The following is a 70,960-nucleotide window of genomic DNA, read 5'->3' as shown; positions in this document are numbered from 1 at the left end:
TAATTTCGAGCCACACTATAATGTAAGGGACATTGTTTTTCCTTATTAATCTCTTATTTTGTTATGCATGCATTAGATCTAAATGAACATAAATTAAGAAGTTAATTAGTTCACTATTAGAAGAGTCTAATAATAGGTAAATAAACCTAACATATAGAGGACCGAGTGGACGCTTTAGAGGAGGCTATCAATAAGAAGCTTCCCTTACTCGAGGGCATCGTTATCCGAATGGGAGAGAGCCTCGAGGAGATGGAAAAGATGGTTGGTGAACTTGAGTCGAAGGTGGATGGGATGCGTACCCAGATCCAAGCGATCGGTGAGGCAATCCCCGATGATCGGTCGGAAGAGATCAATCACCTCCATCGAAAGATCGAGGAGCTAGAGAACACTTGAGCCACGCTCTTGAAAGCGGTGGCCAATGACGGGAAGTCTTTAGGGGTTCGTAAGGTGAAGGCGTCCCAACCTCATACCTACGATGGGTCGAGGGATTCGAAAGCGGTCGATAATTTCGTCTTCGATATGGAGCAATACTTCCGAGTAAGTGGGCTCTACGAAGAAGGGAAAGTCGACACGGCAAGTATGTACTTGGTGGATGATGCCAAGATGTGGTGGCGGGCTAGGTATAAGGAAATCAAAGCGGGCACGATCACGCTAACATCGTGGGCCGACTTCAAGAGGATTCTGAAGGATCACTTCCACCCCGAGAACACCGAGTTTGTTGCTTGGAAGAAGATGAAGGAATTAAAGCACACCAAATAAATCCGGGATTATGTGAGGGAATTCTCAGCTTGCATGTTCGAGATTACAGAAATTGTGACACCCCGCGATAAAGCGAAAAATATAACTGATAAATTAAAGCGGAAACTTGTGATATCTTAAAAAGTTTTAAAAATCACTAGTTAAAGAATAGCACGCGGGTGCCACTAACGAAAAGAAACAAATACAGCAATAGACAAATTTAGGTTATTACAACCCAAGTCTAGAAAACGGGGAAAAGATATCCCACGAATTAACATATAAAGGGTTTCCAAACTAGCAACTAAGGCCCAAGGGTTTAGTTCTCGCTAGCCCACACGTCTTCCCCACGTAAGCATCTTCACCACCTGTCATTCATGTAAACATGAACGCCACAGTCAGTGGGGGAGTAACTCAAGGTTCTCCCAGCCACAATATGTCGAAACGAACATAACAAAGAACATAAACAAACAATCATATTAGATAAGACATGGGTGAATCGAATCATAACTAAACATGGGATCATACGTGTTTAAACCAACAAGAGTAAAAGAAAGGATGGAATAAACAAGTAAGACATAAGCAACAATAAATAAATGGAAAAGAAGGACAGGGAAACCGACACGGCCACTTAGCCACGAGCACGTATTTCAAGGAGATATGACCAAAGTAACCATCCAAATAATGCAAGACATTTATTACTCTTAGACTATAATTTCCCCGGATAGGACTACGATAATAATACGGTCCTAGTCTAAATTTGCAGATTCTCGGGTGTACATCCCGATTCGACGTGCGCCAGCACAGCACGCACCCAAGACTCGACTACTAAGGAGACCGAGTACCCCAATCGCCAGAACATCACAAAAGTGGCGGAAAGACTAAGATAAGACTCACTTGCCAGAACAGCATAAGTGGCCAAAAGCCGTACTTGCCAGAACAGCACAAGTAGGCCAAAACCGTACTTGCCAGAACAGCACAAGTAGGTCAAACCCGTGCTTTTCAGAACAGCACAAGCAGGGCAAAAATGTATGTCAAGCACAAACGATGGTAATATGGCATTTCTACAAGAATACGACTCTTACAAGTAATTATTTATAAAAACCTTTTCATGCTTGTAATATATAAATAAACATTTCATTTCATAATTATACATACCGGTTAAATAGAATAAACGAGTACAACAAACAAGTACATGGGACGGGATTATAAATGTCACACTCATACTTATGGCTTGCATCTCACCATAAGTACGGATGGGAACATCATTCCCGACGATCATATCGCAACTAGAGGGCCTATGGCTCACCCCTAGTGTCCGATAGGACCACGATTCACACCACCGAACAAAACAAGACATTATCAAGGATATGACCCTTCGCAAATAATTATTTAACAATAAATATCTCATACTTGTCTTATGCAGATAAATATTTCATTTTATAATTTAACATGCCGATTAAATAAGACATAATGAATGATAATGAATAATTTACGTTATATGAAAGTTACGGGGTAAAATGTGACCAAGCCCACATGACTCATTCATGAGCCCAATAAGTAAATCATGTGAAATCCAATGAATGGACTAGGATAAGCCCAATAAATAAATCATGTGACAAGCCCAATTTACTTAACAAGTCGAGCCCAATAGATAAGATACAACAAGCCCAACTGAATAAATAAGTAAATGAATGATATTAACTAATTACGTCATATAAAATATGATACAGGAATTTAATTATACGAACGAAGCAAAGTTGGCACCAAAAGTTCCCATAATATAAATGTGGCCCAATTAACTCAAAATATGTGTGCAAGCCCAACAACAAAACTTAATGAATCCAACAATTAGAGCCAAATGAGTCCAATAGCCTAATAATGTAAAACCCAAACATTTAGTTGGCATAATTTACCATTAAAAGAAATAAACAAGGGAGAAGGGGAAGGATAAGGGTGTGAACCCGTCTATACTCGTGACCAACCTTTACTACTCGGAAACCAGCCCGAGGCCGCCCCTAAAAGACCGTGACCACCTATGACGACCCGCTCAAAACCCCTCCCCCACTGTTGTACACAAAACGGCCTGCAAAAATGGTATCCACAATCCCCACCACGGTCACCAAAAGACCCTGAATCGGTCACCAAAACAGAGGCATTCGTGGTCCAAGACAGAGCTTTTGAAGCGGGAAAACTCGACATACCTAAGACGACATGAGAGGATGGAAGTAAACATGGAAGTCAGTCTGAAAACGGCTCTTTCCATCCCCAAAACAGAAACCAAAACCGCATCTGTCATAGATATAGGACGAATTCGACAGCACACTTCGCCTCAGTTTTCAGACGGCATTAAGACAGGATTGAACCGGAAACGAGACACAACTAAATCATGAATGACACCTACTAAACTCGACTCAACCATGTTTGAAGAACCCAGGTAAAATAGTCCGCTCCAACATCATTTGAGACGGAAAAATTAACACACTTTACTTTGTGAATACCACCAGTGAAATCCGAGCATAGAGGACGAATTGACGCGACAAAAAAAGAGCATACAAATGAGGAAAATTATAAAGTGCCAAGCTTTAACCAACAAGGACACGAAAACGACATGTGAGACGGAAATTTCGACATGGTTGTCGAGTAACCTATCACCGTTACATGTTTATGATCTCTTAAACGTCCAAGGAACCATTCAAGGGTGATTCTAAACCCAAAATGGAAGATATTAGCCCAGAAACCGCATCCTTGAAAGATGGTCAAAATGAAACCGGACGAAATCTGGGTTCTTTCTTGCATATAAAGGAGGAGGACGAGATGGGGAAGCTATTGGTGCAAAAATAATGAAATTTGGTTGAGGAATGAATGAGGGATCTATGGTTGAAGGTGGTAAAAATGGCGGTTCGGAGCTTGAGTTTTGTTGTTGCTGCTGTTTTGTTTTCTCGCAAGAAAGGAGAAGAGGAAAAAGGGGAGTGTAGGGTGTGGGGCTTTGAGGACACGCACAAGTAACAACAACAATAAGATAATAATAAAAATAATATATAATAATAATGTACAATAATAATAATATCCAATGGCATAAATAATACTAATAATATAAAAGTAGAGTGAAAAAAAAAGAGTAGGTGGGTGTGATGTGTTGTCGATAAGTGGTTGGTCCGGATTAAAGTGGGTACAAGGTAAAATGAGACGGTCTATAGCTAGACGGAAATTAAGACAGAAATTATTATTATTACAGTCATTATTATTGTCCGACCAAAAATATATATATACGTATATTCTTATATCATTTAAGCCCCAAAAATTTAATAATATGTATTTTTATATAAAGAAGCTTTTATAAATTACTTGTCTAAAAATCGCGTTTGACATAAAATTAATTAAATAGAATAATTCAAAATTATAGAATAAAGTAACCAAACGGTTTAATAAATTTTAAATGTCAAAATGAGAAATTCGCGGGTGTTACAGAAATGATCGAGACGGATATGATATTCGAGTTCGTCAACGGATTGAAGAGGTAGGCTCAACAAAAAGTAATGAGACAGAACCCCAAGACTCTGTCTTCAGCCATATCGGCTGTGGAGCGTCTTCTCGATTTCCACAAGGAGCGAGAGGTACCTCGAGATATGGCACCAACGGAGAATACTGGTGCGCCTCAAATTGGGTTCAACGGAAGGAAGCCACAAGCTAGTTTGATTTCGATTGGGAACAGTCGGTTTCGCTCACAGGGGAGCCAGGCTCAAGCGACGAGCAGTTCGAACTCGCCCACAAGCTCATATTCAAAGGTGGGAAACTCGGCTGTGTCCACAACAAAGAAACCGTTCGCGTGTTTTGTCTGCAAGGGTCCTCACAAGATGGCCGAATGTCCCAACAAGGCCGAGTTCAACGTGATGATTCAGAAGATGCCAAAGGGGGCTCAAGAGCTTCATGATAGGGCATTGGCTGGCCGACTATCACCAAGAGTATGATGAAGACTCGGGTGATGAGGAAGACCAGCCGCGTATGAGCTCACTACAGAGGATAAGCGCGATGGGGAAGTTGGACGAACCCCTCGCCAAGAAATCCACCGGGCTCATGTACGTGGACTTGATGGTGAATGAGAGGAAAGCACGAACCATGATCGACTCGGGTGCATTCCACAACTTCGTGACAAAAGAGGAAGCTGATCGATTGGGACTAGTTCTAAGCGACACGAACAACTGTCTCAAGCCAGTTAATGGGAAAATGAGATGTGTTCAAGGAGTGGCTAAGAAGGTCGCGGTTTAGGTAGGTGAATGGGCGGGGGAGCTCGACTTCACCACCGTCCCGTTGGACGATTTCAAGTTAGTACTCGGGATGCAGTTCTTTCAGACAGCATTAGTAGTGTTAAAGCCAAGTGACGGTTCGATGCTGCTGAAGAGGTCTTTCGTAGTGAAGACCGTAGAAGGGGACGAAGACAATGAGAACCCTCGGATGTAATACCCGTCCTTTTAGGGACCCGTTGACCAATGTTGACCGATCTTTGGAGCAGGCGATAGTCTTTAGGAATGCGTGCAAGAAATGCCTTGTGTCTTGATAGACTTTGGGGATGAGTGGTACTCGATAGAGTAGAGGCTACTCGATCGAGTAGGGGCCACTCGATCGAGTAAGTTGTTTACTCAATCGAGTAGCGTCTTTTCAGCGAGGGTTTATAATCGTGTTTTAATAAATCGCAAATCATTTCCGCCTCTTTCCTTCAGACCTAAATGTCGCATCACCTCCTTCCTTTCACCTTAATTCCTTCCATGGAAGCCTTTGAGGATACTAGTACCTTGAGGATAGGTTGCTTGAGTCGGGTAGCGGTCTTGACGCCGAGATATGATGTGTATGTATGTCATCATCGTCATATTTATCGTTGTTGTTCCTTGTAGGGTTGTGGTAGTAGTAATAGGTGTTTATGCTGTTTGTATAGGGTTTTGCTTGCTTGGTTGATGTCATGTGGTTGAACAAGGAATCGCCGCGGTTGGCTAAATGTAGGTTCGTCTACTCAGTTTTTGTTGGTTGTTTAGGGTGTCGATTGTTGTTGTTGTTGTTGTTGTTGTTGTTTTTGTTGTTGTTGTTGTTGTTGTTGTTGTTGTTGTTGTTGTTGTTGACGTTGTTGACGTTGTTGTCGTTGTTGTCGTTGTTGTTGTTGTTGTTGTTGTTGTTGTTGTTGTTGTTGTTGTTGTTGTTGTTGTTGTTGTTGTTGTTTTTGTTGTTGTTGTTGTTGTTGTTGTCGTTGTTACTTTGATGCAGCTGTTGTGATTGATCGTCTGTGGTTTTCGAGGTGAGTCCTCGGCTGAGTGGAGTCACTTGCGGGAGTGGCTTCACGCTCTAGTTTCGCCCTCTGTGGAACCCGCCACGGGAGGGGATGTGCACACTAATGAGACAGGGTTTATCGCTCGGTATGATGAGCGGGGATTTGGTGGGTACGGGTGCGGTCCCCCTTTGGCAGGGCTGGTCCAGTGGACAGTCGGTGACGGTGATTGATTGGAGTATTGTGGCTTGTGTGTGCGGTCTGTTGTGTTTGTAATGAGTTTGCTGTTGTTGCTATGTTGTCCACAGTACTGACCTTATGTGGTTGTTTTCTTATTTGCTTCTGTTGTGTCTGTCGTGATCCCTTATGGTGAGCAATCAGTCTTAGCAGGTGATGTCTTGGATGGTAGCTGGAGTCTTGGCGGGATGAGTCTCCACGAGTTATGACAGGAATAGTTTACATAATGTTGATGAGTTGTATCGTTTTTATTAGTAGTTTTGGTTTAATCACTTGTAAAGTTATTATAAATGTTCTTTTATCGACTTTTGAGGATTACTTTCCTCGGGCAACCGAGATGGTAACGCCTATATATGCTAGGGAAGTTCTTGTTAAGGCTCCTTGGTATATGGGGGTGTTACAAAGTGGTATCAGAGCGACGATTTTGGAATCTGTAACAAATGAGCCTAATGAACATAGTGAGTCTAATAAAATGAACCTGGTGTATGTATATTGGGATCCCCAGCTGATGCTAGATTTTGGGTGAGTAGGCGCCCTCATTTCAAAATCATGGCCCCATTATGCTTAAGCCAGTCGCTGGGTATGGGAATGTTGAGTCGACAATTATGTGCCTAATGTGTATAGTGGTCATACTAGAATTATTCATGGTAAAGTTTCTGTTGAAGTTAGCATGTGCGTAATGGTTATGCTAGAATCATATATGATGAAGTTCTTAATGGAGCTAATATGTGTGTGATGATAATGAGAAACGTGAAAGTTTATACACGAATAGAAGTGTGTGTGAAAGAGTTAAAGTGCGGGGTAGTGTATAGAATGTGGTGATGGTCGTGGTTGCTTCAAATGGTTGGTAATGGTAGTTCTTATAAGAGTTTATAAGTCTTATAATAGTAATAATAATAATAGTTAAAAGTTGTGGATTTATGACGATAATTATTAAAATAATAATGGATGAATGTGATATATGAATGGTTGAAAGCTTCCGTTTGTGACGTGATTAATTTGAGTAGGCTAATTTGTTTATGTTGAGGCATAGTTACATTGCTAGTAGACTCGGCTGACACATGATAATTTAATGTTAAAAGGGTGCTTAAAGTAATATAATTATAAGTTTCATTAGTGAAGTTGTAGGCAAAGGATTAGACACGAAATAATGCGTTAAAGGTATGCGTGAATGGTTTAATAGTGTGGTAAATCGTTTTATGAGATGTTCGCTATAGAATGGAGTGATATATATCGTGGTTGGGGTAAAACCGTTGCGTTACATTTGAATGGTAATAACGTGTTGTGAATGGTTATAGTAACCTGTGACGATTTCCGAATTTGGTTTGGAATCGACACGTGTTGTTGTTTTGCAGGAATCTTAGTAAGTCTCGTAATTCCGACCATGTACCTAACCTTGCTTGACCGAGTATGAGTGCTTACTAGACCGAGAAGACCTCATTCGATCTAGTTAGGAAGCTATAACGTCGAGGAAGTAGGAATTTCCTACGGAAACTCGACCGAGTAGTTCCTACTCGATCGAGTAGAGGCTACTCGATCGAGTACCCTACCTACTCAATCGAGTAAGGCTACAGTACCGGAAAATTCTGCGGGTTTAAACCCCTTTGTTTTGTTCATTCTCTCACTTTCTTTCCTAATCCCGCAAAACCCTAAACTCTTTTCCTCTCAATTTCTTTGTTGCTTGCTACTTGTGGTGCTTCAATCTAGTAATTTTTTTCTTGCTTGAATTTGTTCTTTCTACTTCCTAATTGTTCAAGGTATGAATGCTCTCTCTAATTTGATGTTTTCAATTGGTTAGTATCATATAGGATGTTAAAATTATTGGAAAATTGATCTATATATGCCAAATCTTGGTTGTAATTGTTGTCATATACTCTAGTTGCTTCAATTTGTTGATTATTAATGTTAGTTGTACCAAAAATCGAATCAAAAAGGGGATTTCATGACTCGAAATTTCTAGGGTTTGAGAAATTGAATTGATTTTTGTTTATGTCATGCATATAAAAGGCTGAAGATTGAGTAATGTATAATATATATATCATGTATGGAGTTAATTTTTGTGATTTTCACCCCAAGATTTGTCTTAAAACTCCGTCTTAAAAGTGCCCCAAACTGTAATTTGTCTCATGTTATTGCGAACTTGGGTGGTATATGAATATGTTTTGGAAGTTTGAGACCTAAAAGTTTTAGTGGTTAAAATAATCCATGCTAAATGTGTCAAAATTCTTACAGCAGTGGAGACCGTCTGATAACTGAAATCTGGAATTTTACTTGTAATTGGGGATTGTTGGTGATAGTGTGTACTTAGATGGTTCCTTTGTGATCAAATGTGTATGCTTTGTATGTTTTGGTGTATATGTAGTGGTATATTTAAATTGTATGTTGAAACAGATGCCGAGACTGAACATAGGAACCAGACAGAGTAAGAGAGGTAGGGCTTCCGCGCCCGAAATAGGGGAAGGGAGTGGACCGGTAGTTCCAGCTGTACCCGAATACCCGTCTGTGGTATTTGCAGACTTCACACAACGGGAAAAGTTTGTAGCTTTACAGTCCCGTAAGATGAGACCGACCCGCTGTGTTGACACTACCCTCTTGGATGATCTGGGTATTGAGACTGATGCCCGACACATCTTTGAGACCTTGGAATTCACCGGACTTTATCGCTTACGAAAGCATTTGTATGCCTTTCTGACCCTCGAGTTCATGAGCTCGTTCAAATACGTGCCGGTGGAACAATCTATGCAGTTCCGCCTCATGAACACCAACTTTATCTTGACCATGGACATGTTTGCTTCCCACCTTGGCTTGGCTAAGCCTGTCGAGGGAGCTCTTCGTGACATACCGACTGAGTGTGGGGTTTGCAGTCTTATGCCTTGTATCACTGGGAAATCAGCTCCCACTGCTAGTAGCATGTTGATCAATGATGTGCAACATGTCATATTAAAGATTTTCCTTCGTGCCGTGTCGTGTCTCCTCTACGAGAGGTCTGATATGAGTAAGTTGAACTCGCATGAGTTGATGCTTCTGATGGCATATCTTAACCCCGAGCGGACTGAGAGAGTGGTCTTCAGTGCTCCCGCTATCGTGTGTGCCATTCTTGCTTTGATGGCCTCGTCTAGCACTAGGATCCTGAGTTTTGGTGCTATTGCCACCCGTTTAGCTGAGAAGCTAACTTTCCTTTGAAGCTTCCTCGGAGTACACCCATCTAGCCACCACGGTACCTACCATGGACAGAGCTTATTTCCTCGACCTGAAATGGTTGAGAACCTTGGAGGATGGCAGTTTAGCGTGGAGAGTATGGGGCATGAGTTGGATGAAGATACCTGATCCTGAGCATCTCCCACCAACGGAGCTTTTACCTGCGGCAGTGGTAGTTGCCGATTCTGATGAGGAGGAGGAGGAGGATGCACGTCCTGCGAGGCATACGTACTCCATCGACTCGGAGATCCTCCGAGTCATGCCTGAGCCGAGGAAGGGGATGAATATGAGAGCTGAGGAGGATCGACCGAGGATAGGGATAGGGCCACGTCGAGTGCGTGAGAGGATGGCTGAGACACAGCCACAACCGGCAGCACCACCACAGTACCCGTTTCCTAGTTACCCTTTTCTTGATACCCCGGAGACACGTGAGAGCTACCTGACCGAGAGAGTGTCCTCTACCTTGACGCTCCGGAACATGCATGAGATGGCGTATGCTCAAGGTATTGGGATCTCGGGACCGCATCCAGTTTGGTGGAGGGGAGTCGAGGATTACAGCGGGGTTTTCCACTCCTACGGGGTGGATATGTCCACATGGGGAGCACCTCAGTTATACCCTTACGGAGGCTTGACTCCTTGGTACGTAAGACCAGATGCTGGAGCCGGTGGTGATGTGGGTGTGGGTGCGTCAGGAGCAGGCACCTCGGGTGGTGATGGAGATGAGGATTATGTCATGGATGAGCAACAGCAGCAACAGCAGGAGTGATACTCCGTTTCTTTTATCATGTTTCTAGTTGTGTTGGATGTTAGTTTGTTTTGGTTGGTACCTTCTCTTTTGTACTTTTCTTATTTGGTTTGTATTGGTGGCCATAAGACCGTACTTGCTTATTCCTAGACTTGTGTTACAGGATTTGTGGTCTGGTTGTCATCCCGACTCGTGATTATGCGATCATATATATTATGTTTAGGATAGTTTGAGTAGTTTTGACCTGAAGCCACTCGATCGAGTGCCCCTCACTCCGTCGAGTAGCTGCGGGTGTGTCCATTTGGAGGTATTCTGATTTCGGGCTACTTAATCGAGTAGCTAAGATACTCGACCGAGTAGGGTCAGCTCGATCGAGTGCCTAACCCACTCGATCGAGTAGCACTGTCATAGGAACTTTTACGACTCTAAATTGATTCAAATGCTTATTAGTTATGCTTGGGTTCGTGCTTGACTTATAAATGACGTTTTGGGAGAAATAGATGTGACGGGACAATAACACGTATTGTTGCAGGAATTTGACGAGCAAGTAACGTTATAAAAGTTCATATTTTTTATGTATACATATCTTTACCTTGCGAGTAGTGGTTATGTCACAAAGTGAAAAATGTTTTTTTTTTGCTAAAATGTCAGCTCTTTCATTGATAATCAGCATTTACACATACAATTTGAACATACTTGTGCTAATGTTTACATCAGATGCACCTTAGCTAACCAAAGCCTATCCTTAGGGAGAATAGACTTGTTACAACATATGTGAATTCTATTGCGAAGTGAAGTAGTAATCTGCCTAGCCACCATGGACGGACTACTCAGTCTATGATGAATCCAAGCTTCATTCCTTTGCATCTACACAGAATACCAGACTGCGAGAATAGCAGCAGTGGTAACATTCTTCCTCAGTCTACTCCATCTCCTCCTCTTAACCTGCTGAAGCACATTTCCAGAGCTAAAAGAAGCTCCTATCGAGTTAGTAACCAACTACATCACCTGCATAGTGTAGCCACAGTCTTGGAGCACATGAGTATGACTCTCAATAGCCAAAGCACATAAGCAGCACAGATTGTCAGCTACAATATTATAATCATAAAGTCTGTCCCTCATCCTCAGTGCCTGATGTGAGAATAACCAAGCAATGAAGGAGTGTTTAGGAGCAGCTAGAGCACACCAGACATGCTTATACCAGGTGACTTCATCATTCCTTTCTCTTAACCAATTGTAGCAACCCTTAACAGTATAGATTCCATTATTACTATCAGACAGATACTCTTGCTTGATAGTGTCCCTCACCTGACATACTTTCTTCCAGTGCCAATTGACAGCATTAGAAGCAGTGTATTCAAGCCAAGTACTACCCTTCATATACACATGGTGGACCCACTGAACCCACAGCTTATCAGGTCTGGTTGCAACCCACCAGGCAAGCTTGCCAACAGTAGCAATATTCCAAGTTAAACTCCATTTCAGGCCCAACCCTCCTTCCTTTTTGGGAGTGCAGGCCTTCTGCCAAGCAAGCAATGGTGCCTTACTGTACTCAACACCACCTTCCCATAGATAATTTATACAAATAGCATCCACTCTTTTAATAACTCCTTGAGGCAGAACAAACATGGACGCCCAATAAGTATGCATTGTAGATAAAACAGAGCTTACCAGTGTGAGTCTACCTGCAAAGGAGAGTTTTTTAGCACCAAGACTCCTCACACTATGCACAATTTTATCAATAAAGAAGTGAAAAATGTTAATTGGCTCATAATGCATTAATTTTACTTCCTCAACGTCTACAAGCAAGCCTCACTTATTTATTACCGAAAAGACTTGTTCCTTACTTCATGGACTTTCCATAATTCCATTATACACAGATGACATGTCCTTCATGGCTGTTGATAATCATTCTCATAAAGTAGCAGGTGTATATAAGTTAATGTTCGTGGTGATTAGTGAGTAATGTCGATAAGGTGCAATATGGGTCAGGCTAAGTGAGTAAGTTGTTTGATGGTGAATTTCGGGGACGAAGTTCCTTTTTAGAGGGGAAGAGTAATGCCGCAAAAGGAAAATGCCGCAATTATAGCAATTTTGCAGTATGTTTGTGATGTTTATAGTATTTCTGTTATATTTAAAATATGAGTTATAATTGTTTTAATAGTTTTATTGTGGGAATTGTATAATTGTGTGAGAGTGAATAATTGTCGATAATTGTCGAACAAGATGACATGTCGTTATACCTTATTTTAGTAATCATTCGTTATGATATAATGAGAATATGATGTCATGAGCAGTAGTGGGGTCGTCATCCGTGGTTTTGCGTTATGCGTCTATGAATCATACATTGTTGAATCTGTGATGGGATTGTTTGTTGCATGTGGTGTGTTCGGTTCAAGTAGTGGTTTTCAGAATCTTGAGTATGTGGTGTGTGTTGGACAGTTGATGATGATGACATAGTGGGATAATGCTTTTAGAGAGTTGTGGACCTGTGTCGGGTAAGCGGTGATGTCGACCTTAGTTTCGTGGCATGTGGTTCGGGAGAGGATGAGTCGAACTTCGGGGACGAAGTTCTTTTTAAGGGGGGAAGACTGTAATACCCGTCCTTTTAGGGACCCGTTGACCAACGTTGACCGACCTTTTGGGCAGACGATAGTCTTTAGGAATGCGTGCAAGAGATGCCTTGTGTCTTGATAGACTTTGGGGATGAGTGGTACTCGATAGAGTAGAGGCTACTCGATAGAGTAGAGGCTACTCGATCGAGTAGCTTGGGTACTCGATCGATTAGGGGCCACTCGATCGAGTAAGTTAGTTACTCGATCGAGTAGCGTCTTTTCAGCGAGAGTTTATAATCGTGTTTTAATAAATCGCAAATCATTTCCGCCTCTTTCCTTCAGACTTAAATGTCGCATCACCTCTTTCCTTTCACCTTAATTCCTTCCATGGGAGCCTTTGAGGATACTAGTGCCTTGAGGATAGGTTGCTTGAGTCGGGTAGCGGTCTTGACGCCGAGATACGATGCGTAGGTATGTCATCATCGTCATCTTTGTCGTTGTTGTTCCTTGTAGGGTTGTGGTATTAGTAATAGGTGTTTATGCTGCTTGTATAGGGTTTTTCTTGATTGGTTGATGTCATGTGGTTGAACAAGGAATCGCTGCGGTTGGCTAAAGGTAGGTTTGCCTACTCAGTTTTTGTTGGTTGTTTAGAGTGTCGATTGTTGTTGTTGTTGTTGTTGTTGTTGTTGTTGTTGTTGTTGTTGTTGTTGTTGTTGTTGTTATTGTTGTTGTCGTTGATGTTGTTGTTGTTGTTGTTGTTGTTGTTGTTGTTGTTGTTGTTGTTGTTGTTGTTGTTGTTGTTGTTGTTGTTGTTGTCGTTGTTACTTTGATGCAGCTGTTGTGATTGATCGTCTGTGGTTCTCGAGGTGCGTCATCGGCTGAGTGGAGTCACTTGCGAGAGTGGCTTCACGCCCTAGTTTCGCCCTCCGTGGAACCCACCACGGGAGGGGATGTGCACATTAATGGGATAGGGTTTATCGCTCAGTACGATGAGTGGGGATTTGGTGGGTACGGCTGCGGTCTCCTACTAGCAGGGTTGGTCTAGTGAACAGTCGGGGACGGTGATTTATTGGAGTATTGTGGCTTGTGTGTGCGGTCTGTTGTGTTTGTAATGAGTTTCCTGTTGTTGCTATGTTATCTACAGTACTGACCTTGTGTGGTTGTTTTCTTGTTTGCTTCTATTTTGTCTGCCGTGATCCCTTATGGTGAGCATTCAGTCTTAGCAGGTGATGTCTTGGATGGTAGCTGGAGTCTTGGCGGGATGAGTCTCCACGAGTCATGACAGGAATAATTTACATAGTGTTGATGAGTTGTATCGTTTGTATTAGTAGTTTTGGTTTAATCACTTGTAAAGTTATTATAAATGTTCTTTTATCGACTTTTGATGACTACTTTTCTTGGGCAACCGAGATGGTAACGCCTCTATATGCTAGGGAAGGTCTTGTTAAGGCTCTCTGGTATATGGGGGTGTTACATCGGATATCGGCAATGAGGGTGATACCGACGCCGAGACGAGGGGGACAACCCTGGAGAGTACCAAATGGTTCAACGGAATCGAGGGGGAACAAGACCCAGGCTAACTACGCTGCTAAGTGGCCTGGGAGACAGAATAAGAGTCTACCACCTCAAAGGGGAGTAGACAACGAAGGTCGTGATTCCCAAAGATGAAGGCCTCGTGACTTTAGGGGGCCGCGTCGATGTGCTGAATCGACGTCCTGGTTTGCGGGTCAGTCGACCCAAACAAGAAGAACTTGTTCCATCAGAGGGCCGCGCCGAAGTGCTGATTCAGCGTCCTGGAGTACTTACTTACCCTTGAATGCAGGTACTGAAGTGGTGATGGACAAGGTGAAGGTGCGCTGGAGAAAGCACCTGGAACGATCATGTGAAATTTCCGCTCGAGCAACGAGGACTTGGACTTTCCAGAATGACCAGAGGCGAGTGATAAACTTGGAGGACATGATGTTTGGGAGTCTTACCGTCAAGGAAATGCACTCTATTCTTGAAGGGATGATGAATCCAATCATGGTGTGGACCGAGAAGTATCTACAAGTCAAACTCAAGAGAAAGCTAAACCCCAATGCAGCATGGACGGCCACAGCTCACCGAGGATGTCTCACTGAAGCGCCGTTCGAGATTTTTGTGTTGCCGAGGGCGGCAACAGGTTAGGTGGGGGAGAGTGTAAGGAGCCGCACATTTAGCCGCATAATCCCTGAGAATTGCGTGCGCGTTCCTTTCACTTCAAGACCTTAGATTTTATATTTCCGCCTATGGATTTTCATTTCTGTTTTTAGTTTCATTTAGTACTCCAAGACTACTTCCTGCGTGTCAAATCTTAGAGTCTCGTTTTTAGTTTAAAATATGTTTTTAGGCGTCTAGAAAACATATCGCTATTTTACACATTCAATGTATCCTGCTACCAGGACAAAACTATCAAATTTGCCTCTATGAGAGGTGCTAGTCTATATAAAACCGCTTCTCATCCAAAAGCTTGTTATTGCTTGTTGCTTGCTTTCAATAATCGTATTGCTTATTGATACGTGCATTTTATATAGTCTTTTTAGGCCTTTTTATGCACGTATTTCTATGCTATTATCGTAGTTTATGCTACGAAATGCCCCGAATATGCAACTTTGGTTTGTTTTGTCTTATTACAGGAATGAACCAGAAAGTAGTGAAATCAAGCCTTTTACCGTCCGTTTAGCATGCATTTGGAGGAAGAGTGAATTTGGAGTGGGAATGTAGCTATTTTGAGATGCGCAAAGAAGTAAGATAGCTAGGCGAGCAAAGGAAGAACTTCAAATTACTAGTGCCTACTTTGAAGAGCCATATATCGAGTTATACAACTGATATTCAGGTGATTCTAATTGGGGATGAAAGCTTGTCCTCTTAGCTTTCCAACGCCACCGGAATCGCTCTGTTTGCCCAAGTAACGAAGAAATGGAAGCCGTTTGAAGTTCAGTGCGTAAAGTAGGAAATTGTTGCTGGAAAGTACTCGATCGAGTACAATTATGCTCGATCGAGTCCTTTTTCTACTCGATCGAGTAGTTGCATTTTACGATTTACTCGATCGAGTAGATTTTCTACTCGATCGAGTGGTTTAAGCTTTAGTTTACTCGATCGAGTGGTTTTAAATCACTCGATCGAGTGGATTCTCTTACGGGCTTGGGTTTTTTGCTTTATTTCGTCATTAGGTTTAATAAACTCGTCTCCTCTATAAATAGGAAGACGATAGAACATGTTTAGGGGGTTCGGACGCTGCTTTTCCCTGTTACTTTGTTCTTCTCTATTTCCGGACCATTAATTCTGTAATTTAATCTTTCCCTTTACTCTTATTTAATGCTTATTCCTTCTTTATCTCTCCCTTTTGTTGTTGTTCTCTTTTCCTTTAATTCCTTTTCATGAATAGCTAATTTGCATGCTAGGATTAGGGAATCTATAGCATAGATGGACTATTATGTTTTAGATCTGGAATTGGTATTAGTAGAATTGCCTCATAGTTGTTTTAATTGTTACATCTAGCGAATCGACCGGTCGGAGACTAGTTAGATAACTTGGGAATTTCTGACCTAGACCGAAATATTGGAAGGGAATAGACCTAATTATGAACAATAGACTACCCTAGTGGACCTAAAGTTATTTAGGCATTAGATTACTCTAATGAGGGCGAAAGTCAAATTAGAAGTAATCTAGGGCGAATAGAGACCGAAAGGAGATATTCACTGCCCTTCTATGAGTACCCAGACCGGACCTTAGCTTTTTTAGACCGCCATAGCTGTAGTGACCCGAAATCCTAGTATCTTTCTCTCTTATTACTCTGCTCTTATTTTCTCGTACTCTTTCTCTCTTTGCTTTAGATTAGTTTTAGATTAATTACAATCAATCAACCCCGTTACTCATAGACTAAAATTAGACAGATAAATCTAATTTTGCCTCCCTGTGGAGATCGACCCTACTTACCGTTAGCTTCTGTCAGTAGTACTTAGGTATTTATTTTTGGTACCTGACGACGGTATCAAATTTTGGCGCCGTTGCCGGGGAGGCAGCATAGTTTTATTTGTTTTTATTTAGTTTATTTCTTATCTCAAGGAGCTTTGGTTCCTTGAGACCGTTATTATGTCTTTCGTTCTTCTCTTTCCGCAGGAAGAGAACGAAATTTTTGGTACTTATTTAGCCAAGTTTTTGGAGTGGCTCGAGCCCAGACGAGATGCATTTTCTGAACTCCAATTGTGCTGGACTATCTTCTGGGGTATGAATGACCCTACGCGAGCATACCTAGAATCTATTGGTAAGTGGGATTTCGAAGGAATCCCCGTAAATGAGGTATTAGAATTATTTGATTGGTTTGCTGCTGAATCTCTTAAACCCAACTTTTCTCTTCATGTTGACTCAAATGAGAGGGTGGGTGAGACCTTAGAAACCAATCTAGGAAGTGCTGACGGAGACATAGAGGAGACCACTCGCGTGGTTGACAATCCTTTTTATGAGGATAGTTTAGAACCCCTTTATGATTCTTGCACTGATAGTGAGGGTGATTTGAAGGCTCTCTTTAAGAATCTCCATCTTGACGAGTCTAGCGATAAGGAGAGTGAGGAGGTAGATTTAGACAGTCTTGAGGTCAAATGGGATACTTATGATGATATAGATGATGAGCCTATTATAGAGGACCCGATTGACCCAATTGACTTTACAACCCCTTGCATCCGGGATGATTATCCACCTTCACCTTTAGTGACCGGACTCCTTCACCTCACAGTTCTTACCCGTCTGAGCATTTAAATTCTACTCGCGTTATTTTTAAGTTGAATGCTGTTGAGCTCCTTCATTTACCACCTGCGGTTAATTTGAGCTTTTATATTCCGCTCTTAGCTGGAGGACAGAATTATTTTGTGAATGATTTTAGGAGCTGTCATAGGAAATTTGTTAGGCTTAAATGTTATTATATTTCAAATTCCTATGCTATTACTATATTATGGTGCTACTTACGGTTTTGTGTAGCACATGCGCAGAAGTTTGACAGGTTGCTGCGAGCTTTGAGCTGCTTTGATTGGGTTCAATTAGAGTAGTTGGCTGAAAAAGAAGGTCGAGCTCGGACCTGACTGAAGCTAGCGCTACCCGGAAGGCAATCCGGAGATTTATTTTTAATTGTTTTTCATTTATTTCAGTTTTAGTTGTAATAAATGGTCTTCGTACCATAGACTATTTCAGTATGCCGGCTTTGTTAAGTTTACGGGCTGTTTTTATTGCGTTTTGCAGGAACATAGCTTTTGCTGCTGAAATCACTCGATCGAGTACTTATTCTACTCGATCGAGTACTTATTCTACTCGATCGAGTACCTGCAAAGAAAAAAAAAAAAAAAAAAAAAAAAAAATAGGTACTCGATCGACCACTATTCCTCTCGATCGAGCTGTTTTGGACGACCATTGCTTGGATTAGCTTCTTGTGACGATGTTTCGGAGCTATTAGTGACCTCCCACATTGCTGGCTGGTTTGGGGAGGTCCCTTATTCGCGCAATCTTGTAAGCTTTCCGTATTTACTCTCTTTTTCTTTTAGTTTGCATTTCCTTTCCATGTTTTGGTACAATGAGGGCATTGTACGGGTTGGTTTGGGGAGGTTATGCATCCATATCCGTGTCTGCATGTTGTTTTTATTGCATTTCTGTTATCACATTTAATTTTAGTATGCATTGTTGTTTATTTTCATAAAAATCAAAAATCAAAAAAAAAAAATAGAAAAATTCAAAAAATTCACGTTTATTTTTGCATATAGGTTGAGTCGGAACGGTAGATTTCCATGATGATAATGCACTATAACTTGTCATTTTACTTGAGCCTTGCATTTTTTTTTATAGTTATTAGCTTTGTCATACGCATAATCTACGAGTTTTTGTTCAAATATAGCCGACTGTTTAGACTTGACCTGATAAATTGGCAAACTACTTGATAAATTCTGAGTTTTAGAGCCCATAACTGGTGACATTCATGACCAGTTCATTAGGAATTGAGAGTAGTGCTCCTTCCATAGCATGTTCATTATTTTTGCACTTTTATGACATTCGATTTCTTGTCAAATGCACATATTCGGGTTAGTGGTTGGTGTCACATGCAGGGAGGTGCTTGCAAATTTTCCCCTTTTTTTATATTTTTCACCCATTTAGCTCCACATAAGCCAAAACTTGCCTTTTTGACCCATTAGATACATCCAAAACTTAGCCTGCCTAGTCAAGCTAGTTAGTATGTCTTTTGTGGTATGATTTTCCGGCTGCAGTTTGGCCCGTATCTCTTGTATGGAGTTGGTGTAAGTATAGAGGAAGGAGGTAAAAGGAAAAAAAAGAATTGAAAAAGAAAAAAAAAACAGGAAGGGAACGTGAAAAAAAAAATGAAAATGAAAAAATGAAAAAAAAAAGAAGCTGATACGTGAGAAAAAGAAAAAAAACAAGGAAGTTTGAAAAAAGAAGTTTGTTTTATTTCAGTTAGTTCATTCAGACGGTATTAAAAAAGGAAAGTTTGTGACCGTCTGACTCCTCCATTCTTATTCCATATTTTTGAGGAGATTGTGTTTGAGTTTAGTGAGTTGAGTGCCAAATTAAGGGTACTTGTACTTAGTTTTTCAGTCAGTTGAGATTCGGATGGTTTATTATGGTCCTGTTAGGAACTAGCTTGACGTTTTTACCTCCACATTACCATAACTTGTTTTGCCTTTTCTCACCTGAACCTCACTTTCCCATATCATTTGTAAGCCCTCAGCTGTGACGGACATTGTTGGTTGGAATGTATGTGTAGTACTTGAATCGTCTATCATTTTTGTTGCAAGCATACTATGTAGGTCGCAGTCTAGGTGAGTGACTGTTTCTCTTTCTCTCTTTTACATATATTATTCACCCTTTGCTTCATGAGAGAAGAGTGACCACGTGAGAGTCCGATTTTGTTGGTCTTGCAAGGTCGATAGGTCAGCTTTATTTATGGACATCTTATAACTCGTTTGCGTATTGACTGCTTAGCTATAACTGTTAATTTTTGTTGCATTAAATTGGTTCGAGTAGGCAAGTTATAGCTAGCTCTGAGCTTTCTTTTTCCGTTCCATTAGTTTTCATTTAGTTTACTCGAGGACGAGTAAAGGTTTAGTTTGGGAGATTTGATACGTGCATTTTATATAGTCTTTTTAGGCCTTTTTATGCACGTATTTCTATGCTATTATCGTAGTTTATGCTACGAAATGCCCTGAATATGCTACTTTGGTTTGTTTTGTCTTATTTGCAGGAATGAACCAGAAAGTAGTGAAATCAAGCCTTTTACCGTCCGTTTAGCATGAATTTGGAGGAAGAGTGAATTTGGAGCGGGAATGTAGCTATTTTGAGATGCGCAAAGAAGTAAGATAGCTAGGCGAGCAAAGGAAGAACTTCAAATTACTAGTGCCTAATTTGAAGAGCCATATCTTGAGATCTACAACTGATATTCAGGTGATTCCAATTGGAGATGAAAGCTTGTCCTCTTAGGTTTTCAACGCTACCGCAATCGCCCTGTTTGCCCAAGTAACGAAGAAATGGCAGCCGTTTGAAGTTCAGTGCGCAAAGCAGGAAATTGTTGCTGGAAAGTACTCGATCGAGTACAATTATGCTCGATCGAGTCCTTTTTCTACTCGATCGAGTAGTTGCAATTTAGGATTTACTCGATCGAGTAGATTTTCTACTCGATCGAGTGGTTTAAGCTTTAGTTTACTCGATCAAGTTGTTTTAAATCACTCGATCGAGTGGATTCTCTTACGGGCTTGGGTTTTTTGCTCTATTTCGTCATTAGGTTTAATAAACTCGTCTCCTCTATAAATAGGAAGACGATAGAACATGTTTAGGGGGTTCGGACGCTGCTTTTCCCTGTTACTTTGTTCTTCTCTATTTCCGGACCATTAATTCTGTGATTTAATCTTTCCCTTTACTCTTATTTAATGCTTATTCCTTCTTTATCTCTCCCTTTTGTTGTTGTTCTCTTTTCCTTTAATTCCTTTTCATGAATAGCTAATTTGCATGCTATGATTAGGGAATTTATAGCATAGATGGACTAATATGTTTTAGATCTGGAATTGGTATAAGTAGAATTGCCTCATAGTTGTTTTAATTGTTACATCTAGCGAATCGACCGACCGGAGACTAGCTAGATAACTTGGGAATTTCTGACCTAGATCGAAAGATTGGAAGGGAATAGACCTAATTATGAACAATAGACTACCCTAGTGGACCGAAAGGACCTAGAGTTATTTAGGCATTAGATTACTCTAATGAGAGCGAAAGTCAAGTTAGAAGTAATCTAGGGCGAATAGAGACCGAAAGGAGATATTCACTGCCCTTCTATGAGTACCTAGACCGGACCTTAGCTTTTTTAGACCGTCATAGCTGTAGTGACCCGAAATCCTAGTATCTTTCTCTATTATTACTCTTCTCTTATTTTCTCGTACTCTTTCTCTCTTTGCTTTAGATTAGTTTTAGATTAATTACAATCAATCAACCCCCGTTACTCATAGACTAAAATTAAACAGATTAATCTCATTTTGCCTCCCTGTGGAGATCGACCCTACTTACCGCTAGCTTCTGTTAGTAGTACTTAGGTATTTATTTTTGGTACCTGACGACGGTATCACTTACTTTTATTGCTTTCGTGTGCAGGACTTGATAATCGTGACTAAGATTCCCGACACACACCCCGAGAAACGTGCTAGTGGGCGATCCCTCACTAGTACGAGACCCTTGTTGCTTGCATTCTTGCCCTAGAGTTGGGCAAGGGTGCGCACCACGATCCGGCAAAAGTACCGGACCGTGACACCTAGCAGGAGAGGATTCTGGCTTGGCTGCGGTCAGATGCTGTTAGGCGCAACGAGGACGTTGCGTTTTTCAATTTGGGATGTGTAATACTCCACTGAACCGAAGATGTTATTCGGGTGAGGTAACTCCATAAAGAGATTCATTGATAGGCTTAGAATCTGAGCAGTGCTTAAAGGGATTGAAAGTACTACTCATATCAACAAACTGCACTTTCTTTTCTAGTTATCAATGCAAAAGAACTCCATAGTTGAGCGTGCTTGGCTGAGAGTTGTCTTAGGATGAGTGATCTTCTGGGAAGGTTCGTAGGATGCGCATGAGTGAGGACAAAATGCGCTGGAAAGGACTTGTGTTGATTTGTGGGTCATGTACACAGTCTAGCGAGCAATCGTGAGTGACCGCTACCGACCCTAGGTTTGGGCTGGGGTGTTACAGAACCCAAATTCAAGCCCGTTGATTCCTTTGCCAGGTTTACATAGTAGGGAGCCGAGGTGACAAATAGGCCAATCAAGTCGAGTTTGGGCCAGGTCAATTTGGCGGATAATTTCTGGTCTATCCTACATTTTGTTTCGGGTCACATTCGGATGTCAAGTTGGCGGGCAATTTCGGTTTTGGTCATTTTGGATCGATGTGATTTCAAGTCTGTTCACATCGAGTTATAGGTCATCATTTCAGGTCAATGGAAAACACTTTAATGAATACTAATAAGACTAACAAAGAAATCTTACAAAAGTAATTATGTATTGTGGATTGTTTAACCAATAAACCTTTTATTGATCTATATAACATAAATATGACTTAAATACCTATAATTTTGGGTCATTAGGGACCATTCTGGATCTGGTCAATTGCATGACGGGTGATCTTGGGTCGGGTTAATATTGGGTCAATCAATGTTAGGTTGGGTTTAGGCCAGGTCGGGTTGTCAATTCGGATTTCAGGTTAGGCAATGTCAGGTTGTTTTCAGGTCTCGGGTGAATCTTATTAGGCCGAATCAACTTTGCTAGGTCTAGTATAGACTAGACTTGTCAAAGGGGTCGATCAGGGAATTACGAGTCAAACCATTCAAAATTTAGGGATATTCTACAAGGTATCCCATGTTTTTCGGATTTCAAAGGAGCACCCTCTTTTTCCACTAAAATTTTTTCACGGCCTATAATTCATGGTCACGAGTTCGGAACGCAACGAATCTTTTTTTCAAATTAATCGTCTTTACGAGATCTTCGATTTAAAAAAAAATCTATTGCTACTTTATGACTGATATCCAGTTGCTTTGTTTTATTTCTAGCGCAATTTTATCAATCGACATTTTATGCTTTTGACTCGAAATATTTAATATTTAAATAGATTGATCGATAAAGTCAAACATAGATGATGAAAATTGCATAGAGGTGATGAAAATTGTACGGATAAAATAGTAGTGTTGTATAGTGTATTCATAAATGATCTGGGTATCAGTCAGAAAATGGTATTTGGGTACATGAATTATACACAAAATTTGCATCCTTAGAAGTTAACTCATAGTTTTGGTGACAAGACCATGAAGATCACACTGCTGCTGGTGCCTTGAGTGCATCTAGTATCTTATCATCCAACTCAAACTTGATATCTTTCTTGTCTCTCCCAATCTTTACATACTCCTCGTACCGCTCCTTTAGGTCGTCAGGAAGGTACGTAGACGACTTCCATCCTAGGATTTCCTTAGCTGCTCTTGGCTCCGCGTAGAAGTGCTGTGCGTAGATCACATTCACAGATAGTTCAAGTCATTGAAAAATCATTGTAAGACGATCTTATCCAAAATTACTCTTCTTACCATGTTACGGAAAGGAAATGCTTTCTTGGCATCTATTCCTATTGCCTTTGGATCATAATGTACAATTTTGACTGGGAGTCCAGCTGCTTGAGCGCAGAGTTTTGCCATCCCATCAAGGGTCACTGCTCTGTCACTTACGCAGTTGAAGATATTGCCACTTGCTGAAGCCGGGTTCTCAACTGCTAGAGTTAGCATTGATGATAAGTCCTTCACATGACTGATGTTAGTGAGCTGCATTCCTGAGCCAGGGATCGGAATTGGCCTGTCTCGTACAATTCCTGAATTGTTTGCCAAAGTTTCAGATCAGAAACATGAATAGAATGTTTTTAACTGAAAAACAATGTATGAGACGGTACTATAAACTCACGGTCAAAAAACCATTCTTCACAATCTTTGTTGTTTCCAGATCCGGTCATATACTGTGGCCGGAATGATGCCCAGCTACTGAAAGTCTGGGAAATGTATTCTTCAACTGCGACATGAGATGCATCAGCTTTAACAACATCCTGAACAAAGTGAAAAACAGAGAATCATGAAATTGTATAATGTGACATGATGAATCACAAAAAAGTAGGGTTTTAAATGAATAGAATACTAACTCCTTCCACATGAGGGGGCTCATCAGTAGGCTTATAGATTCCAGCACTACTGATGAATAGAAATTGTTCTACTCCTGAACTCTTTGCCCAGTCAACCACCGGCCTATGCACGAAAATTGGTTTTGTTAGTCCATACGGAATTATATATATCACTCAGACTTGGCTACAGGTGTTAGACACCAGGTTTACGAATGCATTACCTGACAGTTTCAAGGTCTTTGCCATTATTATCCAAAACGACATCAAAGGACTCTTCTCCTACTACTTTGCCAACTTCTGCTGGATTTCCCCAGATAGTTTTGCCACCAGCACTTGTAATTTCCTGTTCAACAGTGAGGCATATCAAATCATCAACAAATAAAAGTTATAGAACAAGACTGTCTTACAGTGTGAGACGGTTCTTTTACTGAAAAAACACTCATTTATTACACAATAACCACACTTATGACATTTTATCACCTGATTAACACATTTCAATCTGCAACCACACTTATGCTTTAAAGTCAATGAACAGTGAATTACACTTTGTTAAACATATTTTCAATCCACAACCACACACTTGTGACATTTTATCACCAATTATAAATCAAAGTAACAATAAGCTGTAGAGAATGAGATACTGAACATACCGAGAAGCGGTTAAAAGGGGGCTTCTTCATTTTGTCAGAACTCTCATCTCCAACAGTAAAGACTGTGACTTCATGACCGGAACCCAGAAGCTCTTTCGCAAAGTAAAACCCAATCACAGCATGCCCTCCACTGCTGGTATTAACTATAAGAACCTTTTTCTTACTCCCAGTACTTGCATTGATGCTGAAGCTGCTACCAACATTGCTCTTTCTGCAAAGCGTAGGAAAAAGAGCGTGGTTTCTGGATGAATGCAGGGAGGTAACAGAGGAGAATAAAGAGGAATTAGAAGAAGAAATGCTGCATGAATTGAAGGGTGACAAGGGTGTGAATTTTATTGAAGGATTAACACTGAATGATTGCTGAAGTTTCGACGAGATGAGGGAAGATGACAGAGATGCTGATATAGTAGCCATGTTGTGTACAATTAGCTCAAGTTTGATTCAATATGTGATCTTATTGTATTATAAATTGGTTATTTTAGATCATGGGGTAATATGACCAGAAGATATTTAAGTGGTGGTGAATGAAATAAATTGGGGACCTACTTATCTCAGTCTCATTCTGGACCAGAAATCACAATATTAATAAAGATGCAGGAAGTGAAAATACACATTTTTTCAGTAACTTGCCTGCAACATAAATTCCCAACATCAATAACCGTGAATCGTGAATGAGATTGATCGTACCAAATTGAAATTTGAGGCACAGTCGGAGTGCAAAGAGTTGTGTACAAAGCTTATGGCACTTCGAGAACCAGGACATTCGGAAATTCATTTAAGAAGAAAACATGAAATTTTTTACTCTTCCATTTTCCGAAAGCGCACCATTTTCCTTTTTTTTTGGATCATTCACTGGATTTGAGCACGAAGATGATAACAAGAATTATCATTCCTAAATCTAAATGCTCTGAATTTGTTGTATCTCACAGTACTAGGCGTGTCTCATGATTCCTGAACATATTCCAAAATCCAATTATCTGAATTTGTCACACTGAAATGAGTACAACAAGATTTCTCATGTTTTTCTGTTTATATTAAACCTAAGGCCAGATTTGTTTAGTTGGTATCTATCCGTTTCAGCAGTTACTTTACTAGTTAGTAGTTACTACTTACTAGTATTCAGCATCTAAAATGAATAAACGTACTTAAAGGTACTGACACGCCTAAAATGTCGCACTAAAAGACGGCCAAATTAACAATTTATATACCACTAAACACACTAATTAGCACTAATTATAAACTAGTACAATAGCAAGCAAAGGATCGAACCCAAGAGAAGATGGGTTTTGCGAAAGTGAAATTAAAAGGGTAATTAGAACAATTGCAAAGAAGTAACAACAATTAAGTAAAAGAGGGGGTTTTTGGTTTGGTTTTAGTTGTAACAAAAGCAAGACAAATTCAAACAAGAGTGTAAAGCAAGTAAACAATCAAGAGTTTAAGATGGAAATTAATCAATATTAAGAGAGACTTAACCCGACTCAAAGTTTGGCACTTTAGTTGACAAAACCCTTCAATCAATCCTTCAATTATATATTATCACCCTATTGTGAAGATAAATCTTCTAAATCTCCTTAATAATGGCCAAATGACAAGGAAATCACACTTAATCAAATAACCCAACTTATCAATTCTACCAAGTAGAAATCACATACATTGGACAAATTAATAAGAAGATATGAGCACAAGAGATTCAATAGGGGTAATTAGACACAATGAAATCACAATTAATGCCCAATTACAAGTTAATCCTTTACTTGCTAATTAAGCCAAGAAGAAATCACATTCATTAGCATAATAACAAGGTGTTGTAAAGATAAGATTACAAGGAAATCACACTTAATAATCTCGACAACAATAAATTAAGGAACTTGATTAATTAAGCAACAAGGAAATCACACTTAATTACTCAATATAAACAAGGATTCCAAAATTCAAACAATAAACACAAAAGGATTAACAATGATAATTAAAATTAAAGAAGGATTAAAGGATCTTACAACCAAAGTTTAAGCCTTGAGTCGGATTAAGATAGGAGATTAGTTCTCCATAATTAGATCTAAAACCCAATTCAAAAGATGAAAATATTCCCAAATTACAACCTTGATTAATTAAAGTGAATAAAAGATGTTTAACCTAACTGCAAACTTGCTATATATAACACCCAAAACCTAGTAATCAATGGGCTTAATAAAGGGGAAGGCCCGTAATACAAAACGGGAACAAAAGTCACCAAACCCAGAAAACTCGCACGGTGCGAGTTTTGGAACAGGAAACTCGCACCGTGCGAGTTTGCTGCTGGAGTCCGTCTTCCTTTCGTTCTTCCTTTGATCCTTTGGAAGGCTTTCTTGGTGCATTTCTTCAAGCTTGTTCTTGGCTCTTCCTTGGACATTTCTCTTGATCTTTCGGCTTCCTAATCTTCACTTGAACTTAGGCTAAATGGTGAAACATATGGAATTGGCTAAATAACGTCAAAAACGTCACAAACCGCTACCAAATGCTACCAATTGAGCTCAAAATGATGCCAAAATGTAGTAGAAATAGGAGCTCATCAAACACCCCACACTTAGCCCTTTGCTCGTCCCGAGCAAACTAGAATAAAGCTAATCACCACCTAGGCCAAGAAGTATGGGCACTCCTAATCCCCTCTCTTCAACTCACTTTTTCCTTCTTATGTCGTCCCTCAACTAAGCTCATGGTCACTTTCCTTCATAGCTCCAATAAGTGAGTGAGTGACCCAAATTCCACCAATTCATCCCTTCATCCTTCCCAAAACTCAACACTTCCTCCTTATTACTCCCCCTTATCACTCCACTTGGTAATACAAGGCTACCATGGTCACTAAAGCCCCTCCTATCTATCAATTTGGTAACCTCAAACACCTCCATTCTTCAACAATTCACAACAACTCATCATCCAAACACAACTTTCCAACAAAGTATAATACAAGTCAACACAATCCCATACTTCAAGTATGCCAAGTACTAGTAACAAAGTAAGCTTCTAAATCCCCCTCCTAGCCTTGGCACACTTCTAACTAGACCTGGCAAACGGGTCAACCGGGTCGGGTTCGGGTCGGGCCAGTTTGGGTCGGGTAATATCGGGTTTCTCAAATTTTCGGGTTAGTTCGGATCAGGTCAGTTCATTTCGGGTTACGGGTCTATTTCGGATTTGTTGGTCGGGTGTGTTTCGGGTCAAACGGGTCGGGTTAATTCGGGTCAGGCCATTTTCGGGTCAAAGATTAAGAGAATAGAGACATTTCAAGTCTATTAGAGTCAATTAAAGTTATATTTTGTCGGGTCATTTTCGAGTTGATTGGTTTCGGATTGGTCATTTCGGGTCGGGTCTGTTACGGGTCCATGAAAGCTCGGGTCATTTTCGGGTCGGGTCGGGTCACTTCGGGCTTCGGGTGTCATTCGGGTTCAGCAATTCGGGTCGATTTCGGGTCTCGGGTCATCCTTTTCGGGTCGGGTCAATCGGGTCGGGTTGATTTTGCCAGGTCTACTTCTAACCTACCCTTCCAACCTTCTTTGACACCTCCACTTATGTCACCAACACCATGTAGGAAGTAGTAAAAATATGTGACAAGACTTGAGAGTTTCAATCATTTTTCATTTTGGCTAAATCTCTCATTTTGCCTAAACCGCCCGCCCTTGCGGGTTTTCGGTTTAGCATTTTCCTCACTTCTACTCTCGTGTCTCGCACTCATTTTTTCATTTTGCCCGGAGTGCCCTTTCGGGTTTTCACTCCGACCTCGACCACTTTCCCATTTTTGCCTAGGATGCCCTTTCGGGTTTTCATCCTAGCCGGGTTTTTCCTCTTTTTTTTTTTCTTTTCTTTTCTTTCTTTTTCTTTTTTCTTTTTTCTTTCGTTTTTTTTTTTTGAATGAAGAACAATGCATGGAATTGAAATATATTACAATATATACATGATACCAACTCATGTCCACCCCACACTTAATTTTTCACTTTGTCCCCAAAGTGTGAGGTGAACACCCTAAACTCACTCAAGAGTGTGAGCTAGAGGCACCTCCAAAGTCCGGAGGTCCTCCTCTTCTTCTTGATTCTCTTCTTCTTCTTCTTCTCATCCTAGCCCTTTCGGCTCTTGTTTCCTCAACCTTAGCCTCATTGTACCCTTCGTATTGGGTGGGGAATTGTTGCATGAATTGAGCATTCATCGCGGCCACCATATCAAAAGTTGCGTTTGAAGTATAACGCATCTCTTCCAAGTCTTCTTGATAATGGTGGTAGCGGTTTTCGGTGATTCCCCACCGAGCATTCTCCGTTAGTTGCATTTGGGAGAGGGTAGATTCAATGTTTGAGACACGGTTGGTAATGTTGGTTTGCCATGATTGGAAGGCCGGGTAGTTGAATTGAGGGTCCGAAAAAGGGTATTGTGGTTGTTGTTGTGGCATTTGGGGAGGAGTGAAATGTGGCTCATCAAAGGGGGCATTAGGCATGGGTTCATCAAATGGTGCATCATTATGAGGTATGTCACCAAAAGTCAAAGCCCCCCCCCCCCCACTTGATGTTGCTCTCCTCCCTCATCCTCTCCAACCAATCCATTAGTCAAAACAACATTTAATGGATCAACTTTGCACAATTCATACACGGTTTGCACAATTGGCTCAAAAATTTCAAGAAAACACAAAGATGAAGTCTCGGATGGGTACTTCATAGCCTCATGTATGCTATACTCAATCTTTTCCCCCTCAAATTCCATTGTGGGGCGTCCACTAGATACATCAATCTTGGTGTTAGAAGTTCTCATGAAAGGCCTTCCCAACAAAATGGGAGTGGAGCCTTTCTCGGGTTCCATTTCAATCACATAGAAGTCGGCGGGGAAAAGCATTCCCCCCACCTTCACCAAGACATCCTCCACAACCCCTTTAGGATAGATATTGGACCTATCGGCCAAAGAAATGACCGTACGAGTTGGTTTCAAAGGTCCTAACTTAAGTGACTCATAAAGGTAATTGGGCAAGACATTAATGGATGCACCTAAATCAAGCATAGCATGTTGACAATCCAAATCACCAATTTTACAAGGGATGGTGAACATGCCCGGGTCACTACATTTTTGTGGCACCCGTTTTTGAAACATTGCCGACACATGTTCACTAGCCCTTACCTTTTTCATGCTCTTAGCCTTGTTGGTCCTCTTAGTAGTGCACAACTCTTTCAAAAATTTTGCATGCTTGGGTACACTACTAAGAAGATCAAGGAGAGGAATGTTTACCTCCACTTTACGAAAGATATCATAAAGGCTTGAAGTCTTCTTGTCAACTATCCTTGTATCATTCAAAGCACTTGGTAATGGAGCTTGTGGCTCATATTCCGGAAGCGGTTCATTCACCCTCACGTGTTGAGGTGTAGATGCTTCCCCTTGTTCCACTACCACTTCAATTTCATCTTCAATCACATCCTCCACTTCATGAACAATAGGAAGTGGTCTTGTCTTCTTAGGAGCCTTGGGTGCCTCTTCCAACTCTCTGTCATTCCTCAAAGAGACCGCTTTTGCTTGTTCCTTGTTGGGTGGAGGAATGGTGTGAGAAGGGAGACTCCCTCCTTGATTGGGTTGAGAATTGAGTGTAGTGAGGATTTGACCAACTTGGGTCTCAAGGTTAACAAACCTAGAGTCGGTGAGTCGGTTTTGTTGAAGCACGGCATTTTGAAATTCCTTGGTATTTTGTAGCAAGGCTTGGCTTTCTTTTTGCATTGTCATTTGACTCATAGCAAGTGTTTTCATCATTTCTTCCAAGGAATTTTGAGATTGGTTTTGGCTTTGATTTGGCTTTTGAAATGAAGAGTTTGAAGCCCCTTTTTTATTTTGATTTTGGTTTTGGTTTTGGTTTCCACCCCACCCCATATTTGGATGAGATTTCCAACCTTCATTGTAAGTGTTAGAATAGGGGTCAAACTTCCTAAAACCAATAGCCTTCACCACTTCAATTGCTTCCTCCGTTTGCAAAGATGGACACCCATCGGTGGGATGAGTTGGGTCATTACAAAGACCACAAAATTTCACATGAGAAGTACTCCCACCACCTTTTGTAAGTTCCTTCACCAAATTAGTGAGAAAGTCAACTTTCTCCTCCATATGGTTGGAACCTTGCCTTGAAGAGAATGTTCCACTTGACTTCTTAATTCTCCTCCCAAAATTCCTAGAGCTTCCTACCAACCTTTCAATCAACTCATTTGCTTCTTGGACCGACATGTATTCAATTCCACCTTGGGTGGCGGCTTTAATCATTCTAGCATCATCCTCAAGTAGACCACCACAAAAGTTCAAGAGAAGGTCATGATCGGTATACCCATGGTATGGACAACTAGCAAGAAGTTGTTTAAACCTCTCCCAATATTCATACAAGTTCTCCCCATCCATTTGTTCAACATTACTTATTTCTTTCTTCAATTGAGATGAGAGACTAGCGGGAAAATACTTTTCTAAGAAAGCCTTCTTCATTTGATTCCAAGTGGTGATGCTCCCGGTAGGGAGATAATAAAGCCAATCATTGGCCGCGTCCTTGAGTGAGAAAGGGAAAGCCCTTAGTTGAAGTTGCTCATCGGTAACCCCATTTAGCTTCATGCTTGAGCAAACAACATGAAATTTGTTGAGATGCTTGTTGGGATCTTCCGTGCTAAGCCCATGGAATTGGGGCAATTGGTGAATGAGCCCGGACTTCAACTCAAAGGTGGCATTTTCCGCCAAGGCCGGAAAGGAGATACACAAGGGTACTTGTGTGAGATCCGGGGCGGTAAGTTCCTTAATAGTTCTACCACGTCGTGGGTTCTCTCTTTCACCATGTTCAAGTGGTTGTTCTTCCTCACGATCACCCATGATGATTTGAATGGGTATGGTTGTTCAAAAGGATGTTGTTATCTTCTCTTTGGTCTTGTTGAAAACCGGGATCAATTTCTTCAATAACCGGGTTGTCTCTTCTAATACCTCCTCCTATCCAAGCAAGTGATCTTTGAATCTCCGGATCGAAAGGAAAAAGTGGTTCTCTTGAATTCCTAGTATTGACCATAAACAATTCTACACAAGTGCACACAATCAAAAGGTTCACACAAGTAAAGAACAAGACACTATCAACAAGAAACAAAGACTAACTAACACAACTATCCTAAAAACACAAATAACAAACACTAGCAAAACCGTTACCCTCCTCGGCAATGGCGCCAAAATTTGACACGCCTAAAATGTCGCACTAAAAGACGGCCAAATTAACAATTTATATACCACTAAACACACTAATTAGCACTAATTATAAACTAGTACAATAGCAAGCAAAGGATCGAACCCAAGAGAAGATGGGTTTTGCGAAAGTGAAATTAAAAGGGTAATTAGAACAATTGCAAAGAAGTAACAACAATTAAGTAAAAGAGGGGGTTTTTGGTTTGGTTTTAGTTGTAACAAAAGCAAGACAAATTCAAACAAGAGTGTAAAGCAAGTAAACAATCAAGAGTTTAAGATGGAAATTAATCAATATTAAGAGAGACTTAACCCGACTCAAAGTTTGGCACTTTAGTTGACAAAACCCTTCAATCAATCCTTCAATTATATATTATCACCCTATTGTGAAGATAAATCTTCTAAATCTCCTTAATAATGGCCAAATGACAAGGAAATCACACTTAATCAAATAACCCAACTTATCAATTCTACCAAGTAGAAATCACATACATTGGACAAATTAATAAGAAGATATGAGCACAAGAGATTCAATAGGGGTAATTAGACACAATGAAATCACAATTAATGCCCAATTACAAGTTAATCCTTTACTTGCTAATTAAGCCAAGAAGAAATCACATTCATTAGCATAATAACAAGGTGTTGCAAAGATAAGATTACAAGGAAATCACACTTAATAATCTCGACAACAATAAATTAAGGAACTTGATTAATTAAGCAACAAGGAAATCACACTTAATTACTCAATATAAACAAGGATTCCAAAATTCAAACAATAAACACAAAAGGATTAACAATGATAATTAAAATTAAAGAAGGATTAAAGGATCTTACAACCAAAGTTTAAGCTTTGAGTCGGATTAAGATAGGAGATTAGTTCTCCATAATTAGATCTAAAACCCAATTCAAAAGATGAAAATATTCCCAAATTACAACCTTGATTAATTAAAGTGAATAAAAGATGCTTAACCTAATTGCAAACTTGCTATATATAACACCCAAAACCTAGTAATCAATGGGCTTAATAAAGGGGAAGGCCCGTAATACAAAACGGGAACAAAAGTCACCAAACCCAGAAAACTCGCACGGTGCGAGTTTTGGAACAGAAACTCGCACCGTGCGAGTTTGCTGCTGGAGTCCGTCTTCCTTTCGTTCTTCCTTTGATCCTTTGGAAGGCTTTCTTGGTGCATTTCTTCAAGCTTGTTCTTGGCTCTTCCTTGGACATTTCTCTTGATCTTTCGGCTTCCTAATCTTCACTTGAACTTAGGCTAAATGATGAAACATATGGAATTGGCTAAATAACGTCAAAAACGTCACAAACCGCTACCAAATGCTACCAATTGAGCTCAAAATGATGCCAAAATGTAGTAGAAATAGGAGTTCATCAGGTACCGAACCTGATTTTACAGGAAAAAGATTTATATTCTCACAATTTTTTGTGGTTGAAGAAGAAAATCCAACTGTACATCAGTTGCCCTTACATGACATAAGAAATTAGCTATTGACCCATGTAGAATTAAGTTTCTGATCTGAAGATTGCTTCTTTTGAAAAACTCATCAAGAACTGGAACCGGAGATTATCTGAATTATAGTTTTATGCCATGGAACAGAGAGGTCTTTGTACAAGATTCTCAATTGGGTGGCATGAGTTACGAAGCTTTGCACAAAGATTCCAAGCATCGCTACCATTGCCAGTCGTCCTGCAGAAAAAAAAAAAATGTTACAGAACTCACATTTTTAACTGTGATCGCTAAAATCAACTGGTAAAGAGTTCATATGGAATAATCAGTTTGTGCCCTTAGAATGCAGAAATGTTAAAACTCGGGAAGGAAAGCTTTCCCGACCAAGTAGTCCTACCTAACTCAAATCCAAATTAATCAGGTGGCGCAAAAAACAAAATGGATTCATAAATCATAATTATGAGATCAAGATGGAATATTTAATGGTAGCAAGGCTAGCAACCTATCCCATAGAGCTCATGATTTGTGGCAGTTGCATTTAGACCAAAGTCAATAGATATCAAAGCTTTTAGGAATTTCTGCAGGGAAAACGGGTGATTGAGGCTTACTCCAACACATTGTAGAAATAACTAGAGAGCCATACTGAACCATATAATGTATTTCAGGAACTAAAATGAAGTTGAAGAATACGAAAAATTACGACTCACCATTTTTAATTTCTTTGAGCTTCCAGTCATGAGCATTCTTTATATCTTTTGCAAGGCCAAGTGGATTTAACAAAGGACCTCCAGGATACCTGTATTTTTACAAATCAAGGAATAAATAGTTGTAGGTAAGACCGTCAGACACAGGTAATTCTGGCTTTCTTGCTTTCTGAACTCTGAAGTTCAGCTAAAAATGTCAATCTTTAACAATAATCCCTTTTTATTGCTTCTCCAAAAAGGACAATTATATGACCTATGACCTGCTGGAACTAAAGAGGCCGTATTTAAAGAAGCGAGAAATCACCCTGGTTCTAGCCCTTTAAACGCTGCTTCAATCCCAAAGAAAGGACCTTCTGCTTGTGAGCCAGGATTAACAAAGTCCATGTACCTTTTAGTTTCCACAAATCTGTGTAAAACAGAAACAACATCAGAAGTTACATTTCTACAGAACTACTGCCTACGTAACAATTTATATTGTCCCCATTTGATTAAAGGGCGTACTTAAAATAGCATCAAAACTATCCTTGTGACTCCCTTTATACCAAAAGAAAGAATGGTGTATTGTAAAATCTGTGATTAGATATTATGCAGATAAAAGTGCAGGAGAGCATAAACATTACCCCATCAAGATCAATTGAACAATTAAGAGGGTCCTTGTGCTTGCAAAGTCGAATTTTGTTGCACCTGCCTCATACCAGACTGGCAATTTGCTGATTCCAGTCGTACGAAGCAACTGCAATGCATAGCAAATAGACTAGCAGATTACGCATGCTTTTCATTATCCTGCATCTCAAATCTGATTATAACATTTTTTCCGACAATTAGCATATGGTCAAGTACATTTGTGTTAAGCTTCAGTTGCCAATGCAGGAGCACAGTTACACAGATACTGTCAGATTGCATTCATTATTCAATTCATTTTTCAGTCTGCTACAATGACAACAAACATTACCACAATGTCTCAAAGAAGAGATCAATGTATGTAGCATTGCAGCCTCACCCCTACATTAGCAACGTCATGATGGCAACAATAGTACAGTCAATTCAGGAGGGAGCACAACTCACATCTGTAAATAGAATGCCAGCAATTCCAGCCATAGCGAAACGGGCATGAACCAATTCAGCTTGCACATACCATTTCAAGCTTTCCGGATCTTCTCCCAACCCAAGCGGGTCAAATCCAAAGTCTCCAGCCAAACTAACCAAAGAGCCATTTCCACAATCAAAGAAAGATGGTTCAGTAAATACTACTTCAGACCTTCAGTAGTCACACACGGCAAGAGTCGGATCAGTTACTGGCCTTGCCTTGCAAGTCGCAATAACGGGTAGATGGGTCTAGTGTCAATAATGTGATACTTCACCATACAAGAGGCAACAATGTGTACATCATGCCTTAACTATTTTGGAAGTCCATCATTACCAAATGACCCCTCAACATCAAAACCTTTATACATTAGTTTCAGAGTTCCTGTATTCTTTTGTACGCGAACTTATACCAAAATTGAATATAGATTGAAATGCTGACCTTCCATCAAGATAAGGAGGAGGGTCTAGTCCAGGAAGCCAAGTTGGGCGTGATTGCGCTTGAACCACGGCTCGCTTTGTTGATCTGAGTGGTGTTGATGGGCATACATACGAAGACTTGTAAATGTCGTTCAGTAGAAAAGATGTACTAGTAGAATTGCATGGCAGACGTTGAAGAAAGCATTTTGATGCAGAAGCAGCCATACCTCCTTAGTTTCTAATTGCCTTGTGTTGCATTGCGTTATACATTGTAGGAATTTGATAGCTTATGGGCCCCTACTTATCCTGAGATATACCATAAAATTTCACAAAATGTTACTGCTAGAAGCCTAGGAGTATAGGACCGTATCATCAGTAAAACCAACACATTAACAAGCTCGATTGAAAAACTCATTGAACATATAAAATGCGATTTTCTTTGGCAGTATGAACTCCGTATTTTATAACAAAGACGAACATATTTGACTTGAATGATTTTGTTGTTGGGTGACCAGAGTTTTGAAAATTTTGTTATTGTTGTTAATTTGCTGAACTATTACATTACATCTTCGTTGGATGTATCTTACTAGCTACCCTTCATGTGAGAGCCAGGTTTGAACGGACATAACGGGTCTGACCGTCCAAAATTTGAGCAGACGATTCATGATCACCTCTTAGCCATTCACAAGAAACAAAAGAAGAGAGTGGATCCAACATCTATTTGAGCTCCTATAATACTATATGAGAACCTTATATAATGCAGCCACTGTTACAAATTAATACTCAAAAATTTCTATATACCGCGTATTTGTTTTTGTCATTACAAACGTATCGCGAAAATCAACGCCCTTAATTTTTACTCTTTCCTTTTATTAAAGTTAAAAATGTGACAATTATTTCGAAGAGATTAAAATAAGGGGGTGTTTGGTTCAACTCATAAAGGTATGAGGTATGAGTTTGGAATGAGCCAAACCCATATCAAGTGTTTGTTTGGCAAAAATAGGGGTTTCATACCCATACCTCAAACCCATGAGGTATGGGTTTCTCATACCCAAGGGGGGAGGTGGGTATGAGATTGATACCCATGGGTATCAAGTATCAAAACCAAAAAACATGAAAAAAACTTAAATGGAACATTTTAAATAAATTTTTTTTTACATTTATTTGATTAATTCTTCATTTTCATGATTTTTTAGTATCAAAAATAATTATTATCAATGTTGTATTTTAGATTTTTTTAACTTTGATGAAGTTCGATCTCATTCCACCCGAAATTGAAACAAACACATGGTATGAGGAATCAAGTTCCAAACCCATACCACTATGATTCATAATTCCAAACCCATACCCACGCGCGAACCAAACACCCCCTAAAAGGTACAGCTGTGAAGACCCCCCCAAAAAAGCCCCAGCAGGCGACGCTTTAGTATCTGTTCAAATGGACGACTCCGGAGTTCAGGATGCCGGAATGGCCATAGAAGTCGCAACATTCAAAAAGAAATGAGGTGGGTATGAGATTCCAGGGTGGTATCGTTGGGTCAAAATCCATAAAAATGTTAACGAGGGTGTCAACACTAGGTCACCACTTGTAATTTGTAAGCTTATATGTGATGGGGCAAGAAATGATGATGAAGTCCGGAATAATTACAAATTCTTCGAAGATCTCTAGTTTTGCAGGTATGATCCAAGTATTGTCGAGTTTACGTTAATAAATATGTCAAAGTTTTGACCGATCGAATTTGATTTATCACCCGTCTAGGCGTCTATTTATTGTCATTCTGGTTCCTGTTAGAAAAAAAAAAAAAATCATTTGATTTGTAAATCAGTCTATTGACGATCTATTAACATTGAAACTTAAATTACTATTCCAAATAATTATTCACATTTTATGTTCAATAATATTATTCACCATCAACCACTCGTTGGAGAGTCAATATTTTTAACCAATACAGCAGAATACCAAAAGTACTGGATTTGGAGGGTGGCCAATAATTGTAGATTAGGGTCAATCAGGGGTCATGTTAAAACAGGTCGGTTGATTGGGTTAAGTCTTGTTCGGTCAATGTTATACTCGTGGTTGAGTTGAATTGGGTTCATTAGGGGTGTAAATTATATACAACTCATGTATGTCAGTATGTATGTATATGTATATGTATATGTATATGTATATGTATATGTATATGTATATCTACTTGACAATACCAGTACAAGAGAGTTCAGAGCATCATCCTCTTTTTACTGTCTTTTCGGGTACTCCCTTGGTCCGAATATGGTAGACCCGATTCTGACATTAGTACTTCCCATCTCAATCTGCAGAAGTTTGAACAAATACATTATAGATCACATCATTTTAAGGGATCAATAAACAACCTCAGATATTTCCTTACCGCTTTCTCAAAGTCACCCGACATTCCCATTGACAGTTCACAACCATCCTCAGCAATACCAAGTGCCTTGCATACTGTTGCTCGACAACTTGAAAGTGTCTGTAGCATTAGCAAAGTCAATTAAACAGAAAATCTAGAGGTGCACAAAGAAACAAATAGGACCAAGTATTGTACTTTATTTATTGATTGGTTTCTTGTTCAGCCAATACGCCGACCATCTCCAGCCTATCTAATATGTCTCCAAAAACTCGACGGCTGACCTTTATGACCACCCTAAGCTAGTCTTCCAATTATTTTAATCTTTTAGTCATCCCATGGCAGCACGTAGCCCCTGGTCATGGTTGCTATGAGACACAACTGGTTGTTTTTTTACTGTTGTTGCCACTCTTGCCATAGGCTGGCCATTGGGGGCGTGAATAAGAGGTCGGATGTACACCATTTCCAAAATCATTGATCATGAAAGTTGTGTCGATAATCGTACAAAGGACTCTTTCAAAATAAAGAATTGCATCCAGTTTGGGCAAGCCCTTGCGATTTTATACCATCATAATCCTAAATCAAGGAATGGTGAGTTTGTGTTTCGGAAGGCGAGAGGGAGAAAAGAATAGGGATCATTTTTCGTCCCACCACAAATCATGGCTTTCCTAAGTTGGACATATTTCACAGGAAATTCCTCCATACTTCAATTCCACGCCCTCTGTGTTTCCTGGTTCCATAGATCACAGTATTATACTATTATTCAATTTTTGGGTGCAATGCCTACACCATATCGCATTAGTGACCCACCAATACACTCTAAATTAGGGGAAGTTCAGAGGATTATGGAAAAAAATTGAAAACAGGTTTTTTTTGTATCGGCTGAGCAGGGTAAGGTATCACCGGCAAAAAACATGTTACTGTAACAACATAAAATTTTCTCCAGATAGAGGGATTTTCTCGCCTGTTCCTCAAAAGAAACATATGGCATTATGGCGATGCAAATGGCATTGACAACTAGAATCACGATGACCTATACAAGCTACAAGTAAATGGCTGACTGCATATAATCACCTTGAAATTTTCTGGGGTGGACGTATAATCGGGCATCCCTATTGTCATGAGGCCACAAAACTCAAGATTGGGACACCCCATCTTGACATGCTTCACAAGTTCTAGACATGCTGGTGGTTCCACTCCAGACTTTGCTGTAACAGTACCATAACAATTGGGTGTATTAGTATTCCCGCCACGTAATATCACAACAGATATAATTTCAAAAGCAAGAAGGATTTACATGGAAAAAACCCGAAAGGAATTATTGATTTGTAAGAGCCGGTCATTTGAGCTTGCAAGTGAGAGCATGCAAGATAACAACAGCTCACCTTGAAAATGCAAGTTCCAGAAATGTACATGACATTATTCTGTTAACAACGAGGGCATTGCCATACTAGCACATTCACAAGTTCACAATTTCACGGAAAAGCTACTAATAACGTTTAACGTAACGACATGTTTGGACTAGATTTACATGTTTTCAACCCCACCTTATTTATTTGCATACTTGAATCAAACACAAGTGTGAGACAAAACAAACTTACCTCAAAGCTTCACCACAGGTCTGGGTGATTTAACGATGCAGTAGACTCAAGGACCAAACCCCTAATTTCCTGGGATTAGGGCTTTGGAGAAAAAAAATGACTGTTTGATACAGCAGGGAGTTAGCTAGCTACTCTTCTGTGAAAATCTTAATCTGGTAAAGAATGTCTCAAAAATTGCAGGCAGGCACGAAACTACATATAAATCATAAATGTGGTCCCATATACTTCGAAAGATTGACTGCCTGTGCTTAGGTATGAAGTTTGGCACACCGATAATAAAAATTGCAACATCCATGATGCTCCTACAGTCCTTGTGAGTGTTGTGACCGTACTCAGATCACCTTGATATGGCCATCACCCATCAGGAAATGGCCTAGATTACGAATTACTAAAGTCTGAAACTTAAACAAATGTTTTCATGTAATTGTCGCGTTTACACCTTCCGTATTATTGTAGCTACTTTTCTCTTAATGTTATGTTAGTGACACCTGGCTACTTTGCAAAAGAAAATTCAAGTTTTTCGGCCTAACATGAAATGTTTGTCCCAGTCAACACTGTCGAGTGTCTGAAACAGGTACTTAAACAAAAGCGAAAAGTTCGAGCTGCATAAATAACATTATTCCTAATGCTATTAGACATCAGATAAAACCATTTTCGTCTTTCCCACCAATTAAAAAAAAAGAGAGAAAACAGTAATGTATTCATTGACTCACTTGTTTCTCCACTGGTATTCACTTGCACCAAGACCTTTAAGGGCTTTCTTCCAATGGCTGACACTGCACGATCAAGATGGCTGGCTAGCTGTTCATAATTAAAGGTTTCTCAGGTTAGTCAACCAAACTGAATCTGAAAGCAAGGCAACAAATGACAATGAACATTTAGCAACTTAAAACAAGATGTCAATTAAGTCTATCTTCAATAAGTGTATTATAGAAGCAGTACCTTTGCGCTATCTACACCCTCAACCATGGCTAGTTGTGGCACTGTAGCTACACGGAAATAACCAGAAAAACTTTTTACTGAACTGTGAAACATTTAAGCAACCAAAACAAAATGTGAAGGTAATGAATCACAAACATAGAACCTTAATTTGTTTTTTTGTTTTTTTTTTTTGGTACATATAGAACCTTAATTTGTAAGGATTGGCATTTCACAGCCCAGAGCAAGCAAAACTATTCAATCTCTAGAGCGAGAATAATTAGAGAGGAAAAACTGGAAGGAGTTGCCGTAGCAGGCAATTAATTGAAGCAAGAAAGGCAGACCACGTACAAGTCAAGTGAGGTTCTTAACCAAAACCAATTGGCTGTAAAAGAAGTAGCTTATTTAACCTAGTGAGGTAGACAGGTTAGAAGTCAAGTCAGGCAGAGTGGTTACAAGTGAAGTCAAGTTTCATCCGCTACATGTTTCTAAGTCTTCATTTCGATCCATCATTTGACACTTATATGGTGCTACTTGACTGACAAAAAGGGAGAATATGTGTTGGGAATGTAACCCCAACATTATTGATAAGCTAGTAACATATAGAGTCTTTATTTGTTTAGAGTTATATATGTTATATGTAACTAGTATTTACACTTTAGATGTTAGAAGTCATTAGTAGTAAATATTAGGAGTTAGTGTTTTGTATGTTAAAGACTCTTAAAGTTACTAGATGAGTTAGGACTTAGAGCTTATATATAAATAAGGGTCATAAGTCATGTTGGATAAAAGAGACTGTATGCTTAATATCCCGAGTTAAGCATAGTTGAAAATCTTAGCCAGTAGCTAAGTGTTAGAGGATTGAAATTGTATTATTGTTAATGTTTGAATAATAATACAAGGTTGGGTCCTCCATCAATTAAATCTGGGGCTTCCATCGATCATTGATTGATGGTAAGCCCCTCAAATAATTTCATTTATCAATTACTAGTATGAAATATTATGAATTAATCAATAAAAGTCTCCCTTTTGGTGAGATCTGTTTTTCCGTCTCTATTTTCAGAGTTTTTTCAGTCCTTGTCTTTCTAGGGTTTAGTATTATTATTGGAATTATAGATAAGAGCGGTTTGTTGATGATTCATCATACGACTCTACAATGGATATGCGTTATTCGTCGGCCGATCTATGGTGCCAAAGAGCGGTAAATTTTCTCCATCAATGAATCAAACGAAGGATCCCCTTAAAAGCTACATGAAGAGAGCGATACAAGGACGAGCCGAATTGTCATATCATGTTTTGAGATCCGTAGTTTTACAGGAGAAATTTGTCCTTTGGTTTCTATTAGAATTGTTTTCGATTATACCTATCTTTTGTAAGTGTCGTTTGGCGTTTTATTAATGAATTGATCTTTTTCTTCAAAAAAAAATAATACAAGGTTGGGTTGTGGTTAAGTCCATAACAAAGTATTGTGTGCCTTTGCATCTTTATGTTATTTGTACCAAAAACCCCAACAATATGGATAGACAAACTCTAACTGAAATTCCCTATCATCCAATGACAACTCGGAGAGTGATATTTAGTGCTACTCATTAAGTCCAAAATAAAATTATGCACACAATGCTCCACATCTCGGTCAAGTATCTAATACATGCGTAAGATACTCAATTTTAGAAGCTATATGTGATCTTTCCACCAATGCAAAGTAGAATCAATTTCACATTTCAATCTAATTTTCCAATGCGTGCATCTTCTTGTCTACTTATCTCGTGTTTATCGTAAGCAACTGTGATAACCAATGGACCAACATTCGCAATTGTTGACACACTGATATACAATATTTGTGTTCCGCCAACCAAATCCATTCATTCTTACCACTCATTCCATATCATTTTCTAATGCAATCGAATCCAAAAAGAATGGCCTGGATCAAGTTTGTTTCATTTTTCATCTTTTTCAGTAGCAAGCCACCAAATAATCAAAAATATTAACCGTTGATTCCCTTTACAGTCTCATGATGAAACAAAGCGTTCTAACATTAGTATTCTCGTGTACTGGTACTCTGGTAGTATACACTATATCTCATAACTAGTAATCCCTCCGTTCTAGTCTTTTTTTTTTACCTTTTACCATTCCATTTTACCTTTTTCTATTCCACATAAGAGATATTTTAAACAAAGGTAAACAAAAGTACTACGAATTTGCATAGAATAACCATCAGAATTGCAGCTTGTGAGAAAGTATCGGCCAAACTCGACATGCTATTAAGTATTAACTACACTATCATGCACCAAAACCAAATAAGGCAATACAAACGGAACATACCCAACAGAGATTTAACTTTATTAGTCTGCAAATGCCCTATGAAATGCCATTCTATATCCTCCGGCAGCTGCAAACGCAATTCACCCTCAATTAACTACAATTCCTCTGACAATCAGTAGCGGAACTAAGAGGACTAGCAAGGCCAAAACAATAAAAATTACTCTCTCCATCCCAATCATTTGTTTACATTTTGATTAAAACACCCACTCACATTGAATATACAAGTCAAACAAATGACCGAGACGGAAAGAGAATATTTCTAATTTACATAATTGCAATAACAGTTCTCCCCTAAAATTTCCGCCTCTAACTACAAATCCTGGTTCCGTGATTACCAATTCAAAACCTTAATAGGGAAGGGGGGACCCACCTGAGGAGCTTTATCGAGAAATTCTTTGACGTAATTCTCACCGAAGGAGCGGTGGCCGGCGTCGTAGAGTTGGCGAATGAGAGATATTGGCTTTGTCTTCGACACCGCAACAACCCGAACCCGATTCGCATCTCGACCGGCTTTCTCCGCCGCTTGCCGGACCCGGTTCATTACCGACCGGAGTGCTGTAACTGCTACTCCCTCCATTGCTGCAGCTGCCATTTTTCCGGAATTTTGCTTCTTTTTGGGTTGAGTTAGTTGTGGTGGTGGTTAATTATTGTTGGGTTTTCTGGTACCAAACTTGTGAATCAAAGTGGAGTGATATAGGTTTGTTTGGCCTTACTTATGGAAAATGACTTTTCCTTTTCAAAAGGAGTTTATTCACAACTTACTTTTTGGAAAAGTTTTAGTTGTTTGGCCATACTTTTGTAAAAGCGGTTTCTCACAAAATTTATATGTTTGGCCCAACTACTTTAATACAACTTTTGTTTGCTTATTTGATTCTTTATGTAAAAAGTAGAAGTAGAAATAGTAAATATCTACTTCTCCTTTTGGGGGTGAATAATCAGTTTTTGACTTCTCAAAAATACTTTTAAAACTCTCTAATTTACCATGTTTGGCCAAGCTACTACTTTTTCAATTACAAAAGCACTTTTTAAGCTTGGCCAAACAGCACCATAGTCGTATTGTCCTGCTGTGGCCCTGGAAGTCGGGTTTTCCTGATAAATTATGGGTCGGGTCAAAGCTTGTGCGATCATCCTAGCTTCGGACAACGGCACATCAACAACTGGTTTGGTTGAATGTCGAGTTATTATTGGGTAACAAGTTGGGTCAGGTTTAATCGGTATAAGTTATTTCACAAACGTAGTTTATTTTCGCAGTACGAATTTTACTCATTGCATTACTTTTTACGCATTTCTTTCCATTTGCCTACCCTTATCTAACAAAAAAATTCCACAACTAATTCTCTCACGTCCTAATCATAAAAACCCTAAAACTAATCAAATTTCTTGATTTATGAATAATAATTTGAAAAGTAAAACATAGATTTGATAGGTTAAAATACAAATTAGTGATCAAATTAATACTCCCTCTATTCAACTTCACTTTGCAAGTTTCTCTTTTGCGCACTATTCACAACGGACATTTAACTTCAATTTTCTCTCGATACATAAGTGAAAATATATTCGTGTGAGATCTTATTTGATTCGTCTTTAAGAGTACATTAAAAATATCTTAACTTTTATAATTTTTGCAAATATGCAGCTAATGATATTTATCGCGTAAAAGTTGCGTTGGCAAACGTGATAAATCAAACTTGCAAAATTGAGTTGAATGGAGGGAGTAATTTATTTATGATTTTTATGAGTTTCTTTTTGCTTTCTTTAGGGCTTGAATTTTTTAATGTTGTTGGTTTATGTCAGGGAGTGTCGAGGTGGCAGCGTGGGTGGAGGATGGCAGGGGGAAGGGAAGGGGGTGGTGCGCCGATGGAGGGAAGGGGTTGGGTCTACTGTGGGTAGACGGCGTTTGGCCGCCAGGAATGAAGGGGTCGAGGGAGAAGATAACGTGAATAATGAGCGATCCGGTGAGGATGATGATTGGGTCGCTGGTCCGGCGAGGGATGACCGAGTAGGTTCTCGGTTGTGGGCGACTGGGTCCAATGAGTATGGCAACGTCGCCGGTGGCAGGAAGCTGTGTGGTGGCAGTTGAGCGGTGTACGACGGTCGTGTGGTTAGGGACTTGGGGTTGCACTACATTGTTGATTTGTTTTTTTTCCTCTCTCTCCTAATACAGTACAAGTACTTTTGAGAGATATGAAGGGTAAAATTGTCAAACTCGTACTGCGATGAGTAAAATACGTATTGCGAAAATCAACACCCTTCACAAATTCTCACTTTAGATAGACATTATCTGTCTAAAGTTGTAGACGGGCTAAATATCACACCACTTTTATAATAAGACAAACAATAGGTAGGATGTCACCACTTTGTCTTATTATGTAAGTGATGACATATTTGACTTGTCTACACTTTAAACGGATATACCCGTCTAAAGTGAGACTAATTGAAGTTATTTTTATACTCTGTATTCTATCTTATGTTTTTTTAGGTAACCCTTGTCCGGTACTATTTCATACATAGATAATAGGGATATTCTACGATATATCCCCGAGTTTTTTGTTTTCTATGTTATACCTAAACCTGGCAAAACGGGTCAACGAGTCGGGTCCGGGTCGGGCCAATTCAAGTCGGGTTAGTTCGGGTCTTTCATTGGTTTCGAGTTAATTCCGGTCGGGGCGGCTCATTTCGGGTTTCGGGTCTGTTTCGGGTCAAGCAGGTCGGGTTGTTTCGGGTCGGGTTATTTTCGGGTGAATGAATAATAGAGAAATAGCCATTTCAAGTCATTTCGGTTCAATTAGAGTTATATTTTGTCGTGTCATTTTCGGGTTTGGCGGTTTCGGAATGGATCGGGTCGGGTTAGTTACGGGTCAAGCAAGCTCGGTCATGTTCGGGTCGGGTCGGGTCAATTCGGGTTTTCGGGTCATATTAGGGTGATGTAGTTCGGGTCACTTCGGGTCTCGGGTCAGTCTTTTCGAGTCGGGTTAATCGGGTCAGGTTGCTTTTGCCAGGTCTAATTATACCTTTACATTTTTTATACTCCCTCTGTTCTTGTCATTTGTTGTTCTATTCCATTTTGGGGTGTTTCAGTCAATTGTTGTCCTTTCTATTTTATGATTGCATTTGATGAGCAATGTAACACCTCCTCATACCAAGGTACTTTACCAGGACTACCCTAGCATGAAACGTTGTTACCATCTCGGTTGCCCGAGGTGAGTACATATCAAAAGCAACTGTCTCAAACACATTTATTAAAATACTGTAATTGTAAAAAGTTTACAAAGTTCCAAAAACCAATAAAAGTGAATCTGAATGCTAACAACTACAAAACAGACGCTAAGACTCATGATGGTGATACTATATCTGGCGTGATGACTCTCCAATGACCGCCCCAAGCTCACCAAATGCAATACCTGTCACAGCCTTCTTACCATCCCCGAATGGATCACCGCAGATTTCATAAAACAACAACGGGGTCAGTACTGCTCAATCAAAATAAGACAAAAGCACAAGGTAAGCAGCTGATCATCCACCATCTCCGGTCTCCCGAACTCACACAGTAACTGACTACACACCTAAGTGCGTAGCCCTGCCAGATTACCCATTGCAACAAGTAATCCTCGCCGCCAGTGGGGGACCGCAGCTAATCCCCACCTAAATCCCGCTCATCAACGAGCGATAGCCCTGTCCCTTAATGTGCACATCCCCTCCCGTGGCGGGTTCCACGGAGGCCGAACTAGGGCGTGAAGCCACTTCCGCAAGTGACTCCACCACAATCATCACAACACCACAACATCACAACCACCACCACAACACCAACACTCCGATGATCAGCAGATACAGTAAACACAAAACAATCACATCTTAATTCAATTAACAGAAACTAAGTAGGGAAACCCTACCTTAGCAACAATCAGCAGTGACAAGAATCAAGCACTAGAACGGCTCCTCTACGAAGTCCTCGCCTAAACAATAATCACATAACACAATTACTAATTGCAAAACCCCATTTCCCCCAATTCATGATTAAAGACAAAACCTAGAATTAACCATCAACAAATATGGGGATAAAGACTTACCGACGAAAGGATGAAGGATTGAATGCGATTGCTAAGATTGTTCACACACACACAGAGGAGATACTGGGAGTGATTAGAGCGTCGTACGTTTGATTAGGTTTTGTAAAACGATGTTTAGAAACTGATTATCGAAATAACTTCTAATTACTCCTGAATCAAACCACTGAAATATTACTCGCCAGATCGGATACTCGGTCGAGTATAGAGTATACTCGGCCGAGTATCCTCTACTCGGTCGAGTATTCATCATACTCGGCCGAGTGTTCCTCGGCAGTGGCCAAACAGACTACACGACCCACACTACTCGACCGAGTAGGCCATACTCGGTCGAGTATCAGCCTATAAAATCCGTAGCATTACAGTCTTCCCCCCTTAAAAAGAACTTCATCCCCGAAGTTCACACTCTACCCAAAACAAACACAACAAAATGACTTCCCGACACACATACCAACACGATATACTAATACAAAACATTACAAACCCAACTATCCCGACTCAAACTAAGACAAAACACACATGCGACCATCTCCTACCCCCCCTAAAAAGACAACGGTTACGTCCCGTAACCAACCAAACCTGATCGAAACGGTTATGAAAACGCTCTCGCATAGCCTCCTCTGGTTCCCATGTGGCCTCTTCCACATTGTGATTGGACCAAAGTACCTTGAGTAAGACGGTCTCACCATTCCGTGTCTTGCGTACTTTGCGGTCTAGAATCTCCTTAGGAACCTCAGCATAAGATAAAGACTCATCAAGCTCGATGTTCTCAACCTCAAGTACATGTGACAGGTCACTCACATAATTCCGGAGCTGTGAAACATGAAAGACATTGTGGACTCTATCCAAAGCTGGTGGTAAAGCTAACCTGTAGGCTACCTCGCCTACGCGGTCCAAAATCTCATAAGGACCTATGAACTTCTTGCTCAACGTGCCTTTCTTTCCAAATCTCATCACACCTCGCATAGGTGACACTTTCAAAAGAACCTTGTCACCAACTGCGAACTCTATGTCCCTGCGGTGCAAGTCGGCATAACTCTTTTGACGATCTTGAGCTGCTCTCATCTTTTGACGAATTAACCGAACCTGCTCAACCATATCCTGTACCAGCTGTGGTCCAAAAACCACTGCCTCAGAACTGTCATCCTAACAAACTGGACTTCGGCACTTCCGACCATACAACGTCTCAAAAGGTGCCATCCCGATACTAGTATGATAACTGTTGTTGTACGAAAACTCGATCAGATCAAGCCTGTCCTCCCAGCTCCCCCCAAACTCTATGGCACATGCTCTTAACATGTCCTCCAAGGTCTTGATAGTCCTCTCAGTCTGACCATCAGTTGTAGGGTGAAAAGCTGTGCTCATCTTCAAGGTAGTACCCATCAAATCCTGCAGTTCTTGCCAAAACTTGGATATAAACCTCGCACCACGGTCAGACAATATATCCTAAGCTATGCCATATAACCAAACCACATGTCTCCTATAACCCAAGGCCAGCTGTATCTTGGACCAGGTATCTTTTATAGGGACAAAATGAGCTGACTTTGTCAACCGATCAACAATTACCCAGATCATGTTATTACCTTGCTGTCACCCAGGTAACCCAACCATGAAGTCCATAGATATCGACTCCCACTTCCACTCAGGCACTTCCAAGGATTGAATCTTACCTTGTGGTCTCCACTGCTCACCCTTGACCCTCTGACAGGTCAAACACCTAGCCACGAACTCAGCTACATCCCTCTTCATGTTTGGCCACCAGAAAGTCTTCTTAAGGTCTTTATAAAGCTTATCACCACCTGGGTGAACCGAATAAGGAGTACAATGAGCCTCTGTCAGGATCACTTTCCTCATATCTGCATCCTCAGGAACACACCATCTCCCATCAAAACGAACACTCCCAACTGTGTGGATAGAAAACCTGGAAACTGTGCCACTCTCCACTCTAGACTTCCACTCTTGGATATTAAGATCAAGCTCTTGCTTACTCTTGATGTTCTCATACAAATCCGGCTCGATCGTCAAATCCCCGATGGCATCCCCTTTCCTTATCATAAAGATCCTCTTCTGAGACATCTCATCCCTTAGCTTCAGCAAAGACATAGCTGTACATAGTGAATGAACGCTCTTCGTACTCAGAGCATCTGCAACAACATTAGCCTTACCCTCGTGATAGATGATCTCCATATCGTAGTCCCCGATCAGCTCCATCCATTGTCTCTGTCGCATATGAAGCTCCTTCTGAGTGTAGATATACTTTAGACTCTTATGATCTGAAAACACCTTATAGGTTGCCCCATAAAGGTAGTGCCTCCAAATCTTAAGATCAAAAACAACTGCACCCAGTTCTAGATCATGAGTAGGGTAGTTCTCCTCATATGGCTTCAGCTGCCTCGAAGCATACGCTATAACCTTCCCTTCCTGCATCAACACATAACCTAGACCATTATTTGAAGCATCGGTATATACTTCAAAGTTCTCACATCCCTCTGGCAAAGCTAGAATATGAGTTGTGGTCAAACGCTCCTTTAAGGTCTGGAACGCCGTCTTACAACTCTCATCCCAAACAAATCTGGTCTCTTTCCTCATTAAAGCAGTCATAGGCCGTGCTATGGTGGAAAAGTCTTTCACGAACCTCTTGTAGTAACCTTCAAGGCCCAAGAAACTCCGAACCTCAGCAACACTCTTCGGTAACTCCCACTTGGTCACATCCTTAATCTTGTTAGGATCCACGGACACTCCTTTCTTAGATATGACATGACCCAGAAAAGCCACTTCTTCTAACCAGAACTCACACTTTGATAACTTGGCATAAAGCTGGTTCTCTCTCAGAGTCTGCAAAACTATCCTCAGGTGCTCCTCGTGTTCTTCCTTAGTCTTAGAGTAGACTAAAATGTCATCAATGAAGACAACCACGAACTTATCCAAAAAACGGACTGAAAATCCTGTTCATCAAATCCATGAAAGCTGCTGGTGCATTGGTCAAACCAAAAGGCATCACCACGTACTCATAGTGACCATAACGAGAGCGGAAAGCTGTCTTTGAAATATCCTCATCTGCTATCCTCAATTGGTGATAACCTGACCTCAAATCGATCTTGGAAAACACACCTGATCCACTTAGTTGATCGAACAAGTCATCAATCCTAGGCAAAGGATACTTGTTCTTCACTGTGACACGGTTAAGCTCCCTGTAATCGATACATAGCCTCATGCTGCCATCTTTCTTTTTCACAAACAAAACTGGAGCTCCCCAAGGTGACACACTTGGCCGCATATAACCCTTGTCTAACAGCTCGTGCAACTGTTTCTTCAACTCAGCTAGTTCTTTAGGTGCCATACGGTATGGTGCTTTAGATATAGGACTTGTTCCTGGTTTAAGCTCCACATTGAAGTCAACATCTCTCTTGGGTGGCAACTCCGGTACCTCTTCAGGAAAAACATCATCAAACTCTCCCACCATAGGTATATCAGCAGCTGTTTGCGGCTCTACTCGACGATCTCTTACTTGACAAAGAATCAAAGGACACTTCTTACTCAAGCATGACTTTAAGGTCATCACAGCTATGAACTTACACTTAGGTCTCACAAAAAACTTTTTATAAGACACCCTTATACCCTTGGGACCCCTTAAAGACACTTTCTTTTGCCGACAATCTATCTTGGCATCATACTTACCCAACCAATCCATCCCGACAATTACCTCAAACCCATCCATAGGAAACTCTAGCAGATCTACCGGTAAATCTACCCCTCCAACTAGCATAGACACTCCCTTGTACAACTTAACACATGACACTGACTCCCCAGAAGGTATAAACACATCATCCTTTACCAACTCAAACTCCTCCAAGCCCATAGACAAAGCATGACTCTTAGACACAAAAGAATGTGTTGCCCCCGAGTTAAACAAAAAAAGACGGTACATTATGAATAAGAAAGGTACCGGTAACTACATGTGCATCGTTCTGAGCTTCTTGCTTATCCATCATGAAGAGCTTTCCACTGCTTTTCTGCCCTCCTCTTTGGACCGAAGCATTAGAAGTACTCGGCTTGGCTGTTGAATCCTGGGTGACACTGTTGTTCTGGCGCTGATAAGATCCACCACCATTGCGGTTAAAACCGCCATTGTTGCTATGTCCACCCCGGTTACCCCATGATCCACCCTGCCGGTTGCTAGCAAAGCTCTGACTCGGACCCTGTGAGAAGTTCCCCTGAAAAGCTCCCGAGCCTACTCCAGTCTTAGCACTCGTGCACTCTCGCCTCTTGTGGCCTATGCCACCACAGTTAAAGCATGAAAGGTTGGAGTTGTCACTCACACTCCGACCAGCACCTCTACCCCAACCTCGGGATCCCCCAGAGAAACCAGCCCCACCAGAAAAAGACTTGGCATGATTAAAGTTGCCCTTCTTGTTACCCGACTGATTGTTGTTTCCACTATCAGCCTTTCTCTTCTCAGCAGCAGTCCTCTCTGTAGCTTCCTTTGAGAGATCTACTAACCTCTCAGCTTGACCAGCCCTCAGGTACACATCCTTAAGATCAGTGATGACTCCAGCTGGCAAACATTTCATGATCTTAGCTGACAAACCTCTCTCAAAGCGAAGAGCCAAACCTCTCTGCCCTAGCTGCATGTCCTCAACATAACGAGACAACTCAAGGAACCGGTGATAGTACTCTGTGACGGTCATATCATCGGTCATAGTGAAGGAATCGAACTCAGATCTCAACTTGTGACAGATATGCTCCAGCACAAACTGCTCCCTCATAGCACTCTTCAGACCCGACTATGGTATAGCCCCTAAACCCTCAACCTGGTAGTACGCTCTGGCGTCCTCTTTAAAATTTTGCCACCAAACAGCGGCCTCGCCCCTCAGGTAGTACACTACCTGCTCGACTATCATGTCTTGCGGACACTTGACCACTTTCATGAAACTTTCCATTTCACGATGCCAGTTCTCGAGCAACTTAGGTTCCCCAACGCCTTCATAGGTAGGTGGGTTGAAGCGGGCGATGATGATGCTAAGTTGGGTAGCATTCACAGGTTTCTCCGCTCCCTTTCCCACATTCTTGAGAGCCTTAAGAAGAGCCTCTTATTGCGCGATCATACGAGCAATATCATCTATGGTCATCTCAGAAGCTTGAATTTGCGCGGCAGTTCTTTTTGGCGGCATTTTGAGCTGATAAGAAGGAAGGAAACGTAAGCACAAAAGCCTACGGCTCAAAACGTAATGACCCTCCGCCAAAGAAGCACTCGGCCGAGTATGCAGCAATACTCGATCGAGTAAGGACTACTCGGTCGAGTATTACTGATACTCGGTCGAGTAATCCACTCCAGTAGCCAAGGTCAAATTCACACGAAACATACTCGGTCGAGTATAAACCATACTCAGCCGAGTATGTCCTACTCGGTCGAGTACACCTAAGTACTCGGTCGAGTAAACACATCCAGTAGCCATTGCTACTCACTGCCAAACAACACTCGGTCGAGTGCCTGGTTACTTGGCCGAGTACCCCCTACTCGGTCGAGTATCTGCCCTGCTCGGCCGAGTCATGCAAAAACGAGCTACAAACAATAAAGAATACATCCTATCATGCTGCCTACCTAAAAATCAAACACATTACATTATAAATCTGAATGCCACATATTAAACACGTAACATGCCAATCATTTTCATACCAAAATCGTTTCCAATGATGTCACATAACAATTCCATCACGCCTTTTACCAATTTTCAATATCCTTCTCAATTTCATACATTACACCTCCTACCCCATATTCCAAGCATCCGATTTCAACATACTACACACATATATTAAACGAACACACAACACATTCCACCCGTGACCGGCTTGAGTTCGTGAGGGCCATATTACGACTCCGGGATGTCTCTCGAGTGCTTGCGGTAGCTCCAAACAACTCTCCCCGGGTTCATTTTATTTAGACTCCCTAAGTTCATTGGTTTCATTTGTTTTAGGTGCCGGAATCGTCGGCTCTGATACCACTTTGTAACACCCCTTTATACCAAGGTACCTTACCAGGACTACCCTAGCATGAAAGGTTGTTACCATCTCGGTTGCCCGAGGTTAGTACATATAAAAAACAACTATCCCAAACACATTTATTAAAATACTGTAATTGTAAAAAGGTTACAAAGCTCCAAAAACCAATAAAAGTGAATCCGAATGCTAACAACTACAAAATAGACGCTAAGACTCATGATGGTGATACTACATCTGGCGTGATGACTCTCCCATGACCGCCCCAAGCTCACCAAATACAATACCTGTTACAACCTTCTCACCATCCCCGAATGGATCACCGCAGATTTCATAAAACAACAACGGGGTCAGTACTGCTCAATCAAAATAAGACAAAAGCACAAGGTAACCAGCTGATCATCCACCATCTCCGGTCTCCCGAACTCACACAGTAACTGACTACACATCTAAGTGTGTAGCCCTGCCAGATTACCCATCGCAACAGGTAATCCTCGCCGCCAGTGGAGGGACCGTAGCCAATCCCCAACCTAAATCCCGCTCATCAACGAGCATTAACCCTGTCCCTTAATGTGCACATCCCCTCCCGTGGCGGGTTCCACAGAGGGCGAACTAGGGCGTGAAGCCACTCCTGCAAGTGACTCTACCACAATCATCACAACACCACAACATCACAACCACCACCACAACACCAACACTCCGATGATCAGCAGATACAATAAACACAAAACAATCACATCTTAATTAAATTAACAGAAACTGAGTAGAGAAACCCTACCTTAGCAACAATCAGCAGTGACGAGAATCAAGCACTAGAACGGCTCCTCTACGAAGTCCTCGCCTAAACAATTATCACATAACACAATTACTAATTGCAAAACTCCATTTCCCCCAATTCATGATTAAAGGCAAACCCTAGAATTAACCATCAACAAACATAGGGATAAAGACTTACCGACGAAAGGATGAAGGATTGAATGCGATTGCTAAGATTGTTCACACACACACACAGAGTAGAGATTGAGAGTGATTAGAGCGTCGTACGTTTGATTAGGTTATGTAAAACGATGTTTAGAAACTGATTATCGAAATTATATAACCTCTAATTACTCCAAAATCAAACCGCTGAAATATTACTCGCCAGACCGGATACTCGGTCGAGTATAGAGTATACTCGGCCGAGTATCCTCTACTCGGTCGAGTATTCATCATACTCGGCCGAGTGTTCCTCGGCAGTGGCCAAATAGACTACATGACCTACATTACTCGACTGAGTAGGCCATACTCGGTCGAGTACCAGCCTATAAAATCCGTTGTATTACAAGCAATTTGATCATTCACACTTAATTTAGTACACTTGTCATCTTATAATTGGCCCCCTCCCCTTTTCTCTGTCTTTGTGCCAAAACCAAAGGATAACAATTGACGGGGACGAAGGGAGTATTATATGGTGTACCTTTGAAATATATACATTAGTATATAACATAACCTTGTTTATTGTCTTTTCTAACTTAGTTTCATAATTGATCTATTAAATTTACCATTCCAGTTACTAGATAACCTAGTCATTTACTTATTACTTCGCCAAAGTACCCATTAACCCACCAAATAGTATACGAATCTAACTAAAATTCATCAGATCTCCATTATCATATTCATAATGGAGGTTTTTAATAGCTAGGTAGCACCAAAACGGACACGGACACGGACACGGACACAGACACGGACACTGACACGACACGGACACGTGACACGACATCTCATGAAATTTAGGACACGGGAGACGTCATTTAAATTTAATAAAATATATATTTTATAGTTATTTATGTGTGATTTTATTTTTGAAAAAGTATTAAATATTAAATATTAAATTAAATAAGTGAAGGTAAAACTTGACGTTAATTATAACTCATTATCACTTCCAAAACCAAAAACCAACTTACAATCAATCTATTTCGACATCTCATTACTAGTCTAAAGAACATCATTTGCCCCCAATTCAACTTATTTCCCCACCAAATTCAACCATATAACAATTCACGCCATTTACCTTAAATTCAACTTGATTCCGTTTGAAGGTGTGTTCAAATACCATGGACACGGCTCAAAATACCATGGACACGTGCCCAAATAAAAGATGAAAGTTAGACACGGCTTTACAAGTGTCTGATACGTTTTGACGTGTGTCCGACGAGTGTCGTGTCCGACACGGGAAGGCCGATTAGGAGGAGTGTCCGTGCCACCTAGTTTAATAGTAGTTTGTACTTATTAAAAGTGATTTGTGATGCTAGTTGAAGATGAACGAGAAACCTATCTTAACTATGAAAACATAATCGCAGAGTTCAAAGAAGATAATCCGACTTTAGTTAGTGATGATCCGTATGAATTTCATCGTCTTACAAGGTCTGCTCAAGAACGATTCGTAGAAATTCATGGCGAGATTCATGATCGTGCCACTCATATCACTCTGAAAAATAATCTCGTTGATTATATTTGGCAAAACTTCCGAAACTAGAATTTGTTTGGATTGCATTTTATTATTTTGTTGTATTTTAGCTCATAAAATTAAATTTCATGTTTTTTTTATCTTATGTATGCGGTATTTTTATATGTTAAATCATGTTTTCAATTAACTTTATTTATTGTCAATGAATTCGTTTTCACTTTTTAAAATTTCAACATTATTATTTTAATTTATTTTTTTACAAATGTACGAAATAAAAATAATATACTTAACATATTGGAGTAATTATTGTTTTATTTACATATTTACAAATTTATAAAATTAACTTATTTATAAGAGAGGAGTTTTGTTGGAATAGAGAATGTAGGAAATGATTAAAAATGTTGGAAGATGAAAAATGATTGAGTTGATGACCTAAAGTGTGACCTTCTTTATGAAAAGGTGAAATTGGGTCAAGATTAATAAAGTGGAATTAAGAGTAAAAATAGATAGTCACCCAATTATGGTGACCTTTACTTGCGATGGTTAGGCACTTCTACTTGCCCACCAATTTAAATAAGTACTAAAGCACTAATTTCTAATGCAACGGGATAAAGTTGTACACAAAATTTTTGAACGTGTAAGCTCCAATCCAACCTATCCTAAGACCAAATCCATGCTCACATCAAGTTGATCCAAGCAACAATTGAAAAATGAATATAATTACATTTACAAATGTAATGTATATACACACTCTAATCAGGCAGAAGATCGTCCCATGAGTTCTAAGGCTTCAATAAGGACACTCTTCAACCTAACTAGGTTGATTCTAAAATTTTGTTCATCAACATAGGCTTTCTTAACTGCCATATATCCTTTAGCCCAAATAGACCCAGGATCCGATACAATCGGGTCATTAGGCCCATATTTCTCGTAAAGTGAGGTTTCGTTCCTCCAAATCTTGTACCTAATGTATTTAAGTCCAATGCCTGGAGCTGGTACACCAAAATAGTTATCCGAAGCCCAGTTCAGACCCAACGGCACCATCTGGATCATGACCGCACCAGTAGGTAAAAACAACCCGTTTGTGAGTCCGGCCCCGTGGGCTCCGAGCATTATTTCACATGAGTTTACAACTGAGCCGAATTTGCTGAGGTCTGATGTCTCATTTGGCAATGCTCTGTACACTTGAAAGCCTAACTCTTCTTCCATCATTCTCACCATCTCGTCTTCATTGAGAAACATTCTCGATCCTTTGCGAGATATGAGAAGCAACTTTGGTTTTTCAAGATTCAATGCCGTTTTTACCTTCACCTTGTATGTTTTCCACAGGAATTGCCTGAAGTTTTGCATTGTGTATCCTAGAGGAACTTTGCTGCTGTTCACCGCGAGATTTTCATGGTACCTACAAGATTGAATACAAAGAGGGCTTTAATTTGATCTAGCAGTCCAGAACTACTCTCAAATTCTCGCAGGTTTCAGACAGAATGTGGTCGTTTGGTTTAGCATAGAAATTCACATGGTCTAGGAAGTAAAATGTCCCACGATTTTACGTGTTGCATAAACAATTTCTTCCATTTTAAATAGAATTCCCGTGAATTTCGAATACATTGGTTTTTTTCCTCGACTAAACAAGATACCGCTGCTCTATTTCTCATGAATGATCATACGTTTTTATGTTTACAATAATGACCAATGTATTTAAACAAACCAAATCGAAGAAGAAATACCTGAGCCCAACAATAGCAGCAGGAAAGCAATGAACCATTTTGCTATCTTTTGTGCCAATGACCTCATAACGCGACAACTTTTCAATGACCCGTGTATATTTCCAAAACCACTCATATCGATAATCAGTGAGCACAAACTGGACCTGAGATCTGAAATGCCAGCTGGTGAGAAACAACGGTATTACTACCTCATTGAAGGCGTGAAACGGGTTCTCTACAAATCCCTGAAATGAGAAAAACAAAGCAGGTACATGGTGCATTATCTGACATGATGGAGGTTTGATGTGGGTAGTAATTATATCCACGGGAGTAACCCATTCCATAGCAGTCGGATCTTCTCGCCTTGGATATGGCTTGACTTTCCTTCTGCCTGGCTGGATTGCATCATTTGATGGTACATATAGACTTAGAGATTTCTGGTCGAATATGACTGGTTTGCTTATTACACTTATTTCAGTGAAGTCATCAACGTCATAAGAAATCCCGGTTGCATCAAAATTAGGCAGATCGTTCCCTGATTCATCATTAAGCAACCATGTATTAGACTAGACGTCTATCATAGTAATATTAGTGAATCATGAATGGGTAAACTTTCGGCACTTCCATCATACTCTTACTTCAAATATATGGGGTGCACTTTTGGGTATATATACCACTCTATCATCGTGATATCTAATCTCGGTTTGATATTCATTTTGGAATCAGTCCGTTTTTAACGGATTAAAATTGGCATATACCACTTCAAAATGTTATTGCGGTAATGTGTTTCAAACCTTGATTACAAATAGCAAGTGACAAAAAATGCGACATTATGCAACAGTATTTTAAGCATTATTGGCACTTTGGCCAGCACTGATGGGCCACAAAATGACGACCGATCCACAAAGTAAGATAATTTAATTTCAATGCAGTTCAGCACGGTTCAATCCCAGCTTGAAGCAAAATCAACAGAATTTAAAATTCTAAAACAGAACAAGGATATACAATTACTATAAATTGATTTTTAGACAATAAAAAAACTATTAAAGTTCGAGATCATGTCATACAAGAGTTTGTGACGAATGTTAATATAGTGTGATCCAGAGTTGTAAAGAGATGAAAACAAATAGAAAGTGACAGAAGATGGCCTACCAAGTAAGCAAGGAGTAAGAAGCATACAAATATGTGGACACAAGAAAGATGAATAATGGATTGAAGAAGACTATAACAGTCTTAACATGTCACATGCTCAAAAGCTGTCAGTTTTTAGCCATTTAATCAAATTTATTTTTCTGATATTCTTCCACCATACAACAGTAGATATGAGACTCATCCACTTAAATCTTGTAACAAGAAGCCAAATCAATTGCATGTTAGAAACACTCCAATGGCCTATTATTAACCTAAACAATACAGAATGATTTTCGTCCTAATAACCTCGACCGTTTCATATGACAACTCCCAAATCAAATAATATATAGTATTACCACTACGCTTATGTTCTATTACAAAAGAAAAACAACCAACGATATGGTGATCTGAGACTGATCTACGATTTAGTTAAAAATAAGGTTGCAACTTTTCGTAACCTAGCCATGGCATAAGACGACAACTTATGGTGAAATGTTCTTATTCTTATAAACCAGCTACGGAGTACATATCAAATTCTTTGTACTTTCAATGATAGTATAAGTTGATAATAGGTCGGGACTTTTAAATCCCCTTTATAATACTACAAATTCTTGTGTAACATGGTCTTAATTAAAGATCAATGTTACATAATTTCTTGTCCTTTCACTCTTACTTGATTATATCATTTTTTACACCAATGAAAATGATATTGGAAGTTAAGCATAAAATGTGGTTAAGTAAAGCTATACCCATCATATTTAAGGCACTTCTTTTAAGAGAATCTAATACACTCACTTTAATGGTGCCCAAATAGTGTTAGTTGTTTTCTTGAAAAAGTTGGTAGATTCCAAAATTTCACACATGTACATCAATTATCAACCCAATCACGAATCAAAAGTTATGAGAACGAGAATGATTATCATGAAAATATGAATTTCAAAAGGATAAAAAAAAGGTAGTGATGGTGATTAACTTACCATTAACAAGCCTTCTTAGCTTGGAATGTAGCTCTGCTGACTCTACCTCTCCTAAACTGTGATGCTCAGTATTTTTCTCATCATCCTGCCCTTCATCTGCTACAATTAATTAAAAAATGATTCTCACTAAGTCCCAACAAATTTATGCAAAATGCGTAACATAATACAATCACAAATTATCATGTAAGACCGTTGTATGACTGCAATAGTTGCACTACCTAGTTTGTTATTCATTTCCATCAAACAAAGACTCACTCTTTTAGTCTTGTTTAACTTAAAATGTAATCAAAGTTAAATGACTCGCTAAATCGACTGCAACCCTTACCTAGTGACACTAAAGTCGATTAGTGTAGCTCTCAATTTTCATTATTGGTCACCCGAAAACCGTCTTTGTTACTACTAAATAATAAGGCTGCATGTATCCGATCCTTATCCAGCTATACGGAATTAAAGACCCTTGAAAGCATACATTTGGGGTGATATTATTGTTGAGACTTGTTCAAGAATGGTACCATAATTAAGGTTCCAATCTCATTTACATTTAGTGCTAGAGACTGGAGTGATGGGGATTATACTATTGTATTGTCAGTTCACCCATAAAATATCAACTTAAGGCACGATCGATGGCCCAAACTTGGGAAAAATTTGAGACGGTGTCACCAGGTGATACCAAGACTCAATACCACCATTCATACTCCCTTTGCACAATGTAAACCAAAAAAAAGAAGAATGAACAAAAGAGAGGAACAACTTACATGAATAAGTTGAAAAAGAGTGTTGTTGGTCATGACACAAAAGTAATAGAAGAATGAACAATGGTAGAGCAGAGAAAACCAAGACCTTTCTCAAAATGGGTTCCTTATTCTTCATCCCCATCTTTAATGAAAATGTTGGTTTGAAATTTGGTAGTTATATACAAGTATAATTATTGAGAAATTTGTATTGTATTATTGATGTTATTAGTCCAACAAGTGTCGGCATAACTTTGCCAAAAACATGGAATTTTATTCTTGAACAAGTAAGGTAGTTTGAGTGAGTTATTGAGTGAAGTGGGTTCATAGTTTTGTTAATTCAATTTTAATTGAATTAATTAATGTCCTTTCATTTAATAATAGGTCTTGGTATAGACGGGTGGGGCGAAGAGACGGGTAAAGACCTCTAATAAAATGGGTAGGGGGAACAAGGTGGGGCACCCCCATGTGCTTTTCACTTTATGCCAAATGGGTATTTTGTGAGGGAAAATGGTATCCGTCTATACGTATAGACGGATAATGTCCGTCTATAATGAGAATTTGTTTTCATTTAAAGGTAAGTGTGGCCCATGTCTTGTTTGATAGGGGGATCCATCAAAGCAAGATTGTGTTGTTGTCATTTTATTTTGTGGGAATAATTAATTATTGTTTGGTGGGTTTTGTTTATTAGTATAAGTACATCATTTGCACAATGACAATAAATGATTAGTTAAAATTTCATGAGAGTGTAAGGGTTGGACTGACATCAATAAGGAATGTCTATATAAGAAGTTTGCAAGATGTTTTATTCCCAAGTACAACAATGAAGGAAATAAAAAAAATATCCCTAAAAACCCCGAAAAATATCCCCAAAAAATCCCACCGCTTCCTGGCACCTCCTTACCGCCTACCCATCCTATCCTTTCTCGTCGGCGTCCTCTCTGCACCCCAACAGGTCGCTGGCACGCGCTTCCTCCTTCTCCATCATCCTCCTAGTTCGGTTTCTTGTTTCGTTAATTTCCTCCTTGGAGCTCAGAGATTAATTCGTGAAATTCGCTATCAATTCCTGAGCCCGACGGTCAGCTCAGTTGCAAGAAGATGATGTCTTAAATTGCAAGACTGCTCTTTCGTTGTAAGCTCATTTAATTTTGTTGTTTCTGGTCTTTTAGGGTTTCGAATCTGAGTCGTGTTCCTTCTTGCTTCAAAATCCGTCTCTGTTACATTTTAACTCTTTTCCAATGGATTATATGTCGCTTCTTCTCAATCATGGCGAATATTTGATTATGGATGATGCTGGTTTGGATGATGAGGATATAGTTAAGAGGATTATGAGTTTAGGAGAGCCCTCTTTTCACTCTATTCATATGATAAAGAATCGGGGTAATTCTCTTTTCAAAGATGGTATTTTACCCCTGCTATCAGTCTCTATAAGCTGGATCTTAATTTTTTCTGTTTACTTGCCACTTTGGACACTCAAAATCAGCATGCTACCTCTTCACTTGGCCTCTTCCTTATCCTTAATTTAGTTGCTTGTGAGCTGAAGCTTTCCAACTATAATGAGGTCCGCTGTTTGTGTAATTTTGTCCTAAGTTTTAATCCTTGCGATGTGAAAGCCTTATTTAGGCGAGGCTCTGCCTTAAAGAATTTAAATCTCCTTGAGGAGGCTCTAGACGATTTTAAGTATGCGCCGAATCTTGAACCAAAAAACAAGGATGTAGCTCATGAGTTTAGCTCTGTTTCTGAATGCTTACTTCTGAATTCCAATGGAAAACGGGTCGCTTACCAATTTGACCTTCTAGGGAGAGACGAGAAAGGTAAAAAACCTATTCTTCATGCTAATATGGACAACAAGTTCATTTCTCCTAATTCGAGTCCAACTTCCTCTAGTAGTATGGAGAGTTTAGGAAATGCGACTACCTGTGACCAGTTTGTAAGTAGCGCACATTCAGACATATTTATGGACTCCAGCTACGGTTCAGAGTCTACCTCTCCCTCACCATTTCAGTGTGATAATATCCCTCCTCTTTCCTTTGCCCCAGGAACTTCCAAATGCAGCTTTTCTAACAAAAGACAAGCCCACAAAAAAATTTATCTGTCGCACAAAGATTACGAAAACTTGAAACTTGGGAGGAACTTGCACTTTTCCATCCCAAATCAGGGGCTTACATGAATGTTCGGCCCCTCTTCTCTCAGTCTTCTATTTTTTCGGGAACCCCCCATGAAGAGCCTTCACGGGAATCATCTGTTCCCTCTTACCCTCATTCACCCAAAAATCATTATCCATCGGTGGACATTGATTATCCAGCTAGTAATCTTATTAATTAAGTTCAATGACGAAGAGACTAATTCTCATGAAGTTAAGAAGCCTCGTTTGTCACCTGAAAAGATTTCCGATCAGGTTTGCGAGGTTAGCAAAGTTTCATTGTCTGAAGCCACCATTTTGAACCAACTTGTGAAGGTCGGTTCTTGCCCTTTGTCATGTTAAAGTCAGTTTGTATTCTCATCAATTGTGAAGATGCAATCAAGAGCAATATGTAGCATATTTGTGGGGAATTCTACTAGTCGTCATTGTTCGAGTCGGGTTCGAGCTAAGGTAAAAAATAAATCTATGTTGCTGGTTAGACGTTCTTCTATATTTTGTGTTATAACGGATGTAAGAAAGATAAATAAAGAACGTGAAAAAGACAACAGATTTACGTGGTTCACTAACGGTGTGTTAGCTACGTCCACCGGCAGAAGGGAAGAATATTATTGATCTTGAGGATTACAGATTTCAGAGTATACTCGTTAGAGTATTCAGATTTCAGACGACTCAGATTTTTGATGATTTATGAATGAATAAAACAGACAGCTTATGAGAGTTTATATAGTACTCTCATAACAGATATTTTCCTTAACAGAATTAGGAAACCCTAATAGATATATGATACCCTATAGCAATTTCCTAAACAGACAAGGAAACTAAATAATATTTTCCTAAACAGATAAGGAAACTAAATCAGATGCGGAATTCAGAACAGATTCAAGGCATATTCTAACAAATCTCCACCTTGACTTGAATGCTCATACAATCAGACAGATGTACCAGATGCACCATAACGATGACAGATGTACCAGACGCACTAAACTAGTGCCAGATAATTCTCTCCCTTCTGCCTCAGATATTGCCCACCATGGGGCAATCAGATACTCCTAACATTTAGCAAGTCCAAACAGCGCTGGAACTTGTTATGCGGAACAGAAACAAAACCTGACAGCGTTGAACCTTGAAAACAATACAAGGTATCACGCTTAACACCTTTCAGAATCACATTCGAACCCTTGTAGACTTTCAGAACTCCACCTTCACCATGAAAATCTGAACCTTTACTTCAATACACTTAAAGATATCGATTCTTTGTCATCAGCGGAACATGTCTAACATCGCTCAATGTGCAGAATTTACCATCTTGTGTCCGTAGTTTAATCGAGCTAATTCCAACTGTCTTACAAATAGAACCATTAGCCATAGAAATATCGCCACCATCTATCTGCTTGTAGGTTGTAAACCACTCCCGGTGCGGACATATGTGATAGGTTGCTCCCGAATCCAGGATCCACACATCATTAGGATGCGTGTATTTTTCAGCAACTAGAGCATAATCACCTTCAGAATTGGTATATCTATTATTGCGGTGTATCCGTGCTTTGTCCTGTTTATTTTTCTTGGGATAATCAAATTTCCAATGCTCCTTTCCTTTACAGTAGTTACAAATATCAGTAGGTTTAGGACCCTTAAAATCAGATGTACCAGAGGTACTAGCAGAATTAGAAGAACCAGAATAAGACGGCTTCTTATAATTTTTCTTCCTGCACTTTTCCACATCCATAACCCCCGCTAGCTATTAAACTCAAGGGCCGATTATCTCAGAATCGTAGCAACCACCTTATGGCGCAATTCTCTAGTATGAAGAGACGATCTAACATCTTCTAGAGACACATTATCTTTACCAACAATGAAAGATTGCACAAAATTCTCATACGACAAAGGCAAAGATACTAACAGAATTAATGCGGCATCCTTATCCTCAACTTTAACATCAATATTACGCAATTCTAATAAAATTGTGTTTAACCGATCTAAGTGATCTCGGAGAGAAGTACCTTCCTGCATTTTTAGACTGAACAGACGTTGCTTCAAAAGCAACTTATTGGTTAAAGACTTCGTCATATATAGACTCTCAAGCTTTGACCACACCATGCGGTTGCTCCTCCGCGATTTCAATAATAACATCATCAGCAAGACACAACATATTTGTTGAATGTGCCTTCTCTTCCAGAACAGCCATCTCAGCGGTGACGGGTTCTGCCGCCTTCTTCACAAGCGGCGCCCAGAACCCTTGTTGTTTCAACAAAGTCCGCATCTTGATTTGCCATAGACTAAAACTATTCCTCCCCGTGAATTTATCAATCTTCACGCTCATCCCAGACATCTTTCTTACCAGTTCAGGAGCCCAGATAAATCTGGCTCTGATACCAGTTTGTTATAACGGATGTAAGAAAGATAAATAAAGAACGTGAAAAAGACAACAGATTTACGTGGTTCACTAACGGTGTGTTAGCTACGTCCACCGGCAGAAGGGAAGAATATTATTGATCTTGAGGATTATAGATTTCAGAGTATACTCGTTAGAGTATTCAGATTTCAGACGACTCGGATTTTTGACAGATTTACGAATGAATAAAATGTGATGACGACTTATGAGAGTTTATATAGTACTCTCATAACAGATATTTTCCTTAACAGAATTAGGAAACCCTAATAGATATATGATACCCTATAGCAATTTCCTAAACAGACAAGGAAACTAAATAATAGTTTCCTAAACAGATAAGGAAACTAAATCAGATGCGGAATTCAGAACAGATTCAAGGCATATTCTAACATTTTGCAGGTTTATGGGAGCCCAAGAGCGGGACGCGTGTTCTAAGAGAAAAGAGGAGGGCTCGTTCCAGCTTGACCACCATCCCCTGTATAAAAAGCATCGTCTTTGCGTTTGTGTTAACTCTGTTTGTAATATTAGTCATGTTAGTTGTGCTTGTTCTAGTGACCCTCAGTTTGTATGGTAACAGGTTTGTATGTTTGACTATTATCTCGTTTATAATAGTACATAGTTGTCTAAAAAAAAATGAAGGGAATAATTTCAAAAATTTGTGTTGTTTAATTTTTGTTAAATTTTATCGAGGTCGATTATGTAAATAGAATAATTTTTTGAAATGAAAATCAAGTGATCCCAATGTTCGGATTTTGGTAGAGATAGGACCACACACCATAATAAAGACACAAAATTTACGAGATTCGCCAAATTGACTATGTCTACGTCCTCACTATAGTTGCACTAGGAACTTTATAAATCGCTCACTAAGATAATACAAAGAGGACATGATGATGTAAGGATACAAATCACAAATCACATATATCATTTATCCTTCTTTTATAGCTAGATGTCAAACTCAAACTACTGCCAATTGACTTTCCCATATTCATTACCTTAGATTAATGTAGAAGTAAGTTATTGGACAATTAGTAACTCATCTCTATTATGTCTCAATGACAAACATCTAAGTTCGTAATGGTGGAAGTTAATTCTAACAATTCAATCTCCCACCTCCCGACGACAATTATGAAGGTAGCACCAAAACTTACATTCTTCACCTAATGCAAACCATGTCTGCTCATGCTTCATGCAAGAGTTCAGCCAAGGTACTACCCAACCTTGAGTCCTTGACCCTTCACCATTCAACTTTGTTCTCAAAGGCAACCAAACTTTTGTTGGGTTTCATTCACATTTTTCAGGGGTGTGCACTCCCACTTAAACGAAATACTTTTACCTGCCTTATGAGAACTACTTAAATTTTTGTACACATTTAAGCGTGCCGATTTCACCTTGCGTGCCCTTAGATCACTTTTTGCCTCCAAGCCATCATCCTTACTATTATGGTGCTTCATATTAGGCGCACTATATATGCATAGATTTCTGATCACGCAAGAAGTCTCGTGAAACGAACCACTATTTTCTTCGTCCCTCTCGCAACTACTTTACTCTTACCAGTACGTAGTGGTGTACAACGTTCCATTTATAGTCCCACGAGCTGCTGTCATGGCTCCTTTGACTACCTTCCAGCAAATGTAACCTTCACTACTACAAATATAGGCAATAACAACGCCCTTGTACAACGCATATTAACGCAAAAACGTAATAACGTTGTTAATGGGATTATTTTATTTTCGTAGAATTCAGTGAAAAGTAATAAAAAACGGTTACAAGAAAAAGAACCGTTGTAATTACTTATAACAACGGTTAGGTAAATAAGAACCGTTGTCATTAATGAAGTAATAACAATGGTTTAACGCATAATACGTAACAACGTTGTTATTTGGGTTATTTTATTTTGGCGCAAATCAGTGAAAAATAAAAAAAAAACGGTTAATTTATGCAACCATTGTCAATACTAATAACAACAGATATATAACTAAAAACCGTTGTCAATAATGAAAGTAATAACAACTGTTTCTTTGTTAGAACTTTTGTCAATAGTATTGACAACAGTTAATAATATACAAAACCGTTGTCAATACATTCAGTATATAGAAAAACAAAAAAAAACACCAGACTACAACACGAACACAAAAACAAACACAAACACAAACACAAACACACACAAACACAAACACAAACACAAACACACAAACAACCACACACTCTCCCTCACCGTCGACACTCTCCCTCGCCGTCAATACTTTCCGTCGCCGTCGCTCTGTCATCTCCGTTACTATTGTCGTCGTTTTCGTCGTCTCTTTCTCTTTATCATCAGGTATATCTCTAAATAATTTATATTTTTGTTTTGGTTTGTTTGATGTTGCTGATTATTTGTTTGATGGGTATAATTCAATAGTTGTTTTTGTTTGTTTTTCAATAGTTGTTATTGTTTGTTTTTCCTCAATAGTTGTTTGTTTTTCCTTCATCATCTCCGTCACTGTTGTCGTCGTCTCTTTCTCATCGTCTATGCATGTCTTTCTTTAGCCTACGTTTTATCTGTTCTCTCTTTATTTAGATATGGTTTTAGGATTTTTCTAATTATTGTGGTAGAGATGATTTTTTAGTGTATTTTTCTGCGTTTATTAGTTTGCTTATTTGATTACATATATGTGAAAGCGAATGAAGAACATAAAAAACAAGTTAGGCTAATTTTCTATACCCATTATCCTTAATAAACGTATATCTTATGAATGTAGATATATGGCTCGGACTTGGATGACTGATGCAAATAAGAGTGACCTCAACTATAAGGATGGTTTAGCTGAATTTTATGAATTCGTTTTGAAAAATTTGAAAGGTTCTTCTAGTATTTCATGCTCTTATAAAGATGTGATAATATTAGGCATATGGCCTTTTCGGACGTTAAAATTCACTTAGAAAAGTTTAGTTTTAGTCGATCCTATACCCGTTGGATTTTTCATGGGGAATCATTAGAGGAAGAGGATAGTTTTGAAGAATTTGATGATGAGAGGATAGGTGCGGAATACGAAAGGCTGAGTGATGCCGAGTTTGTTGGGGTCGAAGTAGGCATTGGTAGTACATCCGAAGCTGGTGTTGATACGAGTGACAAGTTGAATGAAGAGAAAGATGATGAGTCGAATGCTTTTAAAGATATAGGTGATGACACTAATTTGGATGACCTAAACAACCTGTATGAGAAGTTACAAGAGTGTGAAGCGCCTCTGTACCCCGGTTCTAAGTACACTAAAATGTTAGTTGTGGTTAAGTTGTATAATATCAAAGGGGCAAATGGGGTGAGTGACACGTGTTTCACCAGTTTATTAGCCTTGATAAACGACTTGCTTCCAGCTCGTAATGTTCTTCCTGTTAGAACATATGGGGCTAAAAAGCTGATAAGAGGAGTGGGTATGAAATATGACAAAATACATGCATGTCCAAATGACTTCCTATTGTACCGAAAAGTATATCAAAACTTAACTAATTGTCCTGTTTGTTTTGAGTGGCGTTATAAGGTTAAGGAAGGGATCCTGGCTAAGGTGTTGTGGTATTTTCCAATAATACCAAGATTCATAAGGATTTATTCGAATGTGGAAAATGCAAGTATGATGACTTGGCATAAAATTGGAAAAATAAATGATGGAAAGCTAAGACACCCGGCAGATGGTATACAATGGAAAGCGATTGACGCTAAGTATCCCAGGTTCGGCAATGAACCTAGAAACTTACGCCTAGCGCTGTCCATTGATGGAATAAAAACACACGAAAACATGAGTAGTCAACATAGTACTTGGTAAGTAGGGTTGGCTATTTACAACTTACCTCCACATGTGTGCATGAAAAGAAAGCATTTGATGTTGTCGTTGTTAATTTCTGGCCCTAGACAACCTGGAAACAATATATATGTCTATTTGGAACCTCTTCTAGGTGATTTGAGAATTTTGTGGGATTATGGGATAAAAGTATTCGATGGATATAAGAATAAAACTTTCAATTTGAGTGCGATATTGTTGTGTACAAAATCTGAATATCCCGCTTATGGCGACCTTTGTGGACATACTGTGCATGGGAAAGAGGCTTGCCCATTGTGTGGAGAAGATATTGTATCAGAATACTTGAAGCCTTCTCGCAAGCATGTGTACATGGGAAATCGTAAAGGGTTACGCCGTGATCATCCCTATCGTAAGCTTCAGAAGGCGTTTAATGGGTACGCCGAGCCTCGTGTGAGTCCTAAGATTTTGAATGGGCATGAAGTTTATGAGAAAGTTAAGGAAATTGAGATAATATATGGGAAGAAGGGCGGCTCTAAATTGTCTACCCGTGGGTATAAAAAAAGATCGATATTCATTGATAAACTTCCATATTGGCCTGACCTGGAGGTCAGGCATTGCCTTGATTTAATGCACATTGAGAAAAATGTTTGTGATAATATCACCAACACCCTCTTGAATGTTCCCGGTAGAACAAAAGATAACAAAGCAGCTAGGGAAGATATGACAGTGATGGGTATTAGGCCGGAATTGGCACCAGAGAAAAGAGGTAATCATACATTTTTGCCGCCAATAGGTTTTACCCTTTCACGGGATGAGAAAAAACTGTTCTGTGAATGCTTGAATGAAATTAAGGTGCCACAGGGTTATTTGCAAATATCAGAAGCCTTGTGTCGATGCAGGACCTAAAACTCATCGGGTTAAAGTCACATGACTGTCACACTTTGATGCAACAGTTATTACCTGTGGCTATTCGGTCCATTTTGCCCGACAAGGTATGATATACTTTAACTAGATTTTGTGTCTTATTCCCGTCTATTTACGAGAAAGTCATTGATCCCGCTGACGTGGAGTCTTTGGAAAACCTCGTTGTCACCTCTCTTTGTCAGTTGGAAATGTATTTCCATCCTCGTTCTTCACTATCATGGTACACCTGACTGTTCACTTAGTTAGGGAGATTTTGTATCTTAGCCCCATGTACTTGAGATACCAGTATCCTTTCGAAAGATTGATGAAAGTGTACTAGGACTACACATCTAATCGGTATCGGCCATAAGGTTGTATGGTTAAGAGAACTATTATCGATGAAGCTCTTGCATATTGTTACACACACCTCTCCAATGACGAGTTAATTGGAGTTCCTAAGAATCACCATAGTGTCTGGATGGCGGGAAAATGCATTAGGGGTCGTGTTGAAAAAATTGTGACACGTGACATGTTGCATTTAGCACATACGTACGTGCTTTATAACGATGATGAGGTGCAACCTTATATTCAGTAGCACCAAGATAATATCAAAGACGTTTACCCAACCAAGAGCGAGATGTGGATTGCAAACGAGCATTATAAGAGATTTGGAGAGTGGTTTAGAAATATTGTTTTAGATTATAAGAATCAGTATGGTGATGACATATCTCCTAGGTTACTACGTCTCGGCTTAGGTCCAAATGCGAGAGCAACCTTTTACAGTGGTTTTGCCATTAATGGATATACTTTTTACACCCGCGAGCAAGATGAGTTGAGCACAATGCAAAATAGTGCTATTTGTTCTAAATTTGAGGCGATGTACTTTGCTAGTTCAAAAGATAAACATCCTATTTGGGTAAAAATGCAATATTATGGTGTAATTCAAGAAATATTGGAATTAGATTACATTGATTTCAAAATACCTGTATTCCGATGTAAGTGGGTAGATAACAACAATGGTGTTCGAAAGGATAATATGAGATTTACGTTGGTGAATCTTGATAAGATTGGAAACATGGATGATCCATTCATAATGGCATCACAAGCTAAACAAGTGTTTTATGTCACCGATCCTATGAATAAGAAGTGGTCTGTTGTACTATCTATAAGGAGTAGACGGGATGCACCCGATAGTGGTGATGATGATGACTAGGATGTCATATTTGAGGGACTGAATCACCGTAAGCTATCAAATGTTGACGATGTTGACGATGATAACACTCCAAGAATCTATATGCGTGATGACCATGGTGAAGGTATTTGGGTTAACGAAGAAACTTTGCCACCCAAAAAACTCCCTCGATCCTGAGATGGTTATATGAGTAAGTTAAAAAATACACTAAAAGCAGAGAATATGGTTGGTTTAATTATTTTAATGAAAGGCTTACTTTTTCCCCAAAAAAAAAAAAAATTGTTGTTGTTGATGAGTTTTATGCTCGAAAATTATTGACATTTAGCCGACATAACTTTTCTACAGTTTATAGTAGTTTTTAAATTCGATTGTTAATTAGCAAGTTCTTCTTTGAGTTTGAAGCTCTTATTGTCACTGTGAAAATTTTCTATTATGTAATTAACTTATTTAATTGCCATTAAGTAACATGTTACCTACTTAGCATATAAATAAAATCTAACCTTTATAAAACAATGGCAATATGCATACAGAAAAATGTCACTTATTGTATTTTGTGTGTTGGAATCAATGTTTTAACTGATCCAAATCTCATTTCTACCATTATGCATACAGAAAAATATGGAAAATTGGTGCAAAGGCTGGGTAGTCAATAATCTGGATGTAGATAGAGAGCTCTTCCAGGCATATTATGTCAAAGCAAAAACAGATAATGCTCTGGGTTGGTTTGGTCAACATAAAGAAGTCGAGTTCAATGGCAGCTGCAAGTCTACAACCAATCCCAATATAATGTTTTAACTGATCCAAATCTCAGTTCAAAAATCTTCCACCTTCTTGATAGCTGTTCGAATAAGGCAAACATGG

The 70,960-nt window shown here is 39.6% G+C and overlaps 5 protein-coding genes across 9 annotated transcripts; all 5 read right to left on the bottom strand.

Annotated features, from left to right (window-relative positions):
- Nucleotides 1-22,927: 22,927 nt before the first annotated feature.
- LOC141633622 (chloroplast stem-loop binding protein of 41 kDa a, chloroplastic-like) lies at nt 22,928-25,596 on the bottom strand. Its single transcript, XM_074446056.1, has 6 exons — nt 24,577-25,596; nt 24,148-24,269; nt 23,948-24,050; nt 23,716-23,854; nt 23,349-23,626; nt 22,928-23,265 (listed from the first exon to the last, which is right to left on the bottom strand). Exons 1-6 carry the CDS (start codon nt 24,988-24,990, stop codon nt 23,083-23,085), a joined length of 1,239 nt encoding a protein of 412 aa, XP_074302157.1. The 5' UTR covers nt 24,991-25,596; the 3' UTR covers nt 22,928-23,082.
- A 105-nt stretch (nt 25,597-25,701) lies between these two features.
- LOC141633517 (photosystem I chlorophyll a/b-binding protein 5, chloroplastic-like) lies at nt 25,702-35,715 on the bottom strand. Of its 2 annotated transcripts, XR_012538310.1 has the most exons (7): nt 35,460-35,715; nt 35,000-35,132; nt 34,555-34,667; nt 34,239-34,340; nt 33,938-34,026; nt 33,163-33,470; nt 25,702-25,730 (listed from the first exon to the last, which is right to left on the bottom strand). XR_012538310.1 is itself a non-coding variant. In XM_074445972.1 (6 exons), the coding sequence occupies exons 1-6, from the start codon at nt 35,660-35,662 to the stop codon at nt 33,328-33,330; spliced, it is 783 nt and encodes a 260-aa protein (XP_074302073.1). In that variant the 5' UTR covers nt 35,663-35,715; the 3' UTR covers nt 33,157-33,327. The 2 variants fall into 2 exon arrangements, 1 of the variants encoding a protein (XP_074302073.1); XM_074445972.1 differs by lacking the exon at nt 25,702-25,730 and having other exon boundaries at nt 33,157-33,470.
- On the bottom strand, nt 29,077-30,957 carry LOC141628966 (uncharacterized). Its single transcript, XM_074442046.1, has 3 exons — nt 30,462-30,957; nt 29,823-30,140; nt 29,077-29,573 (listed from the first exon to the last, which is right to left on the bottom strand). Exons 1-3 carry the CDS (start codon nt 30,955-30,957, stop codon nt 29,077-29,079), a joined length of 1,311 nt encoding a protein of 436 aa, XP_074298147.1.
- Nucleotides 35,716-36,985: 1,270 nt separating the features above from the next.
- On the bottom strand, nt 36,986-43,324 carry LOC141633518 (uncharacterized). 3 transcript variants are annotated; one of them, XM_074445974.1, is made up of 8 exons: nt 43,012-43,323; nt 42,642-42,708; nt 40,344-40,390; nt 40,115-40,202; nt 38,875-39,008; nt 37,825-37,923; nt 37,640-37,747; nt 36,986-37,222 (listed from the first exon to the last, which is right to left on the bottom strand). In XM_074445974.1, the coding sequence occupies exons 1-7, from the start codon at nt 43,231-43,233 to the stop codon at nt 37,673-37,675; spliced, it is 732 nt and encodes a 243-aa protein (XP_074302075.1). In that variant the 5' UTR covers nt 43,234-43,323; the 3' UTR covers nt 36,986-37,222; nt 37,640-37,672. The 3 variants fall into 3 exon arrangements, with proteins under 3 accessions (XP_074302075.1, XP_074302076.1, XP_074302074.1); XM_074445975.1 differs by lacking the exon at nt 36,986-37,222 and adding an exon at nt 37,515-37,595 and having other exon boundaries at nt 37,626-37,747; nt 40,344-40,384; nt 43,012-43,324; XM_074445973.1 differs by lacking the exon at nt 36,986-37,222 and adding an exon at nt 37,515-37,595 and having other exon boundaries at nt 37,626-37,747.
- A 12,527-nt stretch (nt 43,325-55,851) lies between these two features.
- On the bottom strand, nt 55,852-60,001 carry LOC141633950 (xylan glycosyltransferase MUCI21-like). Of its 2 annotated transcripts, none has more exons than XM_074446295.1 (4): nt 59,718-60,001; nt 58,963-59,058; nt 56,876-57,389; nt 55,852-56,550 (listed from the first exon to the last, which is right to left on the bottom strand). In XM_074446295.1, the coding sequence occupies exons 1-4, from the start codon at nt 59,836-59,838 to the stop codon at nt 55,905-55,907; spliced, it is 1,377 nt and encodes a 458-aa protein (XP_074302396.1). In that variant the 5' UTR covers nt 59,839-60,001; the 3' UTR covers nt 55,852-55,904. The 2 variants fall into 2 exon arrangements, with proteins under 2 accessions (XP_074302396.1, XP_074302395.1); XM_074446294.1 differs by having other exon boundaries at nt 58,963-59,061; nt 59,718-59,961.
- Between the last annotated feature and the right edge of the window lie 10,959 nt (nt 60,002-70,960).

The sequence above is a fragment of the Silene latifolia genome, chromosome Y (assembly GCF_048544455.1).
Source record: "Silene latifolia isolate original U9 population chromosome Y, ASM4854445v1, whole genome shotgun sequence".
Lineage (NCBI taxonomy): Eukaryota > Viridiplantae > Streptophyta > Magnoliopsida > Caryophyllales > Caryophyllaceae > Silene > Silene latifolia.
This window is presented reverse-complemented; position numbering and strand designations above follow the sequence as displayed.

What these genes read in the sequence shown, in the direction of transcription:
- LOC141633517 (XM_074445972.1), bottom strand. Translation starts at nt 35,662, where the DNA reads ATGGCTGCTTCTGCATCAAAATGCTTTCTTCAACGTCTGCCATGCAAT. An exon ending in CCTCCTTATCTTGATGGAAG is followed by an intron (nt 35,133 to 35,459) that starts GTCAGCATTTCA and finishes CTCTTTGGTTAG; the next exon opens with TTTGGCTGGAGACTTTGGAT. An exon ending in GTTCAATTGATCTTGATGGG is followed by an intron (nt 34,341 to 34,554) that starts GTAATGTTTATG and finishes TGTTTTACACAG; the next exon opens with ATTTGTGGAAACTAAAAGGT.
- LOC141633950 (XM_074446294.1), bottom strand. Translation starts at nt 59,838, where the DNA reads ATGGGGATGAAGAATAAGGAACCCATTTTGAGAAAGGTCTTGGTTTTC. An exon ending in CTCTTTTTCAACTTATTCAT is followed by an intron (nt 59,062 to 59,717) that starts GTAAGTTGTTCC and finishes AATTAATTGTAG; the next exon opens with CAGATGAAGGGCAGGATGAT. An exon ending in GCTGCTATTGTTGGGCTCAG is followed by an intron (nt 56,551 to 56,875) that starts GTATTTCTTCTT and finishes TCAATCTTGTAG; the next exon opens with GTACCATGAAAATCTCGCGG.
- LOC141633518 (XM_074445974.1), bottom strand. Translation starts at nt 43,233, where the DNA reads ATGGCAGCTGCAGCAATGGAGGGAGTAGCAGTTACAGCACTCCGGTCG. An exon ending in TAAAGTTAAATCTCTGTTGG is followed by an intron (nt 40,391 to 42,641) that starts GTATGTTCCGTT and finishes ATTTCCGTGTAG; the next exon opens with CTACAGTGCCACAACTAGCC. An exon ending in CGGGTGACTTTGAGAAAGCG is followed by an intron (nt 37,748 to 37,824) that starts GTAAGGAAATAT and finishes AAACTTCTGCAG; the next exon opens with ATTGAGATGGGAAGTACTAA.
- LOC141633622 (XM_074446056.1), bottom strand. Translation starts at nt 24,990, where the DNA reads ATGGCTACTATATCAGCATCTCTGTCATCTTCCCTCATCTCGTCGAAA. An exon ending in AGCCCCCTCATGTGGAAGGA is followed by an intron (nt 23,855 to 23,947) that starts GTTAGTATTCTA and finishes CACTTTGTTCAG; the next exon opens with GATGTTGTTAAAGCTGATGC. An exon ending in TGAAGAATGGTTTTTTGACC is followed by an intron (nt 23,627 to 23,715) that starts GTGAGTTTATAG and finishes CAAACAATTCAG; the next exon opens with GAATTGTACGAGACAGGCCA.
- LOC141628966 (XM_074442046.1), bottom strand. Translation starts at nt 30,957, where the DNA reads ATGGATGGGGAGAACTTGTATGAATATTGGGAGAGGTTTAAACAACTT. An exon ending in TTCTAACACTTACAATGAAG is followed by an intron (nt 30,141 to 30,461) that starts GTTGGAAATCTC and finishes AACCCAATCAAG; the next exon opens with GAGGGAGTCTCCCTTCTCAC. An exon ending in AAGCCTTTATGATATCTTTC is followed by an intron (nt 29,574 to 29,822) that starts GTAAAGTGGAGG and finishes TGCTTGATTTAG; the next exon opens with GTGCATCCATTAATGTCTTG.